Source organism: Lontra canadensis, unplaced genomic scaffold (genome assembly GCF_010015895.1).
Source record: "Lontra canadensis isolate GAN:19392208 unplaced genomic scaffold, GSC_riverotter_1.0 scaffold225, whole genome shotgun sequence".
NCBI lineage: Eukaryota > Metazoa > Chordata > Mammalia > Carnivora > Mustelidae > Lontra > Lontra canadensis.
Genome location: NW_022631219.1, coordinates 1 through 70779, shown reverse-complemented (window position 1 = coordinate 70779; position 70779 = coordinate 1). Strand labels below are relative to the sequence as shown.

The following is a 70779-nucleotide window of genomic DNA, read 5'->3' as shown; positions in this document are numbered from 1 at the left end:
TGCTTCTCCCTCTGCCTCTGCCCCACCCTCTCCCAAACACTGAGCCACCCAGTCGCCCCCTTGAAATTCTCAATAATTTTGAACAAGGGCCCATATTCTCATTCTGCACTGGGCCCTGTATATTATGTGGCTGGTCCTGGCCAGTCCTGAATGTTCCTACTGGGAGCACACTCTGTAAGGACGGCCAGATCCTCTGTCAAGACCTGATGAAGAGAGTCCTTAAACTCTCCACCCTGTCTTTGTCACTCCCCATCTATGAGATGGCGGAAAGGAACTAAATAGAGAGTTTTCTTTTTTTTTTTTTTAAGATTTTTTTAAGATTTTATTTATTTGATAGAGATCACAAGCAGGCAGAGAGAGGAGGAAGCAGGCTCCCCGCTGAGCAGAGTGCCTGATGCGGGGCTCGATCCCAGGACCCTGGGATCATGACCTGAGCCGAAGGCAGAGGCTTTAACCCACTGCGCCGCCCAGGCGTCCCTAAATAGAGAGTTTTCTAATTGTGACCCCCAGAGCTCTCTGAGTTGGGGGTGGGGACACAGGAAGTCCCAGGGGGCAGTTTGGGACCTGTGCCCATCCGTACTGCCAACATAGGGGCTCCCCTTTGACCTGTTCTCTGCTTCATTCATAGCAGGCAGAAGGCTGAGATGGCTAGAAACTGATCTGTCTGGATCACCCACCCCAGGCTGCCCACGCAAGCACCCTGCCTCTTGGGCGGGAGGAGAAGCCTCCAGCATGAGGCTACCAGGTGGAGGGCCCAGCTGCAGGAGAGATGCCCCAGGTACCAGCCAGAAACCCTTGCCAGGGGAGATAGACACCAAACACCCACACACGTGCACACACGTACACACTAGTGCACACAGACACAGAAAGATGCGTCTGTTTACAAACTGCGTGACCGGTTGGTTCAAATCGCTCATCCACGGTGCCAGCAGACCAGCAAAGGCTCTTCTGCGCAGGGGAGGGATGAGACCAAAGGAAAGCCCAGCACTGGCCTTGCTCAGTACTGCGGAGATGGGGAGGGGAGGTGGATGGGAGCTGGAAGAGCCCTAGGAGCCCCGGACAAGCTGGCCCCCTAGTCTTCAGCCAGACAGGCGAACTCTGAGCAGACCCCGGGATGCCGGCAGCTTCCTCAGTGCCAATTACTGGAGAAACAATTCAGCGTGCTCACCCCTTGCCTCTCAGCAGACACTCTTTGGGGACATTTTAAGTCTGGCTGTACCTGCTGAGCCGCTAACAAGTGAATCCTTTCCCTCCCTCCTTCCCTCCCTTCTGACTGCCATCGCTCCACCTCTCTGTCCAGGCTCACGCTTTATGAGGGAAAGGGAACAGAAGGCTAGGTGTTGTCATCCTGCCCCCCGTGCAGAGCCTGGGTTCTACCTCCAGATGGGGTGGGGCAGGGCTGGGCTCCCAAGTCTGTCCACCCCACAGGCTCCATCAAAGCAGAGGCCTCGTCTCGTTCATCTTAGGTTAGCTGTCAAGGGATGTTGCAGGTGGGTGAGTGGGCAGACAGGGTGGATGGAGGGAGGGAGGCAGGGAGCAATGGAACAGAGCCCAAACGTGGCCTTTCCCGATGCTTAGGGCTTTCCAAGTCTAAACAGATGACTCAGCCCCGGTCCCTGCGAAGCACAGCTGCTAATATCTGGGCATGTGGCCCCACGAGTCCTCCTGGAGAGGAACTGTCTTTGTTTAGGAAAATACTCTCAAAGGCTGATCACAGATGATCGCAAGACCACACTTCACCAGGGGACCAAGGCCACACAAAAGATGCCAGAAGTGAAGAAGGGAGAGAGGTGAGAGACTGAAACCGGAGAGATGGGCATCCCTGACGACAGCCCCCACCGCCCCCCGTGTGGCCACGTGCCCCCTTGGGGTGGCTGAAGCATAGGCTGCCATGTCCCGTTGGGTGCCGTTGGCACCACAGGGAAGGAAGCGACTCCTCACCCCACCCTGACCGTCCCCAGGGTCACCTGCCTGCCCAGATCCTTATGCAGATGGATTTGGGTAAAGAAGGGTCTGAATTTTACATCTTCCTGTGGTTCAAAAGTTAGAGTATGGAAACTCAAGTCCGCCCCCGACCAGGGAGTTAACTCAGCCAAAGTAAGATCTCAGAGTCGAGCAAGCTGACGCTCAGGATGGTACCGGGCCCCTGGCAAAGGCTCTGGCCTCCCCCAGGGCACTGGGGTGGACTCTGAGGGCTCCCGCCCTAGATCTGAGGAGTGTGGAGAGCCCAGCCAGCGTCTCCACAACTGAGGGGCTTCCCAGAAGTGCCCAAACCAGCGAAGTTCCCAGGCCAACTGGGAAGAGCCCATCTCCGTAAACAGCGGGCATCTAGGTGACACGTGCCCCGGCTGGCGGCGACGCAGCGAGACTAAACTCTTCAGACACTTCCGTCCGTTCATCCTCACATCACTGGGAGGGCAACATTATTCCTCCCACTCCGCAGATGAAAAAACTGAGGCCGGGAGAGGGTAAGCAATTTACACGCGATAACCTGCCAGCAGGGGGCAGAGCGAGCGTGTGCAGGGGAGGCCCCAGCTCTTAAGCTGTGTGCTCATGACCATGGTCTCCTGAGGACCCTCACCTTGTGCAAAACTGCAACCAGCAGCCTCAAGCAGCCTCACTCTGCACCCTGGTCCAGGGCCACGGTCTCATTTTCTAGAACCATACCCATTCCTGCCAGGGCCTTGGCCTTCCTAGGCACCCCCAGCTGTGGATCCCAGAAGGTCTCTGCCACCCCTGCGGAACTCCACCACACACCTGTGGAGTCAGAAGAAACCAGAACACCCCCGCTTCCTGCCCCGGTTTGTAAACTCAGCCCTGTCCCCCATCTGAAGGCAGTACCTCCTTCATCCCCTCCGAGCATGGGAGAGCACAGGAAGCGGCATTTCCCGCCCAGCCCAGGGATTTCCAAGCTGAGAATTCAAACAGCTCAGCACAGAATAGGCTCAAACAGAGTCAGCTAATGGAAATAACAAGATGATAAATTATTCCAGGGAAAGAGCGATTTTCCTTATACCCTGCTTGACTCAGAAAACACTGTGATCACAGTAGAAATTGGAGGTGTCAGAGCTGGTATCTGGGGAGAGAGAAATGAAAGCATTCTCCTTTCTGCTGTTAGTACGGCCCTGGGGAGTGAGAGAGAATGTGAGGTCAACCCCAGGCCGGGCACACAGCTGCCCCCAAGCAGGCGTGTCCTCCCTGGAAGCCCCAAGCAGCAGAACCTGCCACCAGCTGGCTGAAGAGGTTGGGGAGTCAAGGGCAGAAAGCCCAGGCCCTGGAGAGAGGCGAAGCTGTATCCTTTTCTTAACTCTGGTGCTAGCTGGCTGTGTGATCTTAGGCAGATAACTTAACCTCTCTGACAGTCTTCTGGAGAGAATAACCGTGAGGATTACATGAAATAGGGTATGGCACATGCTTCAAACATGGCCTCATTCATGTAAAGGCAGTAAATGTCCTGACTTACCCACTCTTTCTGGCTACACCCACCTCCCAGGATCAGAGGGGGCCCAGAATAGCTACCGAGCTCTGGGGGCAAGCTCTGGGAGGGGAGGACAGCAAATGCAATTGGATCTACAATCCTGGGGTGCCAGGCCCGCCCCAAGGGCCAGCTCCCAGATGGAAGCTCCTGCCCCTGCCCAACACTGTAATTTGGGAGGGGAGAGGGGAGGGTTTGCTCAGATCGACCCCTGCTTCCCACCAGCCGAGGCACGCTCCCTGTGGTGCTCTCCACCCTCTCTGAAGCTTCCACATAACCAGAGTGCATCCTTTCCCTTGTCAGTTCCAGTCTTGTTTGGGTTTTATGATTGCTTTTTGCCAGTTTTAGGAAAATCATCCCGATACGTAGTAGGAGCACCTTTTTCTCCAGATCAACATAGAAGTGTCTGGTCAGGGACGCCTGGGTGGCTCAGTTGGTTGAGCGGCTGCCTTCGGCTCAGGTCATGATCCCAGCATCCTGGGATCGAGTCCCACATCGGGCTCCTTGCTCGGCGGGGAGCCTGCTTCTCCCTCTGCCTCCGCCTGCCTCTCTGTCTGCCTGTGCTCGCTCACTCTCTCTCCCTCTGTCTCTGACAAATAAATAAATAAATAAAATCTTTAAAAAAAAAAAAAAAAAGGAGTGTCTGGTCAGTTTTGCTTGGCTACTCAGGGTGCTGCGGAAAGGAGACCTCTCCGTCCCCACGCTCAATGACCCTGGGCCCTTGGGGTGGCGGCCTTCCCCCTGAATGCCCTTGTTAACTCGGCAAGCCCCCCACAGTCCTCCCAGCTGCCTTTGGAAACCGCTGCCCAATGCCCTGGGGCTGCCACAAGGGAGATAAATAAGCTTTACCAAATCATTGTTCTTAATTTGCAGTGAGGCCAAAGCTTGGGCTCTGAACCCAGCTCTGTTCTAAAGACATTTATTTTATTTATTTTTTTAATGTTCAGAGGCCTTTGATTCCTTCACTTCCCCAGAGCTGGCTGAGTTCCCGGGGTTGAGGTTGCCTTGAAATCTGACTGCTGAAGGAGAAAAAGAATTTCCGTCCATTTTGTTGTTAACTCGATCCAGAGTCTGAGCTGGTAACACAAAAATTCCAAACATCCTGGATTGCCTTTCCTTGGCTAGGTTGTTTTGGCGCAAACAGATATGAAACTGGAGAGGACAGAGAGAAATGAAGTCCCAGTTGCAGGATGAGGCATGCCAAGTGGGGGGCACCCCAAACAGGCCTGAACTTTAGGGGGGCCACAAGCAAGAAAAATCTCCCCCGGAATTGGGGGTTGGCATGCAGCTGCCCATATTTTTATCTTGCCAAGTAAGAATATAAAATCATAGCCGCCATACAAGATCACTCTCATTTCAGAAAAGAAAGGAAAAAGGGGCGCCTGGGTGGCTCAGTGGGTTAAACCACTGCCTTCGGCTTAGGTCGTGTTCTCAGGGTCCTGGGATAGAGCCCTGCATTGGGCTCTCTGCTCAGCAGGGAGCCTGCTTCCCCCTCTCTCTCTGCCTACGTGTGATCTCCCTCTCTGTCAAATAAATAAAATCTTAAAAAAAAAAAAAGAAAAGAAAAAGAATCAAGAAAAAAGCCATCTTTCTCAAATGAAGTGGATTTAATTTTGTAACAACAACAACTTACTATGTGGTCCTCTGCTTTTCTTCTTTTGCCATGGCCACAGAAAACCTGCTTCACGAACATGTCAGCTGACCAGCTTTTGCAAACCCCAGGCAGGATCAAGACTTGGGAGCCGGACGCCAGCACTCCTAGGTCTGTGTCCAGGGCAGCTCCTGTGCTGTTGCATGGGTGGGCCGGGTATTTCCAGGCCTCTCGGAGCAGACACACAGCTTGGCTTTGCATCCTGAGCTCACCACTTTCTGTTAGTCGTAGGATCCTGCGGAAGACCCATGTGCCTCAGTTTTCCATCTAAAATGGCAGCCATGGGGCACCTGGATGGCTCAGTGGGTTAAAGCCTCTGCCTTCGGCTCAGGTCATGATCTCAGGGTCCTGGGATTGAGCCCCACATCGGGCTCTCTGCTCAGCGGGGAGCCTGCTTCCTCCTTTCTCTCTGCCTACTGTGATCTCTGTCTGTCAAATAAATAAATAAAAATCTTAAAAAAATAAATAAAATAAAATAAAATGGCAGCCGTGACCATGCACACCTCGTGGGCCCGTGATGAGGCTATGTACATCCAGTGCTTGCTCCCTCAGTGTTTGCTGGTTCTTTTCAAACGGGGCTCCCACAGCTCCATGCGGGTCTGTGTATGTTCAAATGGGTCCAGGGACAGGAGTGATCTTTGGGGAACAGGGAGCATTCCAGACCAGGGAGCAGAGACTCCGTGGATTGGACCCCTGGCAACACAAGGCTGGGCTGGCCCTATGGCTCCAGAAGCTCAGCGAAGTCTCCAGAGATCATACCCAGCTCCGTTTCCCAGGCGCCGAAGCTTTATTTAGCAAAGGTCCTCAGCAGGCACCCAAGCAAAGAGGGGGCTGTCGGAACAGTGGTAGGGTTGAAACCCCCACTCCCAGTGCAAGCACATGCGCACGCGCGTGTGCGCGTGCACACACACACACACACACTGACGTTCTTTTCCCTCTGAGCACCAGAGCATCTCTGAACACCGACTCTGGTCAGGGGTGCTAGTGTGGTCGCGCGTGCATGTGAGCATGGATGTCTGCATCTGCACGGGCGTGTGCAGATGTGCACACACACATGTGTACACATGTGGTCACCTGTACAAGTGCAGGAGTGCACACACAGACGCAGGTATGTACGTGTGTCTGTGGTTATAGGCAAGAGCACAGAGGAATTTAAACAATGGTTCTGACCTCTCTCCTTTTCCGCCTGTTCTCCCCTTCCTTCTCCCTTTCTCCCTTTCCAGTAATAAAAAAAAGGCAAGCTGCCGACGGGTCTAGAAGAGGGTCGGGGACCTGGGAGTCATGCAGATCTGCGTCTGAATCCTAGCCTCAGTGTCCCATCCGTGGGATTCGAGCGTCCGCCTACCAGGCGGTTTCTCACCCTCTCTGTGCCCTGGGTCACTGTCGCTTGCGGGGGCTGTGAGGGCTGAGTGAGCGAGGGGCGGGGCGCTCTCAGACTGGTGTGGGGTACACAGTGGGAGCTTTATGATGGCAGCTCTTCAAAATTTTTTTTAGAAAAAAAGGAAAAACAAGCATTTAGACTTCTCGGGGGGATGGAACGGTTCTAAAATTGGATTGTGCTGATGGTTGTGCCACCCTGTAAATTTGCTAAAAATCATTAAGTACTACACTTAAAACGGGTAAGTTTTATAGTATATAAATTATACCCCCATAAAGCTGGGTTTTTTTCCATAAAACATTCAGAGTCGAGTTGCAAAATAATACATGCAGTATCAGTGCCATCTGTGAGAAGTGTTAAACTGTATAAAACAATACTTCTCTAATATAAATATGCGTAGTAAAAATATCAAAGGCGGGTGTGGGGGGCTCCACACCAGCTGCATAATTATGCTTGCCTCCCCCTGGGGGGGTAGGCATGGGACCCAGGAAGGGAAAGTTTTATCTGTGATATTTTATGGTATTGATATTTTTAAAAACCCAGGGAATCCAGGCCACGGTGTCACAGAAACCAGAGCACAAAGGGACAGGGGACGCGAGCAAGTGAAGGACCCGCTCTGGAGGCTCATTTCTCGACTCCAGGGCTGAAATGTGATTATGCATCATGCTTTAGGCAATTTTCAAGGTTATAGTTCACTTTTTTTAAGTTAGAAACCCTCTCAAAAAAAAAAAAAAGATGAAAATGTTCTTTTTGTTGAGAATGCTTTTGGGTTTGTTATGTTAATCTCTATACTCTTATGCATTGAAATTCAAAATAGTTAAAACAAGATAATAGCCTGCCTTGCGGGCTGGGGTGAGGGCTGGTAGAGGGTAAGGAGCCGCCTCTGGGACTACAGACTGAAGCGCGTGAGGGGGTGAGGGGCGGGGGAGGGCAGGGCCTGGAGCATTGCCTTGGTCCTCCTTCCTCAACCAGGCCTGGGGTGGTCTTGGCTGTCCTCAGTCCCCGTGGGGGCGACTGAGCTATAGCAGCCCCTCAGCCTGCCTCCCCCCCCACCCCGTCCCCAGCTCCCAGACGCCCTGAGCGCAGGCAGACAGTTGGCAAAGGGGCCTCAGACAGCCTTCCTGATTTACCAGGCTCTCCACGTCTCCCGGCTGATGGATGACCTGTGCTTTCCCTCTCTCCTCCCTCTAAATGCTTCTGTCTCCAAGGCCACCCGCCCAGAGTAGGAGCGCGTGCGCAGGCGGGGAGGAGCTGGGCACACGGGCTGGCAGGGCCTGGGCTGGCCTTCCCTGCCTCCTTCCACCCCCTGGCCCTGAGTGTAACCCCGAGGTCTCGCCCACAGCCAGAGCCAGGCCTGGTTGGTCTGGGTTGCCTAGGTGCTCAGATCCCTCCCCTGCGAGCACTGTGAATTGAGCTCCACCAGCCATGGGCCAGACTCCGTGCTAGATCCATGCCCCCGGGGAGCTCCCCGACTAGAAACAATAAACAGGACCTAAACACTGCAGCTTTGGTAGGGTTGTCAGTCTCTCTAGGAGAAGGTCTTGAGCCGAGATCTGAAAGAGAGAATGAGCCACCCATGGAGGGATTTGGTGCAAGGATATTTTGGAAAAGTAGCTGGCTAGGGTGGCTGAGTCTGTTAAGCGACTGACTTCGGCTCAGGTCACGATCTCAGAGTCCTGGGATGGAGTCCTGGGCGGGGCTCCCACTCAGCATGGAGTCTGCTTGTCCTTCTGCCCCTCCCCCTGCTCGTGGTATGTGCATGCTCTCTCTCTGCCTCTCTCTCAAATAGACATATAAAATCTTAAAGAAAGAGAAATGAAAAGAAGGAAGGAAGGAAAGAAAGAAAGAAGGAAAGCAGAAAGAAGAAAGAAAAAGAAAGAAAGAAAGAAAGAAAGAAAGAGAAAAAAAGAAAGAAAGAAAAAGAAAGAAAGAAAGAAAAAGAAAGAAAGAAAAAGGGAAGAGAAGAAAAGAAAAGACAAAAAGAAAAGGAGCGGGCCAGTACAAATGCTCTGAGGCAAGCCCTTGTTTATGTCCAGGGGCAGACGGACAAGGGGAGATACTGGGCTCAAGCCCTGTCCCTGACGCAAAGTTACCAGATGACCTTGGACAGGTTGGGTCACTTCTCAGGACCTCGCTTTCCATGTTGGTCAAGCTGTGCTGGGCTTGTGATTCCCGGGTCCCACTCCAGACCTGCCACCTGGGCTCCTGGGGGGTGAGTCCTGAGACTGCCCCAGGGGGTTCAAGGTCATCTCAAGTAAGACCCCACACTTCGAGGACCACAAAGATGGATCAGTCTCCTCCACGTCTTCAAGAAATTTGACACTGTGGGGAGACAGACTCTTAAACCTAAAATCCCAAGCTGTGTGACAAGCCCCGGAGCGTGTCACGGACACGGCCCCACGGGGGTATTGTGGGAAGAACCCGAGCAGCAGGGCCAGGGAGCCGTGAAGGTGGCAGGCAGTGGTGTGGCGGCCCCACCAGTGGGCGTGATCGGGCACGAGCCCGTGCCGTGGGGGAGGCGCCGGAGGAGCTGGAAGGGCCCTTCCCTGTCCCCAACTCTTCAACTCTAAATACAGATACCGCCAGGTGCTCCACACGCTCGCCCAGAAGGCAGGCGGAGCCGCTCTTGGCATCCAGGGTCCAGGGCCAGTGTGACACTCAGCAGGGCATCAGGCCTCCACCCCCCACCCCTGGGGAACCCCTGCACCCCGGAAGCTCCTGCCGGCTGAACTACAAACAGTTCTGCAAACAGCCACACTCTCCCACCCCAGCTTTAGTGCGGACCCTGCCCCCTGCAAGGACGCCCCCCTCCCCACCACCACCTGGGCTGGGCTGTCTCTTTCTCAGCCTTGGGTTTCAGAGACCCAGAAGCTAGGGCGGGGGTGGGGGCAGAGCTCTAGTCCCCCGCCAAGACCCTGAGCTCTCTCAGGAGGGCAGGGGTGAGGCCTCAAGCCTACCCCACAGGAGTGTGGGCCCCCAGGGCGGGTGTCCCATGAACGGGGAGGATGGGAAAAACCATGGAAGACGCTAAGCAAACCTCACCTAGCCTCGACACCCCTCACACGTCTGCAAAGCACTGTGATCCGTTATCTTCAGCTTAAATATGTGTGACCAACTTGGATTGTCCATGGGAGTTGGGGGAAGAGTCACTGTCACAGTCAGGGTGACAGGGCTGACCACATTGAGCCTGGTGATGGTCAAGGGCATGGATTCTGGAACCAAACTGCTGGGCTCAAATGTTGGTTCTGGCTCTTTCTAGTTGTGAAGCCTTGGGCAATGGACTCAACCTCATGTACTTAATGAAAACCATTTTATTGTAATAATTACAAGCCTCTGTCCATGTACAGTAGAGAAATATAACCAGAACACCGATTGCCGTCCCAGATTCTTTTGTTAGGACGAAGCTAGGCCCAATATTTACAGCAGTTTTAAAGCAAGTTGATTTATAAAGAAAAATGTAAAGTAAATAATGCAGATCATAGTCTTGGGGCTGGCTTTTAAGTTACAGAGCTCAGGGACTGCCAGTTCAGGGAACTGCTTGGCTCTGCTCTGGGCTTTCACAGGGGACCCAATGGTTTTCAAACTGCTCTTCAGACCCTCGGCCCCCCAGAAGGCTGGGGCAGGTGGAGATGCACAGCTCTCGGGCGACAGAGCTGTCAGTAGCAGCAGGGGACTATGAAGGAAGCTACTCTGCCCTGGGCGTTCGGCATCCCCACATCTGGTGTCTGGTCCCTGCAACCCTGTCTGGACTGCAGACTAGCATGGCCACAGGGCATGGCAGGGCCCAGGGTGAGGCCATGGGGGATGGTGGGCGCGATGAAGCCGCAAGGAAGGTGGTTGGCAGTTGAGGGGTCCAGGACTGGGTCCTTGGTGTTGGCCGGCAGAGGTGTCAGGAGCCACTGGAACGGCATGGGAAGGATTGTGTGTATGTCGATGGGGGCTGGGTGCAGCGCGGTGGTAGGAGCCTCAGAAGGGTTTGGGGGGGCTCCATGCTGAGGGATGGAAGGGGTTGGTGAAATGGTGGGGGAGGCCCGGGTCATCAGAAGTCTTGTTTCCGTAGAAGCAGGACTGTCTGAGACATAGGGACAGGGTTGAGAGGGAAGTCATCGGTGGGAGGAAGCGTGTAGCTAGGGAAGCTCAGAGATGCATGGGCACTCAGGCCCCCCAGGTCATTGTGGATGGGAATCCTGCTGGAGAGTTAGGTGGCCTCTCAGCCAAGGTGAGGCCTCAGCAGCGGCCCCCTCTGCTCAGCGGAGGACCAGGGAAGTCAGAGCGCCCTCCCGTGGAGAGTCCTGCCTCCGTGGGTCCAGGTGCCGGCTCCTAGCTCCCACCATCCCCCAGCCATGGAACAGGGATTACGACTTGCCTCCAGGGCTGGAAATCCAGACAGTGGCATTTTAAATAAGTATTACTTTTTTATTTTTTTTTAAGATTTTATTTATTTATTTGAGAGAGAGAAAGAGCCTGAGAGGGGAGAAGGTCAGAGGGAGAAGCAGATTCCCAATGGAGCTGGGAGCCCGATGCGGGACTCCATCCCGGGACTCCGGGATCATGACCTGAGTCGAAGGCAGTCGCTTAACCAACTGAGCCACCCAGACACCCTAAATAATTATAATTTTTTATTGAGGTACAATTGACATATATTTGTACAACATCATGATTTGATGTTGGGTTCAAGCCCAGAGGTATCTTACACACACATGAAAATATACATGTATATATGTATCCTCTTATTTATATACTGTTTATGCCTCTTTTTTTACTTAACCACACTTCTGAGGTGAAAAGGTTTTTAGTGCCTCAGAATATCAATAGATCTTCCCAATCCGTGCACACGAGCTGCCTTGTCCTTCCGGACGGCTGCACACTATTCCACAATGCAGGTTACTCCTTCTGTATTTGACCTACCCCCTTACTGATAGAAACTCTTCAATTTTCAGTTTTCTACATTTACTATTGGCAGCACACGCCCACCCTTCGCAGCGCAGGTCTAACAGCACCGAGGAAGCGAGGAGAACAAATTCAATACAATGAGATGGCCTTTCTCAGCAGTCAGACTAACAAAAAGTCAAGTCTGGAAACACCACGTGTGATGCGGATGTGGAGAACAAAGAACTCTCACGCGCGGCTGCTAGGAATGGAAATGGTCACAACCGCTTTGGAGAGCATTTGGGCACTAAAGTTCTCTCTGTCCTTCTGCCCAGCCACTCTCTCTCTCCGAGGGACTGTAAAGGCACTGTCACATGTGGGCCAGGAGACAAGAATATCCATGACAGGGGACGCCAGGGTGGCTCAGTCGTTAAGCGTCTGCCTTCGGCTCAGGTCATGGTCCCAGGGTCTGGGGATCAAGCTCCACATCGGCGGGAAGACTGCTTCTCCTTCTCCCACTCCCCCTGCTTGTGTTCCCTCTCTCGCTCTCTCTCTGTGTCAAATATATAAATTAAATCTTAAAAACAACCACAAAGCAAACAAACTAAAGCTACATGCACGCACCCACAGAAGTAAATCTCACAAACCATAGGAAGTGGAAAAAAATCAGCTGAATAAGGCTATGTACCATATATCATTTATATGAGATTTTACAACAAGCAAGACAATACCACGCCTTGTTTACAGATTCATATGTATTTAGTAAATGTAAAAATGGACAAATGGTGCGATGGTAATCAATTTTGAGACAGGGACCTCCTCTGGGGAGAGCAATGGAATGGAGGAGGAATATCGGGGCATTTCAAATGCATCTGTATTTTTTTTTTTTTAATTGTGGGAATTGCATGTTTAGCTTTCTGGGGAGCCTGTAGTGTTTTATTTGTAAGCTGGCGGTGGGTTTAAGCAGTCTTTAGATTATCCTCCGGGCCTTTCTTGTATGACTGAACTACTTCATGAACTTTAAAAAGTAGAATGAGTTACCTGAACTTTAAAAGTAGAATGAATTAAAATTGGAAGCTGCCATTTGCACTGTGAACCCTTTCTGAAATGCATCATTAATCTAAAGCTGTTTAAGGGAACATGTACGGCTGTTGACCTAGGCTTCAAAATTGACAGTTAGAGCTCCTGCCCATTCTAACCTCTGCTAACGCTGACGTGGCCACGCCCATCCTACAGACACTCAGATAAGATCCTGGGCTCCAGCAGCCCTGGGGCTTCCGGGGGCAGGGCCGTGCCTCATCTGGGCTGTCTCCCATGCCTCAGACTACACCCCTGTCCTCCAGCAGGTCATTTCCGGATCTGCCCCTAAGAATTCTGTCTTATCCTTTGCTGGCATCCAATCTCCCCCAGAGGCAGCCTGATCCCAGGCTCAGTCCCTCCAAGCAGGTAAGCCTCTCCCCTGGGTCTCTTTCCTTCCAGCAGCAGAGACAGAGCTGTGGTCCTTCCACCCAACCCCTGGGTGTGAGTCTGGGTTCTGCCTCCTGTGACCTTGGGCCAGGTCCCCCATCTCGGCAGGCCCATTTCCTCACAGGGGAATTAAGAGGGGCAGGTGAGGGGTTCACACATCTGTGGTCCGCACACCACTGGACAGGTGTCCCAGAAGGAGGAAAGCGACGAGCATCCCTAAGCCACTTAGCCCTTCCCGGCAGCTCAGGAGCATTTGAAACCTACAAAACACCACCATCAGGTAAGTGTTACCTTTTCCCCACTGGTAGGCATAATGCTAGTAAATGCATTTATGCATTTAAGGTGTTTATGAGAATGTGCATGCGTAATAAATGATCACATCCAGCGTGCCCCTCAGCAGCCACAGGCTACCGTGCAAACACTTCTGGGGCCTCGCTTACTCGGTATTGCACCACACTTCCCATGCTGAGGCCACAGTGCGGGGCAAGGAGGAGGCAGCGGGCTGCTTTCCATCACTGGAATCTAAAGAAAAGGGGGACTTTACCACCAGGCCCCCTGGAGAATGTAACACAGGGCCTGTCACAGGGGAGGGGCTCAATATATGCTTGGGAAAGTACGGATTCTTAAGAGCCCCTGGGAGGCCTCTTCACCAACCAGCCACGGTGCTGAGAATTCCCCCATCAGCCCCTCCTTTGGGTAAAAGATTCCTAGGAATATAGAGAAGGTTCTTTCAGCACAACATGCCAAGAGCTCCTCCAGCAATCCGGGAAGAGTGGAAATTGGGGATACATGTCAGGGCAGGGCCAGGGAGGGCCCTTCCTCCCCGGGCCCGTGGAATCCAGCCAGCCAGCCAGAGATGCCAACCAAGAAAGAACATCCAGCCAAGTGCAGGGTCATTTCCCCTAAGATGTCTGTCGCCTTCTGGAAGGAAAGGCTTTAACTGGTCATTCTCAGCCAGGAAAAGAAGTCACAATGCCCAAAGTGGTGTGTGTGGGACTCTGCCAAAGCACTCTAGAAATTCCAACACCTACCCCCACCTGGGTGTTGCACATTAGACAGTTTCGAGGCAGCAAAATGGGTGGAGAATCAGGGTATTAAACCTTAGCACCTTCTAACCCAGCGATTCGCATAAAAATAATTTTGCATAAAAATAATTCAGGGGTGCTTGTTAAGATGCATCCTGAGTCTTCACACACATATCTGAGTCAGTGGGTGTGAGGTAGGGATCTGGAATCTGCGTTATTAACAAGCGTCCTGCTGGTACAGAACCCTGGGCCCTCCTTCGAGGAACCCACTTCTACTTCATTGGATGGAGGCCTTAGGGGGTGGGGGTGGTTCTCAGAAGCCTGTTAGGAGAAGCAGGTGGGGAGGAAGCGTAGGCCCAAGGTTCCTGAAGGCTGTGACTGAGGGCAGACTGGATCCAGCTGCCAACATGGAAGGCGATGTGGCGGATGGGGTCCGGACTTAAAGATCCTCATTCATGCCAGCCAGCACCCCAGCCTTGGCAAATACATTCACTTCTCCCAGCACTTCGCCCAGCATCCTCACCTGGTCCTTGCAGCAGACAAGAAGAGGGCGGCCCACTGCACTTCACTGGTAGGGAAACAGGGGCAGGCACAGGGCATACAGAGATGGTTTGCACCAGGAAGGTAGGGGAAAGAGAATTACAATTGGCCGAGTGCCTGTTGCATGCCAGGCACTTTATATCCCTCCTTTCCAGCATCTCTCACAAAATTGTCTGTGTCCTCCCCCATGCCACCAGTGAGATGGACGAGACTAAGGAAGCAACTTGCCCAAAGTCAGACATAGTTAGGAGCTGGGAGACAGTGGCTTTTGAGTCTAAATTTGCCTGACTCTCCAGCCCATACTCTTTCTAGAAAATAGAAACCTGCTCAGATAGCACCAATTCTATCCCTCCAGGGGATTCTACCCCATCTCAGTGTGGCTCTCCATTTTGCCCCTTGCTGGAGACTGGTCCACATATGCCACGTCTTTCTCCAAGGTGTATCCCAGGGTTCCCTGACTCAGTGCTTTGGAGGCTGGGCCCTCCCCACTTCTTCCAGGCCCTCTGAGAGCCAGTACCTGCAGAGCCAAAAGCTGTGAGCTGATCTTCCAAAAAGCCAGACCCACAGAAGGTCAAGAAGCCAGAAGGAGAGGTCAGTGCCCTTCTATCCCCACCCCAGTGAGCATAGAGATATTCCTTTTCTTTTCTTTTTTTAAAAAATTTTATTTATTTATGGGGCACCTGGGTGGCTCAGTGGATTAAGCCTCTGCCTTCAGCTCCGGTCATGATCCCAGGGTCCTGGGATCAAGTCCCGCATCGGGCTCTCTGCTCATCGGGGAGCCTGCTTCTCCGTCTCTCTCTGCCTGCCTCTCTGCCTACTTTGATCTCTGTCAAATAAATAAAATCTTTAAAAAATTTTTTTAATTGTATTTATTTATTTACTTACTTACTTACTTATTAGAGAGAGAAAAAGGGTGAGCACAAGCAAGGGGAGGGACAGAATGAGAGAGAGAAGCAGACTCCCTGTTGAGCAGGGAGCCCCACATAGGGCTCGATCCCAGGATCATGACCTGAGCAGAAGGCAGATGCTTAACCAACTGAGCCACCCAGGCGCCCCCAGAGGTATACCTTTGACGTCAAAAGGGCACAGGGTCAGGGGTCAGGATATCCACTCTCATTCCCAGTCACTTGCCTTCCTGAAGCCTCAGTTTCCCCAATTGTGAAAAGATGACAGTACTCTCTCTCTCCTGAAGTGAAAGAATTATGAAATGATGCTTCAGTGTGTCTGTATTTTAATACCCGTATCATTACATAATCACTTTGTGAAACAACCACCTTGGGACAGAGTCACTCTGTGCCTGTTTAAGGACGAATCCCCTTAGCATTCCCAGGAATGAGAAATCCACTGTGTTAGGCTTCCAGCCTCTTCTGTCCTTCCCTTGGCCTTTGACTCCTCGAAGGCTGGATTCTTCTCCTACCAGGATCCCAGATGGTCCTTAGGGGGCCCCCAGGCCAGTTCATTCCTAAGGTAACCCCTGAAACTATTGGCCCCTCCCACTTCCCCTCCTCTTCCTCCTGAGTTCTGGCTGTCTCCATCCCGGAAGCTCAGGAAGAGCTCTGGGGGACAACATTTAACCTGTGTTTCCAGCTCTGCTCTGACCCCTAGAGATTTGTAGGGGTGGGGTAGGAAGAGACAGAGGAGGGGGTGTCAGGACAACTGGGTTTCTCATCCCAGCTCTGCTACAAGCCGGCATCACTGTGGGTAAGTCCATGCGCTGGAGCTTTGATTTCCTCACCTGAACATAAGAACAGTGTATCCTGTTTACAACATGGCATGATGTGAAGAATCAATGCAGTGAGCGCTGTGAACATTCTTGATACAGCGCAGTGACTGTCACCATCCAGGGCAGAACCAACCCAAGACAGCATGTGGTTCTCCATCCTTTCTCACCAGTGAGACTTGTCTCCCCAGGGAAAGGAGAAGAGAAAGCCAACACTATTGAGCACCTCTGTTCAGGGGTCTCACCATAAGGCTGGTGGGTTGGAATTAGCCCCATTTCACAGATGAGAAAACTGAGGTTCAAAGACATCGAAGATCTCAGAATGTAGCAGCTTGAAGTGATGGGAAAGGGCCTCTTCTCTCTTCTCTCTGCTCCCCACCCTTTCAAGGGGTTATGGTGGAGGGAGGGAAACAGGCTTGGGGCCCCTCATTCAGACTCATGGAAGGGACCCAGCCGGGAAGATAAGCATTTCTGGTACATCCCTAGAAACCAGGGAGTAAACAGGATTCTGCCCAGGCCCAAGGCTTTCCAGAGACACACCTGTATAAGCAGCAGCCATTCCCAACAGAGCTCTGTTCTCGGAAAGCACTGGGGCTGGGCTGTCCAGATTTGTTTAGTTCTCTGACTGTGTGGGGGAGCCTGAGTCTGTGTGCAGGCAAGGCCCTGCCTCCCCACCTCTGCCTCATCCATCACTCACTGGGAAGGGGTCTTCTGCCTAGGACCCTCTCCTGACCACAGCCTGTGTTCAAGATTTTTACCCACCCTGTCCCCATGGGGAGAGGAGGGAGACAGGGCCCTCCACTGACCAAGTGAGGGACTGACTCAGGATTACAGAGAGTGTGTGCTTGTATGTGACCTCAGAGGAAGTGTGAACAGACTGTGCCTACAATGACCTTGGACCACCAAGGATGTACATGTCCTCCTAGCATGTCAGCAACCTGTCCCCACACTCCTAGGAGGGTGGCCGTGAGTCCTGTAGATGTGGGGAGAGGGGAGGGCTGTGCTCTGAGTCCCCTGATCACTTCCAAGGGTGTGTTTGTGTATCCTGTTAGGCAGGTGTGTGCTGGGGGCGTAGGGTACCACAGCAACCTCAACCAGCCCTGTACGGGTACATGTTCCTGTATGTGTCCTGCAAGTGTGAGCCGGTGGACGCTTCTGCCAAGCGTCTGCACACGCTCCTGTGTGCTTGGAGTGAGATCTGGCACACCCGCGTGTGTCCTGTGAGAGCGAACAGAACCCCACAGGGGGCTGGCACGGGCGGGAACGTGCGAGTGTGCGTCCTGCGGCTCCCCGCTCGGCTTCTCGGCGGGCCTGCCGGTGTGCACGAGTGGAAGGCGCCCGGTGCCCGCGGGTGTGCGCGCGCCGGTGCCAGCGCGAGTGAGTGCGGCGCCGCTCGCTCCGCTCCGCGCCCGCCCCGCTCCGCGCCCGCCCGCGCAGCCCGCACACTCACACTGCTTGGTTGCTGCCGGGTGACGCGGGCTGGGCCCGCCCCCCGCCTGCCGGCCCTCGGCACTCACTAGCCGGCCGCCGCCGAGCAGGCAGCAGCCGCATCAGGACCGTCCGGGGGCGCCGCCGGCGATGCCCGCAGCCCTCGCCGCGCCCCGCCGGGCCTGCTGAGCCGCACCCCCTCCCACCCCCCACCCCGGGCCGGGGCCGCGCCGGGCCGGGGCCGGGCCGCGCCCGGGTGGGGCCGCGTTGCCTGCATGACCCTCCGGGGGCGCGGGGAGAAGGCGACCATCAGCATCCAGGAGCATATGGCCATCGACGTGTGCCCCGGCCCAATCCGGCCCATCAAGCAAATATCCGACTACTTCCCCCGCTTCCCGCGGGGCCTGCCCCCGGACGCCGGGCCCCGCGCCGCTGCGCCCCCGGACGCCCCCGCGCGCCCCGCCGCTGCCAGCGCGGGCCGCCGAAGCCCCTCCGACGGCGCCCGCGACGACGACGAGGATGTCGACCAGCTCTTCGGAGCCTACGGCGCCAGCCCGGGCCCCAGCCCCGGCCCCAGCCCCGCGCGGCCGCCCGCCAAGCCGCCCGAGGACGAGCCCGACGCTGACGGGTACGAGTCCGACGACTGCAGTAAGTTTCCAACTCGCCGACTTCCCGCCCCCTCCCCTGGCCCGGCCTCCGGCGCGCTCCCCCGACCCCGCGGGTCCCCCGGCCCCCTGCGGTCTCCCCTTTGGCCGGTATCCACCCCCGCCTGTAGCGGCCCCCTCGCCTGCTCCGTGCGCCCTCCGCGCGCCCTGCAGACCCAGCCCCGACCCCTCCCTGACCCGCACTGGAGAGGTGGGAAGTTTGGGGGCGCCCCCTGAGGGCGTCCCATTTGCGGGGCCCGGTTCTCCGAACCCGCGCCGCGCCCCCTCTCGGCCCGCCGGCGGGGAGCTCCGGTGCGGGCGGCGGCTTTTGTTCCCGGGAAGGGCGGAGCTGCGCCCCGGGGAGACACCAGTTGCTGCCTGCCGCGCGGTCCTCCCTGCCCGGGAGCCCGCTGCGGGCCGGCCTCCGGCGGGAGGCGGCGGGCGCGGGGGCTGGGACTGGGCGGGCCTCCCGAGTGGGCCCGGCGGCCCGCAGAGCGCAGTGGCTCGGCTGGCGCCCGGGCCAAGCACTGGAGGACCGCGGGGCCGCTTGTCCTTTGGAAAAACCTTGGCGGTTCCTGCTCCCGCGTCCGTGAACCCCGCCGCGGCTCTGTCCCGGGCCGCCGACCTTCGCCCACCTGTTACGCCCGCTTTCCACCTCCAGGAAGGGCCCCCAGCCCGCACCTCCTCCTTTCCGGGCTGAGCCCCGAGCCCCGGGGAGGGGGCAGGCGCCGGGGGTCCCCCCGGGCCAAGGCCGGGCAGGGCCAGCGAGCGTTCCCCGCCTTTCCGGTCTCTAAGGTGCCTGCCGCGTCGGAACCGGGAGTGGAGGGGAAACCGAGGCCAAAGAGGTTGCCGCCTGGTTCGGAAGGGGTTGGCGCGAGATGGGGGTGGGGCTGGGAGGTAGCGCTGTTCGCTAGGGCTCCAGCCCCGCTGGAGCCCCAGCCGCGTCACTCTCAAATCGGCCACACCAGCCTGGCCCGGGAGGTGGACCTTTCTGGTCAGGGGTCTCTCGCGGGTTTAGCCGAGGGACGCTCGGCGGGGTCCTCCCGCGTGCAGTGCAGCGAGGGTGGCCGCGCCTGGTTTGAGGACTCATGTGGGCCTAGGGCCAGGGGCCTGGAGTTTCCTCAAGCAGATAATGTGTCTCTGGAAGCTGAAGGTGGAGATTACCAGCACCACTGGGGGAGGTGGCCTACCTCTCATCGTCCTACCTAGGGAGGCCTGTCCACCCTCTGAGGAGGGGACTGTCCCTTGTGCACTTTCTTTGGGCCTGGACCTCCTCACTCTGGCCCGCACCGGGTGTACTGAGGCCTTGCCCTCCCGGGCCTGGAGGTGGGGAACAGTCCTCTCCCTTCACTTTCCTGCCAGCTTTGGGAAATTGGGTCGGGAGAGTTTATGCCCTCAGGGCTGTGCCTGGATCTCTCCCACCATACCCCCTCGCCCCACTCCTGGCACCCTGGGCACATAGCACCCCCTCACCTACTGTGCATCTGGGCAGGCCCTAACTGGGACCCAAGTCACCCCTTTGGATGCCCTGAACCCAAAGCCACCTCTGGAAGAAAGGGTAAGGAACTTGCTACCCTTCCAGCATCTTTCCTGCTGGACCAAGAGAGTGAACGGGGCAGGACAGAGCTTCCACAGGAACTCCAGGTGCCCTTCCTGGTGCCACCAAGGGCCCTCTGATGACACACTGTTACGTGGTGAGAAATCCTGTCGTTTCTTTGGACTCTCCCTTAAACACCCCCCCCCAACCCCGGCAAGAAGGAGGCCCGAAAGTTCCAAACTCAGGCCACTGCCTCATCTTCAGCCCATCGACTCCAGTCCTTCCTTCCCTGAGCACTGACCCAGCAGCAGAGAGTGGGGCAAAGGGGAACAGGACCAGGGCTCGGGACCCAGGGAACTCACGCATCCTCACAGGGGACAGACTCACTTGAGGTCGGCAGCGCAAGGCCATGGGGAACACAGCCTTGCCCGCCCAGATGGAGGGCTGGCCACACTCATATCATCAGGCAGTCTGCAGAAAAGAGCTGAGGAGGAGGGCGTATGGCTGAGCCAGGGCCAGCCTGGGCCCCCTCATCCCCTTCAAGGAGCAGCCCTCCCCAGGCTTGGATCCCATCAGCAGCTGAGCAGACTTTGCAGGCACGGGAACACAGAAACCTCGGCTCCTTTCTGTGGTGGGACCAGGTTCTGCCGCGGAACCGCTCCCTAGCCCATACCCCAGGCCCGGGCCCCCTCTAGGCTCTGACAACCAGATCCCTAGAATTAGCCTAAGTGATTCAAGCCAGATGGTTCCTTACGGCTTTAGCCAGGGTTATGCTATTTGCTGCCCTAATTATTGGATTATCTCTGTTCTAACAAAAAGAAATTAGGGCGGTTGCTCTGTTTTCCAAGGCTGAGAATGAAAGACTTTTTCTACTCGACGTTTTTTCCCCCTTCTCTTTAAATCTCGTCCTTTATTAAGTCACCTCAAGACCCAAGCATCAAATTCACATGTTCCAAACTGATCTAATAGGGGCCAAAGGCAGTCAATGTCAGGGTTAGACGTGTCCTCCCTCCCACTGGTCTACAGTATGGGCTGGCCAAGCTGGACTCCGCTGCCTGCTGTCCCCCAGCCTGGCCCTGGGCCCCACCATCTGCACGTGTCCCTCCCCTGCCCACCGTCTCCCGCCCAGCCTCCAACTGTGGAAACCCAGGTCCTTCTTCCAAGCTATAAGGACTAGAATGTTCGGGTTGCAAGTAACAGAAAATTCCAAGTGTGATAAACCGTGGGGACAGTTGGGATCACGTGACACCCAGATAAGCGTAGGGAGTGGCTCGTTGGCATCCTCAAAGGTGATGGCTCTGTCCCCCTCTCCCCTCGGCCATGCTCTGCTCTCCTTAGGGTGTCCTCCCTCCTGGTCCTGGGTGCCCGTTTCAGGTCCAGGTGTCACATGTAACCATAAGATCTTCAATTTGACAAAGACAAGTTTCCTTGCCCATATCTCAGCTGAAAATCAAGGAAAGCTCTCCGAGGGTCCGCAGGAGACCTGTCCTTCTGTCCCATTGGCCAGAATGGCATCACATGCCCGTGCGGACACCTGCCTCTGCGTGATTCATGCTGGGTGGGGTCAGAAGTGGTGCCGTTGGAGGCAGGGATGGAGTGGAGGAAGTGTTGTCCTCAAGGCCCTCAGCTGGGAGCGGTTCTCAGTCCCTGCTGGCTTTGCATCCCCTTCCGTGGAGCCCAGAGATGTTGCTCTCAGACCATAATTTTAGGTACTCAACATTAGAAGACCAGCTGTATGTCAGGTACTGTTCGAGATTCACGGATGCCTGAGACTTGGTCTCTGACAGGAGGGAGTTCAGGGAAACTGAGATGAGCAAGTAGCCCAGCGGTGACAGGGAGGCAGGAAGCCAAATGGGAAGCGCTATTTTGCACAGAGTTTACCCATAGAGAAGGCTCTGCTCTGAGCCTGGGAGAAAGGAGGAAGCAGACTGGCTGAGTAGAAGGAGGAAAGAGAGGTGCTCCTGGTGGGGGGGACTGCTGTGTGCAAGGGTAGACGTGAAGGAAACAGCCCAGCAGAGGTGCCGTAGTCAAGAGGCTGAGCAAGGGGAAAAGATCCATGATGAGGCCAGAGTGGTCATATCATAGAGGCCCTTGAATGCTACACCTAGGAGGTTAAACTGAGTCCAGGAGACAGTGGTGAACCTTTGAATAATTGAAAGCAAGAGAATGAATAGACTTCTGAGGGTCCTAAAGTTCTAATTCTCTGCCTCTGAGCTCCAGGGAAGCAAGGACAGATGACTCATTCTTTTTTGTACCCCCTGCAGTGCTTGGTTTGGTGCCTCAGTTTCCCCAACTATGAAATGGTTTCAACTAGGCTTGACCAATTTTCTGTGGTTCTTGCCACAGTTTTTAAAAACTATTTGTGAGGCTGACATTTTTCTTAGGGAGAGAGAGAAAGGAAGGAAGGAAGGAAGGAAGGAAGGAAGGAAGGAAGGAAGGAAGGAAGGAAAACAACCAGCACCGATTTCCTATTCCCAAGGGTATACGGGTGAGGAAGGTTCAGGTGCAAACCAAGGTCAGAATGATGCTGTCAGTCTCCATCAGCAGAGTAAAGGGGTGTTTGGCCTTAGAGGAACTGACCGGGGCTTGAGCCTGATTTTCTCTGAATTATCCCCATTAAAGCTCTATAATTATCGACAGGCGGGTGACAACTCTCCAAGGCCCATTAGTGACCAACCCTCATTATTTTTCCAAGGATGTAAACTTTGGCCAGGACACGTGATTTCTGTGGTTGGAGGGCAGGACCCCATGGCTCACACAGACAATCCCCTTTGCCTGCCCTTAGGGGCCTCCTCACCTGCACCACAAGCCCATGGCTGCGTTTCCAACTCAGAGGCCCCTCTAGGATCGCAGCCCAGCCACTGCCCCTCCCCCGTATCCCTGAGAACAGCTTTGCTTTTCTGTTTCTCTGTGGCATCCCCCTAAGATTTCAGCTTCACAAAGTAGCAGACAAAAAAAAAAAATGTTGGAAGCCACTAGGCTTAAGACAGGAACTGTCAGGATGGAAGTGAAGAGGCCTGGATTCTGTGTCCAGTTCTGCTGGGCCGCCCTGACCAGGTCACCTCCCCTCTCTGAGCCTCATTTTGCTGAATGGAAATGAAGACATTGGACTGTAAGATCCCTAAGAGAGCTCCACCACCAGCAGATCTCTAAAAATGGTGACGATGCTTCTATTAATAAACTATTGTTTCTTACAAAAACCTCCATTGGAGTTAAAAAAAAAATCACACATTGCGTGAAGGGGCGCTGGGTGCGCTGTTCCTTCCTGGGAATGGATGACAGGTGTCGGTTTCACCGAGCCGCATCAGCCCTCCTTAAATAGGGATGCCTGCAGCGCCAGCAAAAGGGGCTCCTCTCTTCTCCGGGGTCTGAGTTTCCCAGTGGGGAGCAGGTGACCCCCACCGTCTGGCTGGCTGGCCTTCTCTGAGAGCGGGAAATGGGCAGGGATTGGAGGGTGTGTATCTTAACACATGGGCATCACCAAATCCCCGCGCCTGTGAACGGCTGGAAGGCAGATTGGTTTGACGGGACCGGCCGTGTGGACTGAACATGCCCTCTTCGCTGATGTCACTGGTGTGGCTGAGGCCGGGTCCCTCCTCTCTGGAGGCGGACGTCTTGAGAGAACAAGCCATGGGTAGGCCTGAACGGAAGAGCAGACCAACCGACTGTCACGCCAAGCCGACGGCTTTGGAAAATATCATCAAAGCATGGACCTGAGAATCTCAGGCCTGTGGCTGTGTTCGCTGTGACGGGCATGGTGAAACCTACCTCCCTTCCGGCACCCCCCACCTGCCCGCCTGCACAAGTGGGAGCCCTGATACAGGCTGCAGAGGGCCAGGTACGGCTGGCACCAAAGCACATGGACTCGACTCAGGAAAACCAACTTGGGCTCTGCTCGAGGCCTATTGACTCAGAGTTTGGGCATAATTCTGGCAAGTATTCACACCTGGTTGTGTAGAAGAAACAAGCGACCATTGAAAATGCAGGCGGGTTGCTTGTGCAATCAGAGACAAGTATTCTAAGAGGAGTTTCAAGCTGATGGCAAAGGAGGAGGCAGAAAAATGGAGAAAACCTCGGAAAACCTCATGCTGGGGATCCCTGGATCTGGGCCACCACCGTGACACCCAGAACCGGTGACTCAGGTCGTGCAGAAGGGTGTAAGGGACCGTTTGTGTAGTCTCTTCACAAAGGCTGGGAGGGGAGTGATCCAGTTTGTAACGAGTTCATTCCAGAAGGCGTCTCAGGGGGCAAGTACGGTTATCTAGGAAAATCCCCTGGGTGGGTCTGCTCCTTCTATAATTACATACTGAGCATGTTCTGTACCCCAGGGGCTGTTACAGCTCGATGCCGTGAGGCAGATACTATCGTGTCTCCATTTTGCAGATGAGGAAACTGAGCACAAATGCTGTCTAAAGTCACACAGCCAGGAGGCACGCGGCCAGGACTTGACCCCCCCGCCGGGGTGAGGTGTCCGAGGGCCAGTCTCGGTACCCCAGATATGCAAGGACAGAGATGAGCCAGGTGCCTTCCTAACCCTGTCTCAGGAGCTAGGGAACAAGACATGCAGCTCAGTGCCCGCACCTCGGAATAAAGGGCAGCTCACTTTATATAATGGGCCTTCACTTGCCCATTTCTACGCAAAGCCAAATGCTGCCATGCTAGCACCGCCCCCTCCCACCCCGCCACCCCCACAGGAGCCCAGGGATATGCGGGCCAACAGCATCTACTCAGCTCCGGCCTTGGCACGCAAAAGCAGCCGTGGACCAGATGTAAAGAGATGAGCGTGGCTGAGCTCTGCCCAACCATGTTGGGTGCCCCTGGCCTGAAGAACAGAGCCCCGCCCTCCCCCCAGCCTCTGCCCAACTGCCCAGCCCCCCTCGTCCAACCAGCCTAAGGTCTGATGCCCTTCCCCCTGGGCACCCCTGTGCCTGGCCGACTCCTACTCATCTTTCATGGCCCAGATGAAGCATCACCTCCTCTGGGGAGCCTTCCCTGGTCGCCCCCATTCACAGCCGGGCAAGGCGTATCCCTTGAACCCCTATCACTCCTGGCTCACCAGACTCTGCTAGGGCTGATTCTTTTCATCTGTTTCTCCCATTACGCCATGGGGCAGAATAGCATAGGATTCCTTGGGGCAGGAACCCCGCCTTATGGTTGTTTTCATCCTTGGAGTCCACCTGATTATGCTAAGGCTTGGTAAAGAAGAATGGATGAATGAATGAGTGGACGCCAGTTGAGCAGCCCAGCAGTCTGGCAGGATCTGGGTTTCTAAAGACTTCCTGTCAGTGCGCAACTTGCTGTCCAAGACTTGCCCCTGAGGCCTGCCTCCGCACCTGCAACCCCGCCCTTATGCCAGGAGCCACATGAACAGGGCTGCCACAGCTGCGCTGTGTGATTGCCCCCGAGGGCTACAGGTGCACCCAATTACCGCCGAACGCTCCACCCAGCCCTAGGGAATCGACTGCTGCCTCTCAGAGGCTGGCCGGGAGCAGTGCCAGGACCTAGGTGCCTCCTTGCCGCCTGCCCCGGGCCCCCCAAGGGACTAGAGAGACTGGGGAGCTGCAGCCCCGAGGGTTGCTGGGGGTGGATCAGCCAGTCAGCCCAGCTAGGGCCCCAGGGCTTCTCTCGAGGCCCTCTCACACAACCCTTGTGACATTTTTTTTTCCAAAATATTTTATTTATTTCTTTGACAGAGAGAGAGAGATCGCAAGTAGGCAGAGAGGGAGGAGGAAGCAGGCTCCCTTTCTGAGCAGAGAGCCCAATGCCAGGCTTGATCCCAGGACCCTGAGATCATGACCTGAGCCGAAGGCAGAGGCTTAACCCACTGAGCCACCCAGGTGCCCCGCCTTGTGACATTTAACAGGTCAGGGAAACCAAGGCATGGAGCCAAGACTGATGGTTGCACAAGGAGGGCAGGAGGATGGGAACCTTTAGCTGAGTGTCCTGTACAGGGAAGTACAACATTGGACCAGCCACAGGCCAGGCACCCCAGCACCACACAGGGGCTGAGCTCCCCTCACTGAACCTCCACTCCTCCTTCCTCTGGAACCTGAGGGGGCTAGTGCTCACTTCCCAGGGCTGGTGGGACTGGGGCACTGGGCGGAGGGATTGCATGCAGCAGGTGCTCTGTTAATGGCAGGCGCTGTGCGGCTGTGGGTGGGCGACCCTCCCCCGCCCACAGTGTGGCCGACGAGTGACCTAAGCCCTCTGTCCGCAGCTGCCCTGGGCACGCTGGATTTCAGCCTCCTCTATGACCAGGAGAACAACGCCCTCCACTGCACTATCAGCAAGGCCAAGGTAGGCCCCCGCCGGCCCCCACGGTCCCCGGGGTCCAGGGCCCTGGGTGGAGGTGAGGGGTTGAGTTCCGAAGGCTTGTTCTCCCCACTGGTTCCTGTCCAGGCTCTGTGGATCTGCTTGTGGGTACAGGGCAGGGAGGGAATTCTTGTCTAATTCACTGCTCTAAAAACCCCCTGCTGGATAGACATTCAGGGAAGGAGTAGAGCAAAAAAGCAGGAAGAGAAAGAGAAGGAAGGCGGAATAGCAGGGGGCAGAGCTGGGGAGGGCCTGTGGGAAGGGGGCAGGAAGGGGAACGATGACAGGTCTGTCCTGGTGGCCAAGTGGGGGTTGGACTGGTTGCCTCTGGCTTCCTGACGTTCCCAGCACCCCAGACTCCTCCAGGCGGGAGAGTCCTCTCCTGTGGGCTCAGGGCCCCAGCCTGGCTCTCGGGTGTCTGGGCCTGAGCGGGAGCATCTCCCACTTTGGGCTGGTGGGCCTCAGCTCGCTCTCTAGCCATGCTGTTCGCTTCGCCCCCTGCATGCATCCCTCTGGGAGGAAGGTGCCAAAGTTGATGTTCTCGCGCAAGGTAAGGGCCGTAGCGCGGCCTGGTAGGACTCCCAGTAGAGCCATGGAGGGGTCTGGCTCAGGTTCAGAGCAAGGAGCCTCCAGCAGAGCCGCCTGGGCCCAGACCCCACCGTCCATCCCAGTTGTGGGCTTCTGTGCCCCTCAGCACCCCAGCCGGGGCTCTGCCCACCCTGAGGGGCTGGCTGCCTGGTTCTGTATCCACTGTCCCCACCCGGCCTGGGCCAGCACACCCGGACCGCCACTGTGGTAGACAGCGGTGTCTGCTTCAGGCACCCCAGAGGCCCCCACCGGCTGTCCTGGCCCTGCCCTCCCCTCGGGAGCTGCCTGGGCTGTGATGCCAGGGCTCCAGACCCGCCTCTTGGGAAGGAACTGAGAACTGTGACTCCATGGCAGGGGAGGGGGTGCCAAGGTGGAGGGCAGCCTGCAGGGCCTGGGCAGAGCCCTTTCCTTCTCCCTCCCCCTAGTTTTATAGAGGTTGTCCAGGCTTGGGAACTGGGCATCTGCTGCCAGGCACCATCCCAGACACCAGGCCCCTTCTGTGCTGTGTGCCCTCCCTTCCCTACCCAGGCTCTAGAAGGACTGTGGGGTTGTACTGTGGGGCGGGGGGCACACGTGAGTCTCTGTGTGCACATGTGTGTGTGTCTTTTGGGGTATGTCACTCAAGGCCTTGGAGGTGGGGGAGGAGAGGACCCCAAGCCATAGAAGGGCCCTGTTCTCCAGGTCATTCTCTGCTTAGTTCCCGTTTTGCAGGGGTGGGGCTGGTGCAGGCCTGGGAGGAACTGCGGCTCTGGATTGGGGTTGGGCGGGAGCCAGAGGGAGTTAAGGAGGTTGAAGCAGGGTTGACAGGTAGAGCCCCTTGAGGAGCTCTGGGGGAGGCCAGACACTGTGCAGCCAGGCCCTTCTTGGACACTACCCTGCAGGGAAGCAGAGCAGCTCGTTTGCTCATCTGTAAAACCGGGTTCATCACCCCGCCTGGGTGGTGGCTACAACCCCTTTAAGTGCTCAGTCCCAGCCACCATCCTGGAGGACTGCCTGGTGGCAGGGGCCCAGCCCCGCCCACACAAACACGGATACCCTGGAGCTCAGGCCCAGAGGGACTGGGACAGTGCTGACCACCTGGCCAGTCCTGGGCATGTCAGGGACAGGTGGTGAGGGTGAGAGGAGGGACTTGAGTCTGGGAGGACCACCTCCTCGCCATGGGGGCACACGTGGCTGCGGAGCCCCAGCAGCAACCACACAGCTCAGAGAGCCCTACGCTGATCCTCCACCACCTTTCTGGCATCTTCCAAGGGGCCTGACACGTGTGGAAGGGGCACAAATGGCCTAGGGCCAAGCCCTGTGTCACCATCGCCACCTCCACTCCTGGACCACCCCTGGGAAGTGGGAACCAGTAACCCCTTTTATAGACGATAAAGCTGAGGCTCTGGGGACAGAGCACCTCCGCCCCTTCCCTGGCTAAGTGAGCAGGAGCAGGGATCTGGGCCCCAGTCAGCCTGGCTCTGAAGCCTGCGTGCTCCTTCCCAGAAGCAGAGCAGCAGGGGGCGTTGGAGGCCCTGACCTCCTGTCTCAGCCCCTTCTATCCCCCACGCTCTTCAGACCAAACCAAGGTTGGGGGTGAGTGCCTCCGTTCTCCTGGGAGGCTGGCTGGGCAGTTCTTCTGTGATGCTGCTGCCCCGCATGCCTGCGAACCACCGCAGAAGATAAAGCACAATTTTCAGAGCTCAGAGCAGCCATGAGGTCAGCTAAGCCCCCGTCTGTTCTCAGTTCCCTTGGTTCCCTGGCTGTGCGCACTTGACTGGTCGTTCCAAGTTAGTGAGGGGTGCCATCTTGTGGAGGGACCCTCCGTGGCCAGCCACGCTCTCTGGGCTCCTCGGATTCAGGCCAGCAGGGAGCCGTGGCAGATCCAGAGAGAAACTGAGGCTGGTCTCCAGGACCCAGAACCATTTCCTGTGGTAAAGAGGGGAACCTTGGCGGTGAGTGGACGGAGGGTCACGTGGACGTAGGGTCAGTGAGGGAAGTCCCCTATTTGGGGAGTGGGGGAAGGGGAATCTGGAAGAAAGAAGGGCCTCCCCGAAGCAGGCTAATGAGGACCTCCTCAAGAAGAGGGGGAGTCACTTGGCCTCCACGAAAGGGAGACTAGAAAGAGAAAGGCTGGTCTGACAAAGACACCCTGAGACCCCTGTCCCAGGGCCAGGACATTTGGGGGGAAGGGGGAGCACACCAGCACTGAGCCATCTTCCCTGTTCTGAGAGCGTGGGCTCCAGGGGACCTCTGCAAAGAGGGTCTTGAATGGACCCAGCCAGGGGGCCTGGGGACAAGGGGTGCGTGCCCAGCGAGGTGCCCGGAGGCCCTGGCTGCTCTCCGTGTCTCCAGCTCCCATTTCACACCTTCTGCCATTCCCCTCCACTCAGGGCCTGAAGCCGATGGACCACAACGGGCTGGCAGACCCCTACGTCAAGCTGCACCTGCTTCCAGGAGCCAGTAAGGTGAGGGTCCGCCCCAGGGCCTGCCAAACAGCACTGACTGCAGTGCCTAGGGCCCCGGCTGAGCTCAGCACGAGCAGGGAGGCGCACACCTCCCGTGCCCGCTCCCAGACCAAGCCAGCTGATGGGATCTTAGTGACTCACCACCACTCAGCGCACCTGGCCAGCCCCACAGCCCCTAGGCTTCCTGGGACCCTCCAGTCGGCACTACTTGCCTGATGAACTGGGGAAACCCTCCAGAGAATTCTAGGCCAGCATTTTATAAGAAGCAGACTCTGCTGGAGGTTACTATGCGTGGGGGAATAAAGGGCTCTGTGGCCAGATAACACCAGGAAGCCTTGTTAAACAGGTTCCTTTACTCTAGGACTTATCAGAATCTTTAACATGTTGATGGGCTGCCCCGTGACACCCCACAAAGGGGGATGGAGTGGATAGATTCTGCCCAGTTCTTGGGCCACAGAACCCTTGTTCCTGTACTAGGTGACCCAGCAGCCCGACCAAGCACGTGGGGTGCCTAGGAAAAAAGACATTTTTTAAGAAAAGATTTGCTATTAAACAAAAGCATCAAGGTGACCTTCAGCACTGAAAGGTCAAAACTATTTAGACATTCTTACATGTGTCTTACAGGTCAGTGGTGTTTAAATCTTAATTTCATGGGAGGGAGGGTTAGATAATCTTTTCAGAGTTGGGTCTGGGACCCACACTTTTCAAGGGGCAGGTTATGTGGACCCCATTGCTGGGGAGGGGATGGAGGTCAATGGGAGACTAGCAGCTTTGCTTCCGAGAGGAGACCAGAGGGAGGCAGGGGGACATGGGACGGAGGATATCGGAGCATGAGGAGCAGAGCCCAATGGCTGGTGTTCTCATCTCAGCCTCTTTCTAAGACCAAGAGCTGGGGGATCCCTTCAAGTGGGCTGATGACAAGAGTCTGTAATGGGAATGCCGTCCTGGGCAGAGGGCCCCCCTTGCCACGGACTCTTCCAGGCCAGCTGAGGAGCTGGGACCCGAGTTGAGTCCGAGGCCCAAACCCTCTGGGCCAATGTGTAAGGGCCGAGGCTCCCCACCAGTCCAGGAGGGCCCTTGACAGGTGATGACTCCATCTCCAGGAAGGCAGGGCGGTAGCCTAGGGAAGCTGCTCACGGCTCCAGGCCTCGATGGCCCCCTGTTGCAGGTAGGAGTCCCCGGGCTGTGAGAGTAATGTGACCAGGGCAGTGTCCCCAACTCAGGAGCTCAATGGCTGTGAGTCCCTAGACTCAAGGCCCCTAGAACAGGCAATACCAGAAGGCTGAGTCCTAGGGACCCTCCCACACAGACAGGATTCCCCTCATAGGGCAGTGGTTTCTACAAAGCAGACTCCTGATAAAGCAGGCTCCTAAAAACCACGCTGAGAAAGAGGGATGATTATGTCCTTTCCTACAGCAGGAGCCTGGAGCTCGCAGAGGGGGAGTAAGCTGCTGGGCTGCACCGAGCTCCGGCAGGTGACCGAGCGGGGATCGGGACATAGGTGCGCAGAGCCTCGTGAGGGGAAGCAGTCATGGCACTGAGTCTGAATGGGCAGGACGGAGAGTCAGAGAAGCACAGGGGAAGGAGGGGAGGCAGTGGGGCAGCTGGGACATGCCATCCCACAAGCATTTTCTGCCTGCGCAGAAGCAAGGAGATGTACGGGAGAGCAGCCCCAGCCCCTCCTGCAAACCCCCTGCCCCCACCAGCACACACTTGGGGTCTGGCAGTGGGGAGCCTCTGGTATTAAGGTTCCAAGAGCTGCCATTATCTCCAACTTTTAGTGGCTTGCAACACACGTGTCCTGTCTTCAGTGCTGCAGGTTGGAGGCCGGCCCAGCTCCGGCATGGGTCACATACGGTGTGGCGGGGCTGCAGTCCCGTCGGGGGGCTCTAGAGGAGAAGTGATTCCCATCCTTTTCCAGCATCTGGAGTCCACCTGCATTCCTTGGCTTTCAGCCCCTTCCTCCGTCTTCCACACCAGGGTCCGCCTGGGACTTCTGTCCTTATGTGTCCCTCTGATGCTCCTCTCCTGCCTCCCTCTTCTGCTTTCCAGGGCCCTGTAATCACACTGCATGAGGCCTGCCCCTGCCCAGGTCACCCGGATAATCTCCGTATTTTAAAGTCAGCTGAGGGCACCTGGGGGGCTCAGTTTGGTTAAGTGTCTGCCTTGGGCTCCGGTCAGGATCCCAGGGGTCCTGGCATTGAGCCCCGCATCGAGCTGCCTGCTCAGCGACAAGCCTGCTGCTCCCACTGCTTGTGCTCACTCTCTGTCACATAAATAAGATCTTTAAAAAAAACGAGTAACAACCTTCACTCCCCTCGGCACATTCAGTTTCCGGGGGACCAGGCAAGGCCATCTGGGGCTGTCATTCTTGAGCTCCCATATGCCAAGAGCACCTTTTCCGCTCTCACCAGGCAAATAAACTCAGAACAAAGACTCTCCGAAACACTCTGAATCCCACGTGGAATGAGACCCTCACTTACTACGGGATCACGGACGAAGACATGATTCGAAAGACCCTGCGGTGGGTGAGGGCCCCAGACTCCTTGCTCCCCACACCCCTCACCTGCAGGGCCCTGCCCTACCTCCCACCCGCCCCCACAGCCTCCCCAAATCCCTACTGACATTGGAAGCAAAGTGGGAGCACCACCCCCCGTGTGTCTGAAGAGCTGACCGTGCCTCCTGTCCCCCAGGATCTCTGTGTGCGATGAGGACAAATTCCGTCACAACGAGTTCATCGGGGAGACGCGTGTGCCCCTGAAGAAGCTAAAGGCCAACCACACCAAGACGTTCAGCATCTGCCTGGAGAAGCAGCTACCGGTGAGTGGGTGATGGGGCCCCACAGGCCATGCGGGGCCCTGCCTGCCAGGAGCGCCCACTCGACACCTGGCCCGGCTTCAGGTGCGGGGTCACAGACCAGAATGCCCGCCCTCACGCGGCCTGGGCAGCAGACAGACTCCAGACGAGGTGAATGACCCAGGCAGAGCAGAGCCCACGTGAGACAGTGCGCGGGGTCACGAAGGAAAGCCTGAGAGCTCAGTGGTTTCGATGGAGGTTTGGGGGCTGCTCCTGGCAGAGGGAACAGCAGGTGGTAAGCCTGTGGGAGGCACAAGCAAGACGCCTGCCGCAGAGGGCTGAGAGCAGGATGGGACTGGGTCCTAGGAGCGGGGGACCAGAGGGTGGGCTGGGGAGCCGGGAGCGAGCTGTGCCTCTGGGTGAGGCTGGGCAGGGACAAGGGTTTCTCACTATTTTAACTAGCTCTCTCCAGGTGCATGCTGAGAGGGAGAGGAGCCTGAGGGTGGGGAGGGCTGTGAGGGGATGAAGCTGACCCAACCTGGGCCGGAGGCCCAGCGGAGGGAGAGAACTGTGGGATCCTGGTGGAGTGTGCTGGCAGATCAGGCATTCCCAGAATGGGGGGGCAAGCACCTGGACAGATGCGGAGTCACTCATTGCGGAGGAGCAGCTGGGGATGTCCGGAGCTCGACTAGAACAGGATGGGCATGAGGTGCCTGTGAGCTACCTCAAGGAGACAGAAAATAATTCTTGCCTAGAAATTGCAATTTTTAAAAAAATAATGTCAAAAGCAATCATGCTTCCTGTTGTCTGCAGCAGCTGAGCCCACCCAAACACTGTCCATCTGTGTCTCCCCTCCCTCCCCTCCCTCCCCCCCTCCTCATTCCCCCTCCCTGTTCCCATCTCTTGGGAGGCCTGGCCCTGTTCAGAAGGGCTGGGAGGCATTGACCAAGAGGCCCCAGGGTCCTGACAGCCTCCAGCAGCCCCGTTTTCAGGGCACAATCCCCTTTTTAGGACATTTTCCCCCCTAGAGGCCTGGGCAAGGGGAAACTCAAGAGGACAGAGCCCAGTGGCCAACCTGTCCTTCTCCGGTGGGGCCTGGGCGCTGGCACATGTGGCTGGTGCAGGCTGGCCGAGTCCAGCCCTGGGAACAAGTCGGCCTGAAGCCAGAATCCCAGCTCTGCCTTTTTGCATGATTTGATCAAATTTTATTCCGTCGTCACATTCTTTCCTACTCACAGACATTTGTATGATGGGTATAACCTTTTTTAGTTTATTATCTGTCACTAACCAAAACCCAGTTTTTCCGAATGATCTGTGTCACTTGAAGAAGACACCGTCAACTCCTACTGTAGTGGTGTTGGAGTTTTGAACCCCAGCATGACACACAGCTGTGTGGGGACGGGAGCGCGCAGGGGTGTGTATGTGTGTGTGTGAAAGTGCACATGGGCGTGTTTTCCGGGATGCAGAATGTGTGTGCACACGTGTGTGTTCCCGCACGTGGCTGGGTGGGAATGTGGGCTTGCCTTGTTTGAATTTGCTCGTGGCTCATCGCTCTGGACCCGGCGACATATGGTGACCGCGGGAGTGCAGTTTAGGGATTGCCCTGACCGTAAAGACACTTCGGTGATACATTTTAGATTGCGTGGTCTGTGGACATTAGTCCTCAGTGAGGACTGAACAGCGCCCAGTTCCACGGGCTTCCTAGGAAATGACCCAGTGTATAACGTTCTACCCCTAGAAAGACGGTTGAAAACACTCCTGCTTGTTTATGATGTTTAATTTTCACGCTGCCCCCAAACTAGCACGAGATCACTGTTTAGGGAGGCTATCCACACAAAGCCCTAGGCCAGAGTGGCGGGTCGTTGAATCTCGCATGCCCAGTCAGGTCCATTAATAACAGCGGCTGGCACTGAGAGGGGCTGAGGCTTCATTTAAACTCAGAGTAAATGCCGCATCAATTAGTCCTGTCTGCTCCGGGTGTGGGAGCTGGGGAAGGTGGCCCTCCCTTGGTCTCCCAGGAGCCCCACCTTCAGAGAGGTGTAGGCATGGCTCCTACCTCTGAGGAGCCCCATGGGGCATCACGTTAGTGACAGAGGACCGTCTGGGCAAAGGGACATGACTGGGACTTCAGAGAGGCCCTTATAAGGAGGGGCCCTTGGGGCTCTAGCTGGGGGTGTCCAAGGATGGACAGAGAGTAAGGAGAAGGAGTTCCAGAACAGCAGGAGCCAGACGGTGGAAAGTGGCCTCAGGAAGGTAAGGAATGGAAACTCTCAGGGTAGCTGGGGCAGGGAGGTGGAGGCGGACACCTCCAGCTGAGGTCTAATCCCTGAGGCCTAGACAGCCCCTACTTGCCTCCCTGCTCCCCTTGGGGTTGGCAATATGTCAAAGCTCTGTCTTCTGGGTGCTCCCTAAGGGGGCTCCAGGAGGCACCCGCGGGGGGCTGAGGCCAGGGTGACCGGCCTTCCCATCCCCAGGGCCAGCAGACCACCTCAGTGGCCCACGGCTGAGGGAGGGCATGGGAGCAGGTGAGGACCGCTGGGGTCTTCCTGCCCAACAGGTGGACAAAACCGAAGACAAGTCCCTGGAGGAACGGGGTCGGATCCTCATCTCCCTCAAGTACAGCTCGCAGAAGCAGGGCCTGCTGGTCGGCATCGTGCGCTGCGCCCACCTGGCTGCCATGGACGCCAACGGCTACTCGGACCCCTACGTGAAGACGTGAGTGTGTGGCCCAGGCCAGCCATCTCCTTCCCCTGTCCCCTCAGCGTAGCGAACACGGACGGCGCCGGCAGCACAGCAGGCACCCGCACCCACGGGGGCATGTCGGCTGCCGCGCTCATTCGGCAGCACTGTGGGTTCAGGCTGGTCAGCTCCGGTCACAGATGAGGAAACTGAGGCCTATGGAACTTGAGTGGCGTCCCAGGTCACACAGAGTAGTTCGCTCCCGACTCTGCATTCAGACCTCACCTTGCCTATGACCTCAGGAGGGGCCGTAGCAGGCTGGAGGAGAGGGCGGGCCTGGGCCAGGAGATCCATGAAGGCGCTCCCCCGGGCACAGTGCTGCTAAGGGGTCGCCCAGCCTCCCGGCGGGGCTCCCGCTGGTGCTGGCGAGAAACCCGAAGTCAGGGACCTGTGCGAGGCAACAGGCGCCCCAGGTGAAGCTGTGGTCCTCGCTCTGAGAGGAAGGCGTGCGCTGTGGCCCTTCAGAGAGGAAGGAAGCAGGCGGCACGGCCAGCGCCATCAGTGCTCTGGGCCTTCCGCAAGTAAAAGATGGATATTAGTCTGGGTTCACAGTGAGACTTTCTCGGAGGAGGGGACACGGGGAGGAATTTGGCTCCACGGAAAGGAGGTGTTCCTGTTTAGGTAGAGGAAGAAAGGAGCTAAGACACAGCAACAGGGATGACCCTGGCCTGAGGGGACAGTGAGGAGCTCCGGGTGCCGGAGGCCATGGGAGGCCAGGGCTCCCGACTGCATGACTCTGAGGCTACCATTCCCGCTGGCTGCTGTTCTCTTTCTATCTGTTTTAAAATCCTACTACAGGGGCACCTAGCTGGCTCAGTCAGTGAGTGAGTGATTCTTGAGCTTGGGGTTGTGGGTTCGAGTCCCATACTGGGTGTAGAAACTATTTATTTTGAAAGATTTTATTTTATTTTTTTCTTAAGGATTTATTTATCTGACAGACACAGCGAGAGAGGGAACATAAGCAGAGGGAGTGGGAGAGGGAGAAGCAGGCTTCCTGCCAAGCAGGGAGCCTGATGCAGGGCTCGATCCCAGGACCCTGAGATCATGACCTGAGCCAAAGGCAGACACAATGACTGAGCCACCCAGGCGCCCCAAAGATTTTATTTTTAAGTAAAGAAATAAAGAAAATCCTGTCACAAAAATGGTGCTGCCACTTTGGAAAACGGACTGGCAGTTCCTCTAGAAGTTAAACATGTAGTTACTGTGTGACCTACCAGTCCCACTCCCAGGTACATACCCGAGAGACGCAGACACACCTGCCCACACAAACGCTTGCGCATGTGCGCTTGTAGCAGCATTATGCGCAGTAGACAGAAGGCAACCACCTAGTTGTCCATCCACTGACGATTGGAGAAACAGCCACTGGATGGAATGTTATTCAGCTATAAAAAGGAGTGAAGGGGTGCCTGGGTGGCTTGCTAGGTTAAGTGGCTGACTCTTGATTTTGGCTCAGGTCCTGATCTGAGGTTGTGGGGTCGAGACCCATGTCAGGCTCCACACTGGATATGGAGCTTGAGATGCTCTTTCTCCCCCTGCCCCATTGTGCTCACTCACTCTCTCTCTCTTAAGAAAATTTTTTTAAAGAAGTGAAGTACTTATTCATGCTATAACATCTCTGAATCTTGAAAAGATTATTGCAAGATTATGCTAACTGAAAGAAACCAAACACAAAGGACCACACCTTATATGATTTCACTTATGTGAAAGTCTGATATAGGCAAATCCATTGATGAAGAAAGCAGATTAGATTAGTAGTTGCCAGGGGCTGGGGGAGGGTGGGGGTGCGGATAGGGAGTACCTGGATTTCTTCCTGAGGAGATGAAATGTTCTAGAACTGACTGTGACAACTACACAACTCTAAATGGACTAAGCCATTCAGTTGTATGCTTTAAAAGGTCGCATTCTACAACCTTTGAATTGTATTTTCCTAGAGCTGTTATTTCTTAAAACTCCAAGGCCAAGGGGCGCCTGGGTGGCTCAGTGGGTTAAGCCCCTGCCTTCGGCTCAGGCCATGGTCTCAGGGTCCTGGGATCGAACCCTGAGCTTTCTGTTCAGCGGGGAGCCTGCTTCTCCCTCTCTCTCTGCCTGCTGCTCTACTTGTGATCTCTCTCTCTCTCTCTGTCAAATAAATAAATAAAAATCTTAAAAACAAAACAAAACTCCAAGGCCACCAAGCCCAGGAGCAGTGCCAGGTACAATAGGAAGCTGACTGGGGTCATTGTGGGAAGGCTGTTCCCCGTGCATGGCCCCAGGAGGACTACCAGCTTTCCACATTAAAAAAAAAAAGGGGGGGGGATTGGGTCCCCACATCAACCGTTTGCAGAGCCGTGATTTCCAGTGGATTAGAGACCACTGTGAGGAAATGCCATGACCATTCCAGAGAACAGCAGGAGACGCTTTACAACCATTGGAGGGAAGGTCAATAACACCCAGTCAGCGAGGCCAGTGTGCACTCCCTCGGACTGCATGATCTCCCCTCCAGGTCCGGGTCCTAGAAACCCATGTAGGGGTGAGGTGCTGTTCACGGTGGCATTGCTGTCGCGGCAGGACACCAGCAACAGCCAAGCAGTCGTCGGCAGGGGAATGGTCGTAAGACGCGGCACGTGCATATAACGCGGTCGCGTGCTGTTGAAATGGATCCCTTCGGACCTGGTGAATGAACACGGACGGCTCTCCAAGCCTGCCGATCCCAAGAGCAGGCTCCGGAACAGTACGCACAGTATGAGGTGGTGTCTGTACATCTGTGTATCGCAGACTCCGCAGAGAATGTCACAGTTGCTGTGTCTCTGGGGTGGGAGGGAGGGCGGGCAGCAAAGTGCCCGCATTTGTACTTGTGATGCTGGAGTTCCCGTTCGGAAGGAAAGCTAATCCAAGGCCAAAATGGTGGTGAAGTTTTAAAATCTGCTCAGTGTTCACCGGCCAGGCTGACAGGACTGGCCTGGTCCTGGGCTGGATTAAAAGTCAGGTTCCTTGAGGTAGAATTTACATACTGGAGGTTTTTCCCCTCGCAGAGGTCAGAGGATGAGGACGTGTGCCATCTTGTTCCCACCACCACAGTCAAGACGGAGAACCTTCTTTCACCCAGAAAGCTCCCCCAACCGCAGGCAACCACTGAGATGTTTTTTGTCCCAATGGCTTTGCCTTTTCCAGACTTTCTTATAAAAGCAAACTCCGCGTATGTGGCCTTTTGAATCCAGCTGCTTGCATCCACGTGGTTCTCTCCAAGTACCCGTCCGCAGAGACACCACAAGTTGTTGCTCAGTTCGCTTTATGTGGAAGCACGTTTGACTTTCTTTTTCTTTCCTTTTTTTCTGGCGGGTGGGGAGGCGGGTATAGTTCACACACAACGTTCCGTTCGTTTCAGGTGCACAACACAGTAACTGGACCACCATACACACTGCGCTCTGCTCACAGTGTAGCTGACCTGTCACTATGCAACACTGTCACCGCCCCACTGACTGCATTCCCCATGCTGCGCCTTTCATCCCTGGGCCTGTTTCATTCCAGAACTGGAAGCCCGTGCCTCCCACCTCCCTTGACCCATTTTGCCCATCCCTGTGACCACCTCCCTCCCCTCTAGCAATCACCGGTTTGTTCTGTGTTTATGGGGGTCTGTTTCTGCTTTTTTTTTTTTTTAAGATTTTATTTATTTAGGGGCGCCTGGGTGCTCAGTGGGTTAAGCCTCTGCCTTCGGCTCAGGTCATGATCCTGGGGTCCTGGGATTGAGCCCCGCATCCAGCTCTCTGCTCAGTAGGGAGCCTGCTTCCCCCTCTCTCTCTGCCTCTCTGCCTCCTTGTGATCTCCCTCTCTGTGTCAAAAAAAGATTTTATGTATTTAGAGAGGGAGAATCCCCATCAGAGTCCACACTGAGCACAGAATCTGACTCGGGGCTCCATCTCACCGCCCGGAGGTCACGACCTGAGCCGCAATCAATAGTTGGATGCCTAACCGCCTGAGCCATCCAGCCGCCCCTCCCCTTGGTATTTCTTGAGGAATCTCTAGATGGTTTTCCACAGTGGTTGCCCCGATTTCCATCTCCACCAACAGTGCACAGAGTTTCCTTTTTCTCCACGTCTTTGTCCATACTTGTTACTCCTTATCTTTCTCATACTGGTCATCCCGACAGGCGTGAGGCGATAGCTCCTCGTGGTTTTGACCTGCATCTCCCTGGTGCTGCGTGATGTCGAGCATCTTTCCCTGACTGTTGTCCAGCTGGGTGTTGTCTTTGAAAAAACAGTCTATTCTGCCCACTTTTTCTTTGGATACTTTTGGTGCTGAATTGCATAAATTCTTTATACGTTTTGGTATTCAGCCTGATAACAGATATATCATTTGCAAATATCCTCTCATTCAGTAAGTTTCATTTTGTTGATGGTTTTCTTTTATTTGATGTAGTCCCAGTAGCTTATTTTTGCTTTTGTTTCCCCTGCCTAAGGAGACACGTCCAGAAAAATGTTGCTAAGGCTGATGTCAGAGAGATTACTGCTTATGTTTTCTTCTAGAAGTTTTATGGCTTCAAGTCTTATATTTAAGTCTTTAACCCATTTTGAGTTTTTGTATGTGGTGTTTAAAAAAAAAGTGGTTCAGTTTTCTCGGCATCATTTATTGAAGAGACTCTCTTTTCCCCATTGTATATTCTTGCTTCCTTTGTTATATATTAATTGACCATATAAGCATGGATTTAATTATGGGCTCTCTATTCTGTTCCATTGATGTATGTGGCTGTGTTTGTACCAGTACCGTATTGTTTGTTTTGGTTTGTTTGTTTTAGTGAGCTTGAGCAGCGGTGGGGGAGGCAGAGGGAGAGAGAGAATCCCAAGCAGGCTCCACACCCAGCACAGAGCTCAACGTGGGGCTCAATCTTATGACCCTGAGTTCACGACCCGACCTGAAATCAAGTCGGACACTTAACCGACTGAGCCACCCAGGTGGCTCAACACCCTGGGATTCTTTTCTTTCTTTCTTTTTTTTTTTTTTTTTTAGATTTTATTTATTTATTTGAGACAGAGATCACAAGTAGGCAGAGATGCAGAGAGAGAGGAGGAAGCAGGCTCCCTGCTGAGCAGAGAACCCAATGCGGAGCTCGATCCCAGGACTCTGGGATCATGACCTGAGCCGAAGGCAGAGGCTTTAACCCACTGAGCACCCAGGTGCCCCGCCTGGGATTCTTTTCTTAATTTCTCTTTCTGCTAATGCACTATTAGTGCATAGAAATGTGACAGATTTGTGTATATTAATTACGCATTATGCAACTTCACTGAATTCACTTATTCTGGCAGTTCTTTGCTGGACTCTTTGGAGTTTCCTCTGTATAGTGTCATGTCACCTGCTAATAGTGACAGTTTTACTTCTTCCATAACAATATGGATGCCTTTTCATTTTTTATGTGATTGCTGTGCCTAGGACTTCTAGTACTATGTTGAATAAAAATGACAGGTGCCCTTGTTTTGTTCCTGATCTAAGAACAAATGCTCTCGGTTTTCACCAAACGTGATGTTATCTGTGGGTTTGTCTTGGAGTGTCTTTGTCTGGTTAGGGCATCAGGCTAATACAGTGCTCACAGAATGTATTGGGAGGCTTTCCTTCTTTCATTTTTTGGGATAAAGAGAATAGGTGTTAACTCCTTTTTAAATATTTGGTAGAATTCACCTGCGAATCCATCTGGTCCTGGACTTTTGTTTGTTGGGAGTGTTCTTTTGATTGCTGATTCAACTTCATTACTAGCCATTGGTCTGTTCAGATTTTTATCTTTTTCATTAGTTTTGGAAAATTGTATGTTTTTCAGAAACTTATTGATTTCTGCAAGGTTGTCTAATTTGTTGGCATGTAATTTTTCATAGTAATCTCTTGTAATCGTTTGTACTGTGGTCAGTTCCTTCATTTCTTTATTTTCCTTTTTTCAAAAATTATGTTAGTCACCATACAATACATCATTAGTTTTGATGTAGTGATCCATGATTTTTTTTTTAAGATTTTATTTATTTGACAGAGAGAGATCACAAATAGGCAGAGAGGCAGGCAGAGAGAGGAGGGGAAGCAGGCTCCCTGCTGAGCAGAGAGCCCCACATGGGGCTCGATCCCAGGACCCTGGGATCATGACCTGAGCAGAAGGCAGACACTTAATGACTGAGCCACCCAGGTGCCCCTGATTTCAGTCTTCTTAAATGTAGAGTTTTTTAAGTATTTTTTTTTTAACTTGAGAGAGCAGGGAGAGGGGCAGAGGGAGAGAGAGGAGAGAGAGAGAGAGATTCCCATGCTGAGCGTGGAGCCTGACATGGAGGTCCATCTCACAACCCTGAGAGCATGACCTGAGCTAAAATCAAGAGTCAGACGCTTAAATGACTGAGCCACCCAGGCACCCCTTAAATGTTTTGTGGCCTGACAGATGATCAGTCCTGGAGAATGTTCCATGTGCATCTGAAAAGAATGTGTGTTGCCTTGTTTTTGGATGGAAAGCTCTGTACATGTCTATTAAGTCTGTCTGGTCTAATGTGCCATTCAAAGACACTGTTTCCTTATTGATTTTCTGCCTGACGATCTACCCATTGATGTAATTGGGGTGTTAGTCACCTACTATTATTATATTACTTTCTTCTTTATGTCTGTTCATATTTGCTTTATGCACTTAGACACTACAATGTTGGCTATATAGATATTTATAACTATCGTATTTTCTTGTTGGATTGACCCCCTCATCATTTTAGAATGTCCTTGTCTCTCGTTAGTCTTTGAGTTAAAATCTATCTTGTCTGTCAGTAAGTATTGCGACCCCACCTTCCCCCCTACTCCTGCTCACCCTCAGCCCTGCTTCCATTGGCATGGCATATCTTTTTCCATCCTTTCATTTTCAGTCTTTGTCTTTAAATCTGAACTGAGTATCTTGTAGACAGCATATGGATGAGTCAAGTCCTTTTTATCGATTCTGTCACCCTGTCTTTTGATCGGAGCATTTAGACCATTTAGACTTAAAATCATTGCTGGTAGGTGTGCACTTACTGCCATTTTGTTAAGTGTTTCCTATCGGTTTTTGTGAATTCCCAGCTATTGATGACTGCCTACAGCTGCTAAAGAACAGGGTTTTGTGTGGATCTGTCTTCATTTCTCTCTCCTTCAGTACCTATTCTGTAGTGTGTTTATATTGAACTAGTGTTATTTATGTAACAAGAATCAGTAACGAGATACCACTTTCTGCCTTTCAAACCAGCAAGGATTTTTTTTTTAAATACCTAGAAGTCTGTACCTCTAATTCCCTTAATCTATGTCACTATGCCCTCCCCATCCTCTCCCTCCCCTCTGGCAACCACCAGTTTGTTCTCCGTTTATGAGGATGATTCTGCTTTTTTGTGCATTTGGTTTGTTTTTCAGATTTCATATAGAAGTGAAATCATAGTATTTGTTTGACTTATTTCACTTAGCATGACACCCTCTAGGTCCATCCATTTTGCCACAAATAGCAGTATCTCATCCGGTCTTACGGTTACTGCTGCAGTGGCTGTGCATGTGTGTATACATGTGCTTATACAAACACACCTATATATGCTCTGTGCGTACAGACACATACATGTATACACACATGCACACATGCACCACATCCTCTTTATCCATTCAGCCGTCATTGGACACTTGGGTTGCTTCCATCATTTGGCTGTTACATATAAAGCTTCAGTAAACACAGGAGTAGATATAGCTTTTTGAATTAGTGTTTTCATTTTCTTTGAGTAAATACCCAGTAATGGAATTTGGTGCTTCTAGTTTTAATCTCTCGAGGAGCCTCCATACTGTTTTCCACAGTGGTTTTCCACCAATTTACATTTCCCACCAACAGTGAATGAGGGTTCCCTCTTCTTCACACTTTTTTTTTTTTAAGATTTTATTTATTCATTTGACAAAGTGAATGAGCACAAGCAGGGAAAGCAGCAGGCAGAGGGACAGGGAGAAGCAGCCTCTTGCCTAGCAGGGAGCCCAATGCGGGGCCTGATCCGAGGACCCTGGGATCATAACCTGAGCTGAAGGCAGATGCTTAACCATCTGAGCCACCCAGGCACCCCTCCTCTTCTCCACATCTTCGCCAACACTGACATCTTGTCTTTTTGATACCGGCCATTCTAACTGGTGTGAGTTGGTACCTCATCGTGGTTTCGATTTGCATTTCCCTGATGATTACTGGTTTCATGTATCTGTTGCCATCTGTATGACTTCTTTAGAAAAATGTCTTTTCAGGTTCCCTGCCCATTTTTAAATCAAATTATTTGGGGGTTTTTTGATGTTGAGTTGTATAAGTTCTTTATATATTTTGGGTATTAGCCCCTTGTCTGATAAACCATTTGCAAATATCTTCTCTTATCCGGTAAGTTGTCTTTTCAATTTATTGGTTTTCTTTGCTGTGCAAAGGCTTTTCATTTTAGTGTATCCCCACTAGTTTATTTTTTGCTTTTGTTTCCCTTGCCTGCGGAGACCATCCATAAATATGTTACTAAGGCTGAGGTTCAAGAGATTACTGCAAACCAGCAAGGATTTTTAAGGCAACGATACTCAGCTTTGTTGACAGCACTGTGCCTCATCTATATGGCCTTTTCAGAAGACAGTTTTGCATAATGAAGGAAGACGTTTGATACATGTGTGCCTTTGAGTGGGTAATTTCACTTCTAGGGACTCAGCCATTCAACAGATATTTGCTGACCTACCCAGTGTACTGAGCCCCCAGCAGGGTGCCAGGTGTAGTCCCCACCCCCAAAGCACTCTCAAGTGTCTCTTCAGGGACAGGGTAAGAAGTTCTGCAAAGAACTCCTGTCCCGGCTTCTGAGTACCAGCCCTGTGCTGAGCAGCTGTGATCTCAGGCAAGTCCCTCTACCTCTCTGAGCCTCTCTAACAAGGGACCAACTCTGCTAAAAATGTTTTTCTGGTGGGAAACGAAAGTTTTATGAAATTAGACTTCCAGAAACAAGGAAAAACCTCCAGGGGAGAAGGGGACTCCGTGGTTAACTTCAGAAATGGGTGTGGACAGAAGTCTAGGTGACAAAGGAACCACTTGCTTCTCCCACAGCAGCTGACCACTAACCTTTGCCACAGAGTGGTGCTGGGGTAGCTTATGACAAGTAGGAACAGGAGGCCCAGGGAACAAAAAGCTCTTCCAAGCCCTGCTGGCTCCAGCTGTACCCATAGCTTCTCTCCACACTCTTATTGGTTGGTTATAATTCCAGATACCTGAAGCCAGATGTGGACAAGAAATCTAAACATAAGACAGCAGTAAAGAAGAAGACCCTGAACCCTGAATTCAATGAGGTACAAGGGGCTGGTGAAGCTGCTGGGAAGCTGCTTGCTCTCCCCTAGGGGTGGGGAGACTGAGGGGACTGGGTTTTCCAAGGGCTACTGTGGGAACCCAGAGGTGGGAGGGGTCACCAGGAGAGAACCTGCCACCTGGGGCAGGAGAGAGACAGGCCAGGGTGGTAGAGATGGAGGGGCAGGGAAGCCTGCAAAGCTCTTCCGAGGACCAAATTAATGAGACGTGGCAAGGTAGGATGTGGAGGGGGGATGAGGGCACCCAACAGCAAGAAGGGAGGTGCAAACGAGATGAAGAAAGCTCTGGGTGGGATGGGAGAATGTGAGATGCTCCAGAGCCTTGAGGTCTGGTCCAGATGGATCCGCAGGTCCTCAGCCTGGGGAGCAGATACATCTGGAGAGGAGCAGAGGGGCCTAGGGCAGAGCCGAGTGACTGAGTGAAGGGGATACCAGATGTCAGATCATCCCAGGAGCCTGTGGAAGACAGAGTTGCACAAAGAAGGGAGTGGTGAGCAGAGTCAGACCCAAGAGAGGTCAAGCACACCAAGGCCAGCAGGTGTGTATTGATCTGCCAATAACCAGGCTCTTGGGGGATGATCTGGAGAGAGCAGCTTCACTGACAGAGAAGCAGGTAGGAGGGTAGGGGACTCTGAGGACCCCAACCAGACTCTCAGGCAGAAGCGGGTGGAGTGGGTGAGAATCTACCATTGTCTGACCACCCTCCCCTCCATTCCTCTCTCCTTCCCCTCATGTATCCCCTTGCCACACCTCGGAGCCTTCCTGTCCAAGTTCCAGGCCCTGTGGTGCTGACCCTGACTCTCTTCTTCTGGCCACCAGGAATTCTGTTATGAGATTAAGCATGGGGACCTGGCCAAGAAGACCCTGGAAGTCACTGTTTGGGATTATGACATTGGAAAATCCAACGATTTCATTGGTAAGAGCACACAGTGAGAATGCTGTTTGGCTTCATGGCCTGTTCTGGGTTCATAGAGGGCAGTGGCCCTGAATCCAGGCCATAGCCCCTCCTTTCCTGTCCTCTACGGCCCCAGCTTTCCCCAAACTATCTGCCCTCAGACACAGGGGTCCTCAGACCTTATCCAGCCTAACTCCATGTGACAGAGGAATAGAGAGGCCTGGGAGGGTCACACAGAAGTCTGTGGTGGGGCAGGGGTGAGAGGTGATGATGGTCAGTGCTTTGGCCTGTACTCAGCCCCTGTGGCCCTGAACTCCTGGTCAGTTTCATGGCTGTGCATAGTAGAACTGTGCCCAGCCCTTGGCCCTTAACATAGGATGTTGTCCTTCACCCCCTCACCCCCCGCCCATGCATCGCTCTGGTCCCGGAGAGGGGAAGGACAGGATCCCAGGGCCCTGACTGGGCAGGGGAAGAGGAGGCAGGCTAAGAGTGTGGCGTGTGGTCAGACCACTGCCCACCCTCAGAGTCTGGTGGGCAGGATGGAGAGTAGAGCCTTGGCATACAGAATCTGGAGAGGGTGGTTTTGGGGTAGGGGCACTGGGTCCAGAGGGACAGTCTTACAGGAGAACTTGTCCGCGGGCCCCTGGGAGTCACCATGTCCCCGCTACCCACTTGGCTCTGTTTTTACAGGCGGAGTGGTTCTGGGCATCAACGCTAAGGGTGAGCGCCTGAAGCACTGGTTTGACTGCCTGAAAAACAAGGACAAGCGGATCGAGCGCTGGCACACGCTCACCAATGAGCTCCCAGGGGCTGTGCTCAGCGACTGACCAGCCCCCCACCTGCTGCCGCACCCACCCCTGCCTGTCTCCTGGCCCAGCACCGGCCTGGCCCTGGGCCTCCTCAGCTGCCACCAAGGGCCTCGGCCCTCATCTCGGGGGAGAGCCGGGGTGCCTGCTCGGACACTGAGCCACTGCGGCCCCTGCTTGGAGGCTGTGGAGGGCTCAGCCACTCCTAGGGACAGCAAGGCCAGAGAGCTGGGCCTGCTTTTGGCACCCACCCCAGGGAAGGGAATGGGGTCGTCCAGGGGGTGAGGGCCTTACTGGAGGTCAGCAGTAAGTCATGGGACCCCAGGCTGAGAGAACAGGAGTGCAGGGGCGCTTTGGCAGGGCCAGTGAGAACTCTCGAGAGAGACATTAGGGAGAGGGACATGGGGGGGAAGGAGATTTGGGAAAACGTTCCCAAGAGGAGGTTCTTACTACATCTGTTCATCTCTGGCATTATTGGGCAGGTGGGAAAAAGCTGACCCAAGAGCAGGGAGTATGGTAAAGTTCCAACTTTACTGAACATGGGCAATTGGCAAGCACTTCACTCAATGATGCAACAATCCGTTGGAGATGAATGAGACCCAGGGCCTGCCTCTGAGTTCCTTGTCTAATCAAGGAGCTAAGAACAAACCACTACAATGGGGAATGAGGAATACCAAGGCCAGGCTGACATACCTGTGAGTGCCATGGACTCCAACTCTGCTGAGAGGCAGGGAGGGCTTCCCCAAGGAGGTGATGCTTCAGCAAGGTCTTGAAGGGTGAGTGGAGTTTCTGGGCAGCCGAAGTGTAAGGGCAATATGTGCCATGGGAATGATCTGTAAAAGCCTAGAGAGGAGAGGATGGTGAATGGGCTAGAGTCATTGTGCAAGACCTGGGGACTCACGCTGGAGACAGTGTGTTAGGACAGGAGTGGGGCTTAGAGGTGACATCACCCACCCCTGCCTGCCAGGCCAGCCCCAGCTCATAGCTTTGGGGGAACTGAGGGAAGCACTGTGGTGAAACTGATCTTGGGCAGGGTTAAGTTCAGTCCTCAAACCCAATTCTCCCACCTTTAATCTTTCTCTTCCCAAGGACCTGGAGGATGGATCCTGCCTCTCAGCTTAAGCATGAGGTCAGCTGTAATCAAGAAAAGGGTCCCCAGCCCTTTTTTCTTTTTTTTTTTTTTTTTTCATGAAAAGAAGCAAAAAGTCCTCATCTTGACCCTCTTCTTCCTTTCACCCACCCCCCACATCTGAGTTCAGGCCTGGGGAGTGAGAAATCCAGGTGAATGCCCACATATCCTGGCCTTACTGTGGCCCCTGATGTCCCTTTCAGGAGTGCTGGGTGGCAGTCCAGGGCCTCCTTTCTGAGAGGCCTGTGAGGCTGGCTCCTACCTCCAAGAGCTGAGAGAAACACCCTGCTTGGTGGGCCTGGCACCCTGAGTCAGATTGAGGGCATCGGAATTTGGGGGCCAAGATGTGAAGCCCCAAGTTTTTCCTGCCTACCAAGGGGCCTTCAAGACTGCTGTACGAACAAATGCAGAACCAAGGAATTTCTTTGCCCCAGCACTGCACTAACAGAAAAGAGAGCCCCAGAGAGGGAAAGTGACCTTCCTGAGCAAGGCCTCCCCACCCTGCCACAGCTGGGGTAGGCCAGGCTTCCAGGTCCCTGCCTCACCCCCAGCCCAGAGCTCTGGACACCATGCTTCAAGCGAAGGAGGGTGCTGGGCTCCTGCACCAGAGGTCTGTCCTGTTAGCTGCCTGCCTGGGGCTCAGCCCTGCCTGCTGCAGACACAAAGCACATCACCATCTGAGGCCTAGGGTGATGATTCAAATCCCACCAAGTGCCCAACAGCCCTTTCCCACTCTGCTGGGACAACAGCACTCCGGCCCCCATACCACACCTGGCAACTTGGCTGACCACAGAGCCTTGGTTTTCCTGTCCTTGAGGCGGCTTTGTGTATGTTAAGGGTTTTACATGCACTGTCTTAATGAATTTTTCACAATTCTAGGAGGTGGGTTTGTCCTCCTCATTTGACAGATGAAGAAACAGATTCAGAGAGGCTGAGTAGTTTGTCAATGTCACACAGTGGGGAAAGGGCAAACCAGGACTCAGCCCAGGTCCTGTGACTGCCATACCCTCTGGTTGTCTGGGAGATCATACTCCCCAGTCCTCTCTCTCCTGGGCTGTGGAGGGCTCAACAAACAGAAGACTTGGGAAGCTCTGGTGCCTGATGAAGGGGATGCCTGATGAGAGCTGCCTCATCCCCTAGATGGCTTTGAAATCATTGATCCACTTGGAGCTTTCCCAGAGGTCCCCACCGTCCAGGCCCAGAACTCAGCTATCCCTCCCTAACCTCTGCGTCTGTGGGTCAGGACTTCCTCCTCCTGGGGGTTGAGGCAAGGGCTCCTCTTTTCTCCACAATGCCGGAATGGGGGGAACCTCTGGGGGACTAAGAAGAGACAGCCTATTTTTGAGGGACCTCCTGGCTGTGAGCCCTGGATACCTGCTAGCTTTGCCTCTTGGAGGGCCTCATTAGGAAAGGAGCTGCAGCGCTGTTTTGGGAAGATACCGAAATGTTGAATGACAAGGCAAGGAGGGACCATGAGTCTACGGGGGAAACTGGAGCCCAGCGGGTGTAAGAGGCCCATTTAGAGCTCCCTACTGACCCAGGCTGTGCCAGGGTAGACTTGGTCCTGCAAAATGGTCCCAGCAGACCACAGGGACAGGATGGAAGATGGGTCTTCCGGACAACCAGCCTAAGTGGAGGGTGGGGCATTTAGAGAGGAGCACCACCCCACCCCACCCCCGCACCCCCCAGGGAGTGAGGGAATCTTCACCAGGACTCTGGCACTGCTCCTAACCCCTTGCAGATTGTATTTCTGTTAAAGCTCTTTTGGAAACTCCAGTCATCAGCTCTGCCTTTGACCTCAAACTGGCATCTTTTCTTTGGTCTGTCAGCCCCACACAAAGACGGGATCGTTGATGCCCCTTCCCACCCCCCAGGAAAAAGTAATTCCAAAGTCTGGTGTCCCTCACCAGGAAGTCGCCCGACAGCGCGCTGCATCCTTCTCCAACCCCGCCTCCCACCGCCACACTAGCCAATCCCAGACGGGCCCATCTTCCACCCTGAAGCGGTAACCTCCTGACCCCTAGCGGCAAGAGCGAGGAACTGCCCCTCCCGGCCCGTGCATGTCCCACCGTTTTCTTCCCAAACCGAGACAACCTCCCGATGCATGGACTCTGGCTGTCGTCGACGCAGACTCGTGCACTGCTTAACACCGTTTTGCTACCATGTGGCGGCTGCAGAAAATGTCCTTAAACTGCAGCCCCACACACAATTTTTGTACTTTCGTCTGACCTCGAGGTGTCCTTTTTAAGTCTTATTTGTTAATATTTATAATGACCTATAATTCAAAAGTAAATGAAAACGTTCACTGCAATCTCATTGGCTTGAGAGACTCCTTTAAAAAGATTTCGATGAGGGGCGCCTGGGTGGCTCAGTGGGTTAAAGCCTCTGCCTTCCGCTCAGGTCATGATCCCAGGGCATCGGGCTCTCTGCTCGGCAGGGAGCCTGCTTCCCACTCTCTCTCTGCCTGCCTCTCTGCCTACTTGTGATCTATCAAATAAATAAATAAAATCTAAAAAAAAAAAAAAAGATTTCAATGAAAGGACTGGAAAGAACGAGAGAATGGCAACTGAGGCTCACTCAGCACAAGGTCTCCCTTAACTCTTCACCAAGCACTCATTAGAGGTGGGTCTCAAGTTACAAACAGGAAAACTAAGGCTCAGAGAGGTTAAATATCCGTGCTGAATCACACAACTGGTAAGTGACACAACCAGGATTCAACTAATGCCAAGACTTTTTATACCCGGATCAGCGTGCCATGGTGTCATCCACTCATTCAACAAACAGCAGGGGAGTATTAACTACCACCAGGCCCTGGTCCAGGCACCTGGGGCAGATTCCTCAGCAAGACAGCCAACAGACAATAAATCTAGCATATTAAAAGATGGCAATAGGGGTACCTGGCCGGCCCCATCAGTGGAGCATGTAACTCGACCTCTGGCTCATGAGTTTGAGTCCCACATGGCAGGTAGAAATTACTTAAAAAAAAAAAAAAAAAAAAAAGGTTGGGGCGGGGTTTGGGTTAAACAGGTAAGTGAGGCGGTTCTCCAAAGGTGACTTTTGAGCTAAGACATAGAGGGTTGGGGGACGGAGCTGTGGAGATACCTGGAGTGGAATGTTTTAGGCAGGGGGAAATGGCCAGTATCCCTAGTGATGAGGGCAGGTGTGGCATGACTAAGAATAGCAAGGAGGCTAGTGGGGCCTGAGCAGGGTGGGGCAAGGGAAGAGCCCTAAATGAGGGCACAGAACAGGGGACCAAATGACTTCATAAAGACTGGTTTTCACTCTGTGTGAGATGAGAGCTTATTTCAGTTCTGGCAGAGAACAAACCAATAGTCTCTGGGCTATTTCACCACAGTGAAGACAACAAACCTCACACAAGCCCAGAGAAGAGAAGAGAAGGCTCAGGGATGCGTGGGCGGCTCAGTCAGTTAAGCATCTGCCTTCAACTCAGGTCATGATTCTGGAGTCCTGGGATCAAGCCCCACATTTGGCTCCCTGCTCAATGGGGAGTCTGCTTCTCCCTCTGCTCCTCTCCTGCTCATATTCTCTCCTCTCCCTTTCTCTCTCTGTCATTCCCCCTCTCAAATAAATAAAATCTTTAAGAATCATTTGAGGAAGGGCAATTAGTTCTTACGCTATTTCAGCAGGAAGAGACTTAAGGACTCTAAGAAAATAATAGGAACCAGAAAGAAGCTGCCAGAACTGAAATATCAGCAGCCATAACACCCATAGAGAACTCTCAGACATGCAGACTACTTTGTTACACCCATTTAATCCTCATGATTATGACACTGTTTCAATCCCCATTTTATAGGAAAACTGAGGAACAGAGGACCATGCTCAAGGAATAATTAAAAGGTAGAGCTGAGGTTTGGGCCCAAGCCTTGTGGCCTGAGAACTCATATTATCAATCTCTACCCTGTGCTGCTGTAAGAAGAAAATGGTGTTGCGAGGTCCAGTGGAAGACGCCCAGGTCCCACTAGGTTTCTTGTAGGTTCAGCCTTATTCACTCCCCAAGCTCCCGGAACTAACAGGGTCCTGCTTGGCCAGGAAAGATTTTCCAGGGCTCTCTCTCAGGGTCCTTGCTGTCATCTTGACCAAATGTGATGCTCACCTCTGCCCAGTGGGTCCCTATCTGTCATAGGCCCCAATTCCCTTCTGTGTGTGACCTAGACACAGGTAGGCAAGATCTTTCTGGAGAATATGCTGCTAACTGGGAGCACAGCACTTGTGTGGCCTTCCAGGAGCTAGCTGTGAGCCAATGAAATCACTACTTTGTGAGAATCAGAAAACTGGGAAATCAAGATCTCTCAGAGCCTCCTGGGTTTTCTTCACTTGCTCTGCACCTTCCTCCATCCTGCCTCCGTCAGCACAGGCTTTCTGATTCATCAGTACATAAATGATCCAAAATGGTGGCCTCAGCCCCAAGTCAGGGTAGCTTTTCAGCCACTGCTACCTAGGGAAGTTTTCTGACTCCTGTTTAGCTTCTCAGTAGAGAAATGGCTCAGTTCAGATTATAACTCACCTCCTTGGAGTCAAAGGGCCAGGGAGTGAGGGTCCATGATAAAACCATGGCTATGGGCAAGGCACACAGGGTCAAGCAAGTCTTTCAAAAGAAATCCCTAAGTCAGTAGGAAAAGAGGAAGAGGTGCCAGCCAAGGGAAGAAAGGGGGACAAAAGTGAAAAAGCATCACCATAGTATTCTAGGGCAATAACCATTCAAAAAGCAAAGACTGGTAAACAACCAAAACATAAAGAAACAAGGAATTGACCTAACTTCCATTATTGCCCATCTGAAGGCTAGAAAGTCATGTAGTCATTTCCATTTTTAATTATGAACATGGTGAAATGTCTTGGAAACGCATAATAGAAAGTGAAGGGAACAAAGCAAAATTAAAATTGAGTGTAGACAACAGTGAAAATATGGAAAAAGTCTCAATTGTCCATCAACAGATGAATGGATGAAGAAGATGTGGTACACGCACGCGCACACGCGCGCACACACACACACACATACACACACACACAGGAATATTATGCAGCCATCAAAAATGAAATCTTGCCATTTGCAACTCAATGGATGGAACTAGAGGGTATTATGCTAAGTGAAATAAGTCAGAGAAAGACAATTAAAGTTTGTTGACCTCACTAATTCATGGAATTTGAGAAACAAGGCAGAGGATCACAGGGGAAGAGAGGAAAAAATGAAACAAGAAGAAACCAGAGAGGGAGACAAACCATAAGAGACTCTTAATCTCAGGAAACAAACTGAGGATTGCTGGAGTGGAGGGGGTGGAAGGGATGGGGTGGCTGGGTGATGGACACTGGGGAGGCTATGTGTTGTGGTGAGTGCTGTGAATTGTATAAGACTGATGAATCACAGACCTGTAGCCCTGAAACAATACATTATATGTTAATAAAAAAATGATTCAAAATGCAAAATAAATAAATATAAGTAAGGGTATATGAGTAGCTGTGCTCACCTGCTGGAACCTCCAAACCAGCTTTCAATATCCATTCATAGGAAAATGTAGGGTAGTCAGGCGTCCAAGACTCCAGACACATCCAAATGAGGTGCCGCATGTGGCAGTCTGCCTTTCTTTAGGAAAAAAAAAAAATCATTTTAACCATTTTTAAGTTGACAATTCACTTGTATTAGGTCCATTCACAATCTGGTACAACCATCACAACTAGTTCCAGAAGTTTTTCATCATCCCAAACAGATACACTGTACTCATTAAACAAAAGAACTCTCTATTCCCCACCCCCCCCAACTCAGCCCTTGGTATCCTCTATTTTACTGTCTTTTATGAACTTTTATGAACTGCCTATTCTAAGTACCTTATATAATTGGAATCACATACTTGTTTTGTTATGACTGGCTTATCTCATTCAGCATAATATTTTCAAGTCTCCTCCATGTTGTAATACTTATCAGAACTTTGTTCCTTTTATGACTGAAAAATGTGAATATACCCCATTGTGTCTATCCATATTCACTTGTATGTTTTTTTCTTTAAGTAAGCTCTGTGCCCCAAGTGGTGCCTGAACTCATGACCCTGAGAACAAGAGTCATATGCTCTACTGACTGAGCGAGCCAGTCAACCCATCATTCATCTATTGCTGAATACTTGGGTTGTTTCCATCTTTTGGCTCTTATGAATAATGCTGCTAGGAACATTGTACAGGTATCTAAGTCCCTGCTTTTGGTTCTTTGGGTCTATGCCTAGATGTAGAATCATTGGGACATATGGTGAATCAACATTTAACTTTTTGAGGATCCACCAAACTGTTTCCCACAGTGGCTACATAATACATTCCTACAGCAATGCACAAAGGCTCCATTTTCTCCACATCTTCACCAAAACTTACTATTGGGTTTGCCTTTATAATAGCTGTCCTAACGGATGTAGAGTGGTATCTTACTGTGGCTTTTTCATTTACCTCATGACTGGTGAGGTTGAGCATATTTTCATGTGCTTATTGGCCATTTTTATACCTTCTTTGCAGAAATGTCCACTTAAGTCTTTGCCCATTTTTGAATTAACTTCTTTTCATTGAATTGTAGGCGTTCTTTGTTCTAAATATCAATCCCATATCAGATATATAACTTTTAAATGTTTTCTCCTATTCCATGGGTTGTCTTTTCACTCTTGATAGTGTCCTTTGATCCACAATAAGTTCTTCATTTTAAGACTAATTTAGGGGCACCTGCGTAGCTCAGTCAGTTAAGTGTCTGCCTTTGGCTCAGGTCGTGATCCCAGGACCCAGGGACTGAGCCCCAGATCGGGCTCCCTGCTCAGTGGGAAGCCTGCTTCTTCCTCTCTCCATGCCAGTCCCCCTGCAGGTTCTGTCAAATAAATAAAATCTTTTTTAAAAATTCTAATTTATTTTCTTTTGTTGCCTGAGGTTTTTGCTAAGGTATCACCACCAAATCCAACATCATGAAGTTTGCCCATGTTCTCCTAAGAGTTTGTTTTCTTTTTTAATATTTATTTGAGAGAGCACTCAAGGGCACAAGCAGGGTGGGCAGAGGGAGAAGAAGCAGGCTCCCGCTAATCAGGGAGCCCAACACAGGGCTCCATCCCAGGACCCTGGGATCATGACCTGAGCCACCCAGGCACCCCTCATTTTTTTTTTTAAAGATTTTATTTATTTATGAGAGAGAGAGAGCGAGCGAGCACAGGCAGACAGAATGGTAGGCAGAGGCAGAGGGAGAAGCAGGCTCCCTGCAGAGCAAGGAGCCCGATGTGGGACTCGATCCCAGGACGCTGGGATCATGACCTGAGCCGAAGGCAGCTGCTTAACCAACTGAGCCACCCAGGCATCCCCACCCCTCATTTTTTAAAAATCATTTTTCTTTCTCGTTCAGACTGGATAATTTTATTGAGCTAACTTCAAGTTCAGTGATCTTTCCATCATTTAAGGTCATCCAGTGAATTTTTATTTCAGATAATCTATTTTTCTGTTCCAAAATGTCCACATGGTTAAGATTTCATTATTTTTAAAAGACTTTTTATTTATTTATTTGACAGCGAGAGAGGGAACACAAGCAGGGGGAGAGAGAGAAGCAAGCTTCCCACTGAGCAGGGAGCCTGAAGTGGGGCTCAATAGATCTAAGAACCCTGAGATCATGACCTGAACTGAAGTCAAATGCTTAAACAACTGAGCCACCCCAGTGCCCCTGGTTCTTTATCATGGTTTCAGTATCTCTGCAACAATTTCTTTTCATTGGTCACAAACACATTTTCCTTTCCTTCCTGAATATAATTATAATAATAGATAAAACGGCTTTAAAATCCTTGTCTGCTATAGTGGGAGAATAACAACAATAAAACTCTGCTTACGTATCTAGGTCATCTCAGGAATAATCCCAAGTGGTTGTCTCCAGTATGGGTCACGTTTTTGTTTCTTCATATGCTGAAGTTTGGACTGTGTCCAAGTTTATTATAAATCATGAGACTCTAGATTCTGTTATGTTCCTCTAAAGACTTAATTTTTATTGGGCAATTACTTGGCTGAAATCAAAACTATAAATTCTGTATTACCAGCAGTGGGTGGCAGCTGAAATGTCAGTTCAGTCAACAAGGAGATTTTTAGATAAGGAAATTATTCGGGCTTATTTTTTAATGTTGACTTTGTTTCAAAAAGCACAACACTGGGCATAATCTGCAGAACTATTCTGTAATTTGCTCAGAGGACTCATTTCCAAATGTCAACACTGTTGAGAAGTCTCCAGCCATCAAAATAACAAAGAACAAATGTTCCCAGCTGTCAAAATTAGGTCTCAGTGCGTTTTCAATCTCTCCTGGGAGATTTGGCAGCACAAATGCTGTTGTCCTCTCCTGCCTTCTTTTGGATTAATGAATACTTTTTACGATTACATTTTAGTGTATCTACATATTTTTAGCTATACCTCTTTTTTTATGTTGTGCTTGCCAGATACCATATATCCTTAACATCTCAAGGTCTTTGAAGTTAATATTGCATCACTTCAAGTAAAATGTGAGAAACTTGCATTCAAAATGGATCCACTTACCACCCTCTGGCTGCCTTTTTATGCTATCATAACCACATGTATGATGTAACTACAGATGTTATAAACCCCACAGTATAGTTAAAGTTTTTTTCTTAAACAATTTCTTTAAAAATCTCAAGTCTTTTTTTTTTTTTTTTAAGATTTATTTATTTATTTATTTGACAGGCAGAGATCACAAGTAGGCAGAGAGGCAGGCAGAGAGAGAGAGGAAGGGTAGCAGGCTCCCTGCTGAGCAGAGAGCCCGATGCGGGGCTCGATCCCAGGACCCTGGGATCATGACCTGAGCCGAAGGCAGAGGCTTTAACCCACTGAGGCACCCAGGCGCCCCAAAAATCTCTTTAAGTCTTTTATATTACCTTCGTATTTACCATTTAAAATGTTCTTCCATCACTTCTCGGCCTTTTGGCTAAGATCAAGTGTAAAGTGTTCTTCCATTCCTTCATGCAGAGCCACTGTAAATGCCTACTGTTCTATTTTGTCCACAGTGCCACAGAAGAAAAACTTTTGGTGCTAATAACATTTCATCACCTCAGAACTTTCAGGTATGGGCTCATGAACATATAATACAAACAATAAACAAAAAAACAAAACAAAACAATAAACAAAATTCTAGCAAATCAAATCCAAAAATATTTTTAAAGGATAATACATAACAACTGGAGTTTATCCCAGGAATGGTTGGCTTAATATTAAAAAAGCAATCAACTTAATTATTTTTTTAAATTTATTTGACAGAGATCACAAGTAGGCAGAGAGGCAGGCAGATAGAGAGGAGGAAGCAGGCTCCCCGGAGACCAGAGAGCCCGATGTGGGGCTCAATCCCAGGACCCAGGGATCATGACCTGAGCTGAAGGCAGAGGCTTTAACCCACTGAGCCACCCAGGCACCCCAATTTAATTAATTATATTAACAAACTAGAAAACTCATGTTGATCACCTCAATAATACAGAAAAGGTATTTTTTTTCCTCCAGAAAAGGCATTTGACAAATCCAACTTCCATTCCTGATAAAAACTCTCAGCAAACTAAATTCCTCAACCTAATCAAGGGCATTTATAAAAAACTTAGACTATCATACTTAATGGTGAAACACCAAATGCTTTCCAGGAACAATACAAGGATGTCTATACAGCTTCCATTCAGCACTGAGTGGGGGTTCCAGCCAGAGTGCAACCAGGCAAAATAAACAAAAAGTCTCCAGACAGGAGCAAAAACTTAGTGAAAACTTTATAGTCACAGAAAATATGATTGTCTATGAAGAAAATCTGATGAGATCTACAAAAAAAAAAAAAGAAAACCTACTAAAAGAAGTGAGTTTTAGCAAGATTACGGGGTATAGTATCAATACACAAATATAAAATTTTGTTCTATATACTAGCAATGAACAATCAAAAATTGAATTTTAAAAAGCAGGAACTGGGGCACCTAGGTGGCTCAGTTGGTGAAGCACCTGCCTTTGGCTTAGGTCATGATCCAGGGGTCCTGGGATTGAGCCCCACATCAGGCTCCCTGCTCAGCAGCAAGCCTGCTTCTCCCTCTCCCTCTGCTGCTCCCCCTGCATGTGCTATCAAAAAAATAAAATCTTTGAGAGTAAAAATAAAAAGAAACTTACAAAAACATCCAAAATTATGAAATAGAGATAAATCTGACTCAAGTGAAAAGACCTGGACACTCGCTGAAATTAAAGAATGACTTAATTACTAGATATACCTTGTTCATGGATCAAAAGACTCAATATTAAAAGACACTTCACTGGGGCACCTGGCTCAGTCGGTTAAGTGGCTGTCTTCGGCTCAGGTCATGATCCCAGAGTCCTGGGATCGAGCCCCATATGGGCTTCCTGCTCAGTGGAGAGCCTGCTTCTCCCTCTCCCTCTGCCTGCTGCTCTGCTTGTGCTCTCTGCATCTCACTGTCAAATAAATAAATAAAAATATTAAAAAAAAAAAAGACATTTCACCAAAGATATACAGATGGCAAATAAGCACATAAAAAGATGCTTAACTTCATTAGTCATTAGGAAAACACAAATAAAAAACACAATGAGGGGTGCTGACGTGGCTCAGTTGATTAATCTCAGCTCAGGTCTTGATCTCAAGATTGTGAGTTCAAGCCTCGAGCTGGGCTCCTTGATGGGAGCCTGCTTAGAAGAAAACAAAACAAAACAAACCAAACCACAACGCAATGAGATGTCACTATATACCTTTAAGAATGGGAAAATTAAAGACCGACCATACCATGTGCTGGAGAAAATGTAGACAAAGAAAAACAGCTTTCAGACACTGCTGGAGGAAATATAAAATAGTACAATCACTTTGAAGAACAGTTTGACAGTTTCTTTTAAAAAGCTAAGTATACACCTATCATACTATACAACCATTCCACTTCTACTTATCCACAAAAGGGAAATACATGCCCACATAAAGACTTGTACACAAACATTCACAGCAGCTTTATTTGTAACAGACAAAAACTGGAAACAACCAAATTGTCCAACAGTAGGTGAATAAACAAATTGTGGTATATCGTAACAATGGCATACTTCTCAGCAATAAAAGGAATGAACTGATACATGCGACATGAATGAATCTCAGAACAGTTATGCTGAAAGAAGCCAGACACACCCTCTAAAAACACAGAATACACACTATATGATTCCATTTATATCAAACTCTAAAAAATGCAAACTAATATAACAGAAAGCAGATTAATGCTTGATCAGGTATGGAGGAGGGCAAATAACAAAGGACAAGACACTTGTGAGGGCGAAGGCTACACTATCTTCGTTATGAAGATGGTTTCACAGGTATATACACATACTAAAACTTATCAAACTGTATAGTTTCGTACATGCACCTTATATGTCAACTGTACCTCAATAAAGCTGGAGGGTTTTTTAAAGAGTTGTACCTTTCAGAAATTTATAGGCAAGTACACAAGAGTATTTTTCCTGTTTTACATGCAAGATTATATATCTTAGTATGGATCTTCCTTTTCTCAGTTAACATATGCAGGCATTTTTCTGTATTAGCAGAAATGGTTTATCTCATTTTTGTACATAGTAAGGATGTACCATGACTGATGGGCATGTAGGTTATTTCTAATCTGCTATCATAATGCTGAAGTGGACATATTCTGCATATATTTGTGAGCATATATTTGTGAGCAAAGAATGCATGTGTTTAAAACTTTCATTTATGTTGTCAAATAATCCTCTAAAAAACCTGTCTCAGGGCACCTGGCTGGTTCAGTTGACAGAGGATGTGACTCTTGATCTCAGGGTTCTAAGTTCGAGCTCCATGCTGTGTGTAGAGATTAATTAAAAATAAAATAAAAAAAAGAAAAAGTCACAGAATCTACATCAAACTGTTGAAATCAATAAATTAAGGTGGCCATGGAATACAAGATAATATATAATAGTCAAATTAAGTAGCTACAATATGAAAATGAAACAATTTAAATACTATTTAAAACATCAAAAATTTTAAAAAACTAGGAGTAAGGCCAACAAAAGGCATCAGACTACTACAAAGAAAATTACAAAGCATTACTGAAAAAAGCATTAATCATCTAAAGAAATGGAGGAATATACTGTGTTCATAGATCAAAAAGACGTAATTGTGTGAAGATACTAATTCCTCCCAAATTTACTTATGGAATAAAATGCTATCAAAATCCCAGCAGGTTTTGTTGCTGTTTTACTACTGAAATGGATAAGCCAATTCTAAAAAATATATGCAAATGCTAAGAGCCAAGAATAACCAATGCAATCTTGAAGAACAAAAAGCTGGAGGACTCACGTCACCAGGTACCGAACACAGAGTTGCAGTGGCACCAAGACAAATAGACCAATGAAACAGTATGTGGCGCTAGCTCTTCTGAATATCTACACAGGAAAGTATTTTTTTTTTAACATCTTCCTACTACCATATAAAAAACAAATCCTAGATGATTCTAGACCTAGATATGCTAGGTCAAACAATGCTTCCACAAAAATAAAAGATTAATGATCTCGGGGTCTGCAAATATTTCTTAAATAAAATATATAAAACACTTATTTCTTAAATAAAATATATGAAACACTTACCTTAAAAGAAAATATGGATAAATTAGGCTACATTAAAATTAAGATGTTTGTCAGGACACCAAGATAATGAAAAAGCAGGGCACAGAAATATAGAATTGCAGTAACAACTCCAAAAACATTCTCTATTCCTAATATATAGATTTCCTACAAATTAGTAATAAAATGACAACTCAACAGAAAACAAGCAAAAGTGGGTATTTAACAAAAGAGGATATCCAAACGTCCAGGAGACATATTTTGGTGTTCAGTCTCTTTAGTCATCAGGAAATTGCCAATTAAATCCAGGATGAGATTCCACAACATACCCACCAGAAGCCTACAACTAAATGCCAGTGAGGATGTATAGCAACTAAGATTCTCATACATTGCCAGCAGGACTGCAAAACAGCACAACTACTTTGGAAAACTGTCTTGCAATTATCTATGAAAGCTGAACATATATATTCCCCACAACCCAGTAATTCCATTCTCATGTATATATGCAACACTGATGCATATATGTATATGCCAAAAGTTATGTACCAGAATGTCCATAATATCATTATCGGTAACCTCCCAAAATGGAAAATAATCCAGTGTCCATCCAGAGAATACACAGTGGTATACTAATAGAACACAAGGCTATATAGCCATGAAAACACAATTGTGGAGTGACAGCACATAATACTGAGGGGGGAAAATGCTGTAGGATTCCTTTTGTATCAAGTTCAAAAACAGGCAAAACTAACTGATGGCAATGATCAGGAGATTGGTTTCAGTTGCAGAAATAAGGGGGTAATTACAGACCGAGAAGGGGGGCATGAGAGTCTTCTAGGATGCTGGTCTTGTTCTAGATCTTGATGTGAGTGATGCTTAAACAGTGTATTCCCTTTGTGGGAATTTACTAAGCTGTATGCTTCTCAAGTATTTTCTTTATAATTGAATATAAAACTTAAAGGAATGCCAAAAATGACAATGTTTCTCTACATCCTCACAACAGATTATTCTATAAATCTTATCTCTGCCAATTAACAATTATAATATTTACCGAGGCAAAATTAATACCTCCTAAATGTTCTGGCTTACATCTTAATGAGGAACGAGGCTTAGTAGGGAAAAAATGCTCTTTAGTTCCTAGAATTCCATGAAAAGCAAATTCTGAGGGAACTCTGCAGTTATGGTGGCCTGATATCATGGCTACAAATGTGCTATTATAGGAACGAAGCCTTAGGTGCTGTAATAAGCCCTATCCCAAACCTAGAACCACCAGGAATTAAAACGGAAAAGAAAAGTGTCTGGGGGAAGACCTAGAAACAAGCAATATACAATGGAAGCACGAGTACCAGGAGTTTCAGCGTTAACAGGAAGATTGGTCAGTTGTAGCTTTAGAAGTAGCCCCTGGATAGGATTCATACTGCCCAGGTTGTGCAAGGACACACTCTTACTTCAATTATGAAAGAAGTAAATGTCCAAAAAGCAATGCACTCTTTAAGAAAAACAATTTTCAGCCCTCCCTTACATACAACAGAATGCCAACCTAGTGTTTCCCCAAAGTGGTATAACTGAGATAGCACAGGGCCCATTTCTTAATATGCATAATACAGCTTTTGAAAAGGATGTATCAATGTACAATTGTATCAATTGTAAGATGATCTCAGAAATGTATTTAAACAGTCACTTCAGAGGAAACATTTCAATGAAACATCAGTTTTGATAAAGAGCAAAAAGAACGGCTTAATGGTTAAGAACATGGGCTCTGTAGTCATACAAACCCAACTCTGAATCCTGTTTGAACAACTTTGAACTGTTTGAACTAGCTGTGTGGCTTTGGCCACGTTCAACTTTTCAGTTTTCCTATTTGCAAAATGCAGGTGACAACTCATCAAACTATTGAATATTTATGTGCTAGTTTACAGACACTGCTTAATAACGAGCACAGTGCTGGGTTACCTGGGTGGCTCAGCTAGTTAAGCCCCTGACTATGGCTCAGGTCATGATCTCAGGATCCTGGAACGGAGCCCCATTTCTGGCTTCATGCTCAGTGGGGAGTCTGCTTGTCCCCTGTCCCTCTGCCCCTCCCCCCCACATGCTTGTACTCTCTAGTAACAATCTTTAAAACTAAAAAAATAAGCACAGTGCCTGGTACACAGCCAGTACTGAATGTGTGCTAAATATTAGTTGTTCTATCAACTACAGGATTAGTAACTCAACTGATACATAAAACAAGGTTTGATTTTGCTTAGCCAATTGGATCCAGAATCACTTCCTCTAAAAGCTCACAATTCCTTTAATGACCCATCCTAGAAATTCACCAGTGACCCCTATTACTAGTTACAGTATTCAAAACAAAGCAAGATTCATCTTCAAAATGCCATCTCAGCATGCTCACTCTCCTACTACCCTAGGATTAACAGCAAAGCAGCTGATTTGGGATCTTACTAAACTCTCAAGTGGCATTTGTCCGAGGTAGAAGCCAAGTTGGATGTTCATATTTATTCCATCAAATTCCCCTTAAAAATAACCAAACTTAAAAGTTCATTCTCATCTTCCTTGAAGCAGCAAAACCTAACTTTGGATGTTTTTCTGGCCACCAGTTCTAGAACCCAGGCGAGTCACAAATATATTTATTGGTGCTTCCAGCATTTTAAAAAACCTTTGGGTTTAAAACCTTTTTCAAAGCAAGCACTATTATAACTGAAACATACACTGCATTCAAATTGTAATGTCCACTCGAGTTTCTACTGAAACCAACCGATCCTCAAGCACTGAACAGAGCTGAAACAACTCCACCTTTTCAGACCAGATAGAATTGGGAGAGACCGTTCTTACAAGGCCGTCACCTTTCTGCAGTCTTCTGGTTGCCTGTCTTCCATACTTTACAGGGATCTGAAGACCTGTACCAGTCACCACAATACTTCCCCATTGTGCCTTTAATGCCTTCTTTGGGTGGCAAGTTCTTCTCTCTCCAAGACTTGCCACATTCTTGAGCATGCTCATGGGATCCTGAGTTTGCGGAATACGAGCCCATCCACAGAGCCAACTAGAGACCCCTTTCACTAAACACATGCCTGTAACAACAGAACTTGACAGAAATCCTCTCCACAAGCCAGACTGTTCTGTAAAAACATTACCCACGTAATGCACATGTGCATTTGTGTTTAGTATGGGAGCAGACTACAAAACCTGAGTCCCCTTATCTTTAAAAATCTGATTGAATTTTAAGAATTCCTTCAGTTTTGGACCTTGATGCAGCACACTTTTGGCCACCTGACTGCTGGAAAAAGAACCAAGCAACCTGAAAACCTCTTGGACATAGCTCCACATCTCCACAACTATCTAATGGAATAGCAATACAAAAAAATCTTGTTTATCCTAATTATGGACATACATACATATTTTAATAAAGTAAAAACTACTAAAAGATAAAAACTACTAAAAGATAAAAACTACTAAGACATATCACTCTTCTGCTAATTTCCTAAGTCTTCACTACTGAGAATTAAGCCAGGGTATATTTTTGGTGTCAACATCTCATTTAGCAATGAGTCAAGTGTGGTGATAGAGCGGGTACTCTCAGACACTGTTGACGGGACTGGGCGGCACTCTAAAAGTGGAACCACCCCTTTGGAAGGAAATGGGCAGTATTTATCAGTTGAAAAGTATGTTCTCTCCCACAGGACATCTAGAAATGCAAATAATTAAGTGGAGACAGTTACAAAGGTGTTTAATGCAGCACCATAATTTATAATAGCAAGTCTGGAAATAATCTGTCCAAAAGGAGTCAACTGGTTTAAAAAAAAATGAAAAACCCGAAGTCCATCCATATTAGTCACTCAAATTAGATCTAAATGTCTGATACAGGATAGTCTATGGTGAATAAATACCTATACATACTGATGTAGACTATTTCTCGAAAAAACTATTTAACAATGAGTGTCTCTAGTAAGGGGGGTGGCTACATAGTTCTACCATGTGTACATGTACTACTGAGAATGGATGTAATTATTTTCTGTTCCTGCCACTGACCTTTAGAAGTGGTAATGGGGGTTAATTTTACTTCAGCCTAAGGAAGATTATTCTGACACATTCAGCCTTATTTGGTTGTACAACCCAAATTCCATGCTAGAAAATGATACATAATTACACCTTGTGTGAGTATGAGTTTGTAGTTTAATGATTAAAATAAACACCGTGTCGTTACCTGGTTAAGAAGACTGGGAATGAATTGACTTGAGTGTTCTTACTCAGTGTTCTTCAACAACCAGGTTACCGGCAAAAACAAAAGGTTTTTCTAAAAATACGTATCATCTTTGGGAAACACAAGTGATTTGTGGAGAAGAGGGGGGAATTTTCCACATTTAGGCAAACAATACTGTCAATGTGTTTGGACTAGAGTTTATTTTAGAAAGATAAAGGATGGAGGCGCAATAATATTTGGCATTTTTAATTTAGGTTTGTTTTATTTAAGTTTAATGTTAATTCCATGCTGTGTTTCAGTAAGAACAATACAGATTCTGTATCTGTGGCTCCAGTCAGATATCCAGTAGTACAAATTAGCTTCAAGTTACACATACTGAACAAAAGAGGTTGAGCGAGCGAAGGGGGGAGGGGGGGCAAAGGGAAAGGGAAGGAGAAGAAACAAAGAATTGAACACGCATGCAGGCTTTTCCATACCACCTTCAATGCTAACCTGCTTTAGAGGGAGAGTATAAGTAGGCAAGAATGAGCAGCCACGGATTGTTGAACTGTTACCAGCACCATGCTTTTCAGCAACGTTTCAGCAGAGTTTGAAACACTTTACAGCAAAACCATTACAACTCTCCAAACAATCTTTAATCACTTCAAGCTAACACCCAATTAATTTTAAACATTGGTATAAAATTCAATTTAAATTAGAAAAAGGAAAAAATGATACCACAATGCCTCTATAGTGTGATTAACCTCTCTCTTAGATGCTTGCATCACCTAGAAGTCTAATGGATTTCGAATGTAATTTCCATTTCTAATGGTGATCTTGCCACATCTGGCAGGAGACAATACAGTAATGCTGAAAAAGCCTCTATGCAGTCCTGTTAGTGTCTTAAAGAACCTAAAAGCTGGGACCAGTAAAATCCACAGAAATTCACTCTTGCCTTTAAAAACTTTTGAAAACTGTTTAAAAAAAAAAAAAAAACAAAAAAAAAAACAACAGGGCAGGAACCTAAATTCTGAGACCAAATGTAAAAGTCAGATTTGATGGTTCTCAATGACAATGGGGGAATTTCCAATGGGAGTGGGATGGGAAGGAATGGGGTAGTCAGAGATGGTTTCTCTTGTTGGCTTTTATGTCTCACTGATTTTCATCTTCCACATCCTGCAGCGCTTCTTTATTCTGCTCTTCACCTGCAAAGAAGAACGAGTTAATTATTTTACACTGACTAAATTAGACTGTTGTAGTAACAAAAAAAGGTATCATTCCAAGCACAGACGCCTTACATTTGCTACAACTGATATTAAACACAGACAGCCAAAGGACTTATACCATCCTTGACACCTGAGATGCCTAAGCCAAGAAGTGCTGCTGGATCAAGGTCCTGAATGGTCAATAGGATGAAAAAAAACCCAATGCACAGTAAAACTATTTTTATGCTAAATAAGCTCTTAAAAGTGGACAGCCAAGGTAACCATATTGTTAAATGACTTTCAAGCTTTCATGTGTATCTTGGGTCAAAATACTCTTTCTCAATAACCTCACCTCTTTAAGAATCAAGGGTACTTATTATTAGGGTTTTTTTGGTAAAATCTACCCACAAGCTCCATGTGAAATGCTTCAGTAGAGAAATGAGCAGTAAGATGCTCCAAAGAAGTTCTACAATTTTAGAGGGAGGGTTCTGCTTTTTAAAGTGAGTTTACATTTTGTATCTTAGCCAGTCACACCAAACCATAATCCAAGTTTCTTACTCCAGAGTGAAACAGCATGCTCAAAGTAAACCAGACCGCTGAGGTTATTAAAGAAGGGCATTTGGACCAGTTCTCTCATGCCGGTTTTTCTTTTCCCTTAAAACATGATGATTGGCCTGAGGAATTTGAGCTGCACTATGACATGCAACACAAAGCCAGCCTATTCACTGGAGAATCATCTACCTATTAAAAAGCATTAAATAAGTCAGCCATAATAAAGAAAGCATGCAGGCTTTTGCTAAAAAATAACAAAAGAGGTAAAAGTTACATTCTTTTGTGCTTTAACAAATCACTATAATTCCTACGTAGTTAACAGTGTGAATCAAAATAAATAAACAGTTAACTAATCCAACAATCATTTTGGTTCAGACAATCCATCCATTGATACTGCTTGTTAATTAGGATGGACAAATGACACTAAGACTGGGTGCCTAGCAACATAAAGCATTTAACCTGAGGAGTGCTTTTTAAGCAGTCTGAAAGACCTTGATATGATAAAACAATGCTGTTACGGCAACAAGGATTAGGTAAGCATATTTTCAGACACTTTAAATTTTCTTCTCTGACCAAAATGTTTGATACTGAAACGTGACTCTTTTTAAAAGTTCTTAAGGTGGGGTGCCCGGGTGGCTCAGTGGGTTAGGCCTCTGCCTTTGGCTCAGGTCATGATCTCAGGGTCTTGGGATCGGGCCCCGCATCTGCTCAACAGGGAGCCTGCTTCCCCCCTGCCCCCGCCTGCCTGTCTGCCTACTTGTGATCTGTGTCAAATAAATAAAATCTTAAAAAAAAAAAGTTAAGGCACATAAAGAGTTTTGATTCATATATATATAGAAAAAGACATGCAAAGACAGACCAAAAAAACCATTTACAGAGGAAAGAAATGATGCACCACCCAATGATTCCCAAAATAATGTATTCAAACTCAGGAAATGAAAGGAACATTCACGCTCCTTTTTAACAGCAATACACTGCCAAAATATGGTTAACAAACAACAGAGCACACTCTAATTCACTTATAAGCAACCATTAGATTTGCCAAAAGTTCCAAGTAACTTTGGCATAGAATACTGTCAGATGAGTCACACCCAACCAGAGGTAGACAGAGGTAGCAGATCATAAATGTCTTGGAAGGTTTCACATCCTAGAATGTAGAACAGGCAGTTTTGTAAGCAAAAGGGATGATGGTATATGCAGGCATGATTAGTGACGAACCAAAATGAAAAAGCAGAATTCGCTGTGCCATGATAATGACTTACAAAGTAGAGTTTTTAGGAAAGGAAGAGTTGGATTATCCTTTAGGAATCTATATTGCAAGGAAAAAGGGAGGGAGAACAATCATATGAAAGCAACATTACAAGAAAAACAAACCGAGAGAGCAGGACGAAAGAAAACATCAATGATTTAGGAAAGTCAGATTTGGGTCTTTTTACTTTGTATACACACTTCACTCTACAAAGTATTTTTTTTACCTTTAAAAGGATGAAATAATATCCTCTTAAAAGGTATACAGAAGGGGGGGCGTTTCTTTGGACAGGTATTTCTTTGCCCACTGTTTCCTGATTTTGGGGTGGGGAGAAGGGGACAGGAAGAGAACACACATTTCCTTTCTATGGACTTGTTTATGAAATAGTCCTCTGAAAACAGGTTAAGAGAAAAGGACTGAAATCACTTGATGAGAAAAAGTGGTAATGTTTATAAAGATGTTCCAACACAGACAAAAGTGAACATATTCTGCAGTTTAAAAAAAAAACAAACATGAAAACATCTCAGGAAAAGCTCGGGAATTGCATACACATTTCTTCCTTTAGAAACCCTTAATTCAAGTGTTTTTTTTTAAACACCATTTTCCATAATAAAATTTAAAAAGGAGAAAACTATCTAAATAATGCTCAACTAAATCCAATATCCTGGGAAACTGCCAATTCCATGACTGCAATTTTGCACAGATTCTAAGTCACAAAACAAAAGTTAATAAAACATGTAATACTATACTTTTTAGGGGAAAATGGTGAATAAATGACTAGTACCCACAACAATTTGTAAATTCAGATAATTTGTTAATTTTACCAAAATGTCCAAAGACTACTTGGAATTTTTCACTGTTAAACTTGTTTCATTATTTCAAATATTTTATCGCCAAAGCTCTTAAATGAAAATTAGTCTGTTTCAACCAAATTTAATAAACGGTCCATTACAGTGTTAAGAACTGAAGCAAGTGGATTTTACTAGATTTAAATAAAACTGTTTTAGGATTAAAGAAAAATCTATGTAATAAAACATCCCTGGTACAAAGAAGCTTTGCAACTATGTAGTTTCAAGAAAATATCGTATTGCAGAAGGCAATCTATTTCATAAAATGTTTGATAACCAAAAAAAAAAAAAAAGCATTATCTTTGGCTCTATGTAAAAACAAAATGACATATAGTTTACTTTACTGGTTACCAGTGATAAGAATAGCATTAGAAAATATAAAAATAGGGGCGCCTGGGTGGCTCAGTGGGTTAAGCCTCTGCCTTCAGCTCAGGTCATGAACCCAGAGTCCTGGGATCGAGCCCCCGCATCGAGCTCTCTGCTCAGCGGGGAGCCTGCCCCCCTCCCCCGCCTCTCTCTGCCTGCCTGTTTGCCTACTTGTGATTTCTATTAAATAAATAAAATTTTTAAAAAGAAGAAAATATAAAAATATATTTCCATTTAATTTTATTATCTAGCAAGTTTAGTTATAAAAGTTGGAATGAACTGTCCTTTTAAAAAAAAAAAAAAAAAAAAAAAAAGCAGGGTTAAAACCCAGGTCATCATCTTTGTTATTTCACCCTCAGAAAAATGCCCCCAGAGGTCAAAGGGGTATAAACCTTACTTTAGGTCATATCGCTTACCAAACTCTCCACATGTTTTCCTTTTATTCCCTCAAACAGGCAGAGAGATATTAATCTTCTCTGAGCTGAGAGTGACTATGAAGAGTCCATAGCTGTTTGGCCATTCTTCTGAGTAGTTATTGTTTAGTATACAACAGAATGTTAAAGCTGGAAGGAACCTCAACTCATTAGTTCAGAGATAGAAATGGTTTTCAGTCCCACAGACTGGCAGTGGCTTCCTGAAGTGCTGTGTTGGAAAGTAATCTGTGGCTCCATCTGGCTTTGTTCAGTAAGTGTGCAAGTAGGTCTCATATGCCACATATCTTAAGCCAACCCTAGTCAGGTATCTAAATATTTCATAAAGCTAGTTAGATTTAAAGCTGAGTCACCTAATTCTCACTTCAGTACCTAAAGAAGTCTAAAATCTGACTCTATCCTTCCAGAGTAAGGAAACTTGAAATATACATGCCCAGAAAACCCATTTTCAGATGTACATTTAAGAAATATAATGCTTCCGGGGTGCCTGGGTGGCTCAGTGGGTTAAAGCCTCTGCCTTCGGCTCAGGTCACAGTCTCCGGGTCCTGGGATCGAGCCCCGCATCGGGCTCTCTGCTCAGCGGGGAGCCTGCTTCCTTTCCCCTCTCTCTATGCCTGCCTCTCTGCCTACTTGTGATCTCTGTCAAATAAATAAATAAAATCTTAAAAAAAAAAAAAAAGAAAAAAGAAATATAATGCTTCCAAAGACAGTCTAGCATGCTGGCTTAACCAATACACATAGCTAGCCTCAAGCAATGCAACATATGCTTCAGTCTGGGTAATACATTCTTAAAGGAGGGGGGGGCGCCTGGGTGGCTCAGTGGGTTAAAGCCTCTGCCTTCAGCTCAGGTCATGATCCCAGGGTCCTGGGATCGAGCCCTGCATCGGGCTCTCTGTTCAGCAGGGAGCCTGCTTCCCACTCTCTCTCTGCCTACTTGTGATCTGTCAAATAAATAAATAAAATCTTAAAAAAAAAAAAAACCACTCAAAGGATCTGCAACTAAAATTGACAAACTTTTTGTTTCCACTTCCCATACCACCACCACCAACTGTAAAGCTAGCTCATAAAATGGTCATGTCACTCTTCAATGATCTATCATGGATAAAAAGGATTCTCTGGAATAAGCAGAATAAAATCTCCTTTAAAAAATTAACAATTAGGGGCGCCTGGGTGGCTCAGTGGTTAAAGCCTCTGCCTTCGGCTCAGGTCATGATCTCAGGGTCCTGGGATCGAGTCCCGCATCGGGATCTCTGCTCATCGGGGAGCCTGCCTCCTCCTCCTGTCTCTCTCTGCCTGCCTCTCTGCCTACTTGTGATCTGTCAAATAAATTAAAAAAAAAAAAAAAAATTAACAATTATGGGGGCACCTGGGCGGCTCAGTGGGTTAAGCCTCTGCCTTCGGCTCGGGTCATGATCTCAGGGTCCTGGGATAGAGCCCTGAATCTGGCTCTCTTCTCAGCGGGGAGCCTGCTTCCCCCTCTCTGTCTGCCTGCCTCTCTGCCTACTCGTGATCTCTCTTTGTCAAATAAATAAATACAATCTTTTTTTAAAAAAATCAACAATTATGACAAATTTGGGCATTTAAAATAAATATTAACCCCCATCACAAGACTAAGTTTTGTAAAATACTACTTATATTTAAAAATAAACAACAACAACAGGGCCTATACCAGACCTCTTAAAAATAAGGACTAAGAGCAGGACATTCCATTTGCTCTATAAAATCCAGACACGAAAAATTTCCTTTAAAGATTTCCACAGAGAAGCTGATTCATAAATATTTACTGACACCATCTAGTTTTAACCTGAGGATACCAGTCACCCAAAGCAGTGATCATGACATGCAATTACGCAGATCCCTAAAATTTAATCTGAGAAAAATAAAATGAGATGGTTCCTGCCTCCAACTTCCAAAACAGTGAGAGAAGCAAACTAAGTTTAGCAAACATTAGAGACAAAAATTTTTTAAATCTTCAAATATTAAAAAAAGAGTCCCCTTTCCAAACAAGTCTTTTACATTATCATCGTACAGCCCCAAACAGAAAACTGTATTTTGAGATCATCTGCTGTAAAGGCAGTATTAAAATTTGATAGTCTGGAGGGTAGGCTGAGTCTAAACTATAGCTTAATGTGAAGAAATACCAAGGAAATCCTAGAAGTAAAAAGACCCAACAACTGAAAGAGATCCATTTAACGTCCAAGTTTCCTTACCATCACCCTGCATGTCTGAAGTCCATAGTGTCAGATTATCACGTAACAACTGCATGATAAGTGTAGAGTCCTTATAGCTTTCTTCACTCAGCGTATCCAGTTCTGCAATTGCATCATCAAAAGCTGCTTTTGCCAACCTAAAAGTATTTACATAAATATATTACAAAAATAAGCCCTTTAAAAACAGAAATGACATGTTAGAAATCAATCTTTTTCTTAAGTTATCCTGTAGTATGTTAATAGTGACACTGAGTATCTTGGGTTTAAATGCTGAAATAAAGGAACAACAGATACAACTTATGAAAACTATTTAATTTTGTAATCTAGCAAATTTGGAGGCAATAAAATTTTTGGAGCACCACTACTACTACTTTTTAAAGAAAAACAAAAAAAAAAA

The 70779-nt window shown here is 49.6% G+C and overlaps 1 protein-coding gene and 1 long non-coding RNA gene across 2 annotated transcripts; one reads left to right on the top strand and one right to left on the bottom strand.

Moving 5' to 3' along the window:
• The first annotated feature begins 17602 nt into the window (after positions 1 to 17602).
• DOC2B (double C2 domain beta) lies at positions 17603 to 46770 on the top strand. The gene is made up of 9 exons (XM_032849357.1): positions 17603 to 18201; positions 25952 to 26031; positions 29007 to 29081; positions 31496 to 31605; positions 31775 to 31901; positions 34435 to 34592; positions 43817 to 43898; positions 44733 to 44829; positions 45499 to 46770. The coding sequence occupies exons 1-9, from the start codon at positions 17829 to 17831 to the stop codon at positions 45633 to 45635; spliced, it is 1239 nt and encodes a 412-aa protein (XP_032705248.1). The 5' UTR covers positions 17603 to 17828; the 3' UTR covers positions 45636 to 46770.
• A 17002-nt stretch (positions 46771 to 63772) lies between these two features.
• On the bottom strand, positions 63773 to 70540 carry LOC116862194. The gene is made up of 2 exons (XR_004381606.1): positions 70383 to 70540; positions 63773 to 64726 (listed from the first exon to the last, which is right to left on the bottom strand). It is a non-coding gene; the product is annotated as an uncharacterized LOC116862194 (long non-coding RNA).
• Between the last annotated feature and the right edge of the window lie 239 nt (positions 70541 to 70779).

What these genes read in the sequence shown, in the direction of transcription:
- DOC2B (XM_032849357.1), top strand. Translation starts at nt 17,829, where the DNA reads ATGACCCTCCGGGGGCGCGGGGAGAAGGCGACCATCAGCATCCAGGAG. An exon ending in GCACTATCAGCAAGGCCAAG is followed by an intron (nt 26,032 to 29,006) that starts GTAGGCCCCCGC and finishes CCCTCCACTCAG; the next exon opens with GGCCTGAAGCCGATGGACCA. An exon ending in TGCTTCCAGGAGCCAGTAAG is followed by an intron (nt 29,082 to 31,495) that starts GTGAGGGTCCGC and finishes CGCTCTCACCAG; the next exon opens with GCAAATAAACTCAGAACAAA.